This window comes from the organism of the source record quoted next, unplaced genomic scaffold (assembly GCF_019419815.1).
Source record: "Pyrus x bretschneideri cultivar Hongxiangsu unplaced genomic scaffold, Pyrus_bretschneideri_v1 Contig89, whole genome shotgun sequence".
Taxonomy (NCBI): Eukaryota; Viridiplantae; Streptophyta; class Magnoliopsida; order Rosales; family Rosaceae; genus Pyrus; species Pyrus x bretschneideri.
Window position 1 is genome coordinate 998,547 of NW_025999830.1, and position 71,568 is coordinate 1,070,114.

At 37.9% G+C, this 71,568-nt stretch overlaps 5 protein-coding genes across 8 annotated transcripts; 1 reads left to right on the top strand and 4 right to left on the bottom strand.

The window, feature by feature from the left end:
- Positions 1 to 10,592: 10,592 nt before the first annotated feature.
- Positions 10,593 to 21,655, bottom strand: LOC103937216 (DNA repair protein REV1). Of its 4 annotated transcripts, XM_009347137.3 has the most exons (25): positions 21,252 to 21,655; positions 20,923 to 21,067; positions 20,533 to 20,648; positions 20,355 to 20,431; positions 19,453 to 19,940; positions 18,759 to 18,902; positions 18,133 to 18,265; positions 17,939 to 18,027; positions 17,763 to 17,813; positions 17,467 to 17,670; positions 16,580 to 16,699; positions 15,975 to 16,067; positions 15,210 to 15,269; positions 14,901 to 14,987; positions 14,654 to 14,737; positions 14,421 to 14,493; positions 13,968 to 14,036; positions 13,740 to 13,841; positions 13,341 to 13,646; positions 13,172 to 13,245; positions 12,068 to 12,657; positions 11,889 to 11,949; positions 11,219 to 11,419; positions 10,960 to 11,086; positions 10,593 to 10,849 (listed from the first exon to the last, which is right to left on the bottom strand). In XM_009347137.3, exons 1-23 carry the CDS (start codon positions 21,461 to 21,463, stop codon positions 11,378 to 11,380), a joined length of 3,420 nt encoding a protein of 1,139 aa, XP_009345412.2. In that variant the 5' UTR covers positions 21,464 to 21,655; the 3' UTR covers positions 10,593 to 10,849; positions 10,960 to 11,086; positions 11,219 to 11,377. The 4 variants fall into 4 exon arrangements, with proteins under 4 accessions (XP_009345412.2, XP_048432255.1, XP_048432256.1 ...); XM_048576298.1 differs by having other exon boundaries at positions 10,593 to 11,086; XM_048576299.1 differs by having other exon boundaries at positions 10,593 to 11,086; positions 13,341 to 13,637; positions 21,252 to 21,654.
- A 2,142-nt stretch (positions 21,656 to 23,797) lies between these two features.
- LOC103959492 (putative UDP-glucose glucosyltransferase) lies at positions 23,798 to 26,192 on the bottom strand. Its single transcript, XM_009371845.3, has 2 exons — positions 25,446 to 26,192; positions 23,798 to 24,755 (listed from the first exon to the last, which is right to left on the bottom strand). The coding sequence occupies exons 1-2, from the start codon at positions 26,037 to 26,039 to the stop codon at positions 23,928 to 23,930; spliced, it is 1,422 nt and encodes a 473-aa protein (XP_009370120.2). The 5' UTR covers positions 26,040 to 26,192; the 3' UTR covers positions 23,798 to 23,927.
- A 3,273-nt stretch (positions 26,193 to 29,465) lies between these two features.
- LOC103959493 (triacylglycerol lipase 1) lies at positions 29,466 to 33,621 on the bottom strand. Its single transcript, XM_048576307.1, has 9 exons — positions 33,283 to 33,621; positions 33,043 to 33,153; positions 32,194 to 32,334; positions 31,570 to 31,680; positions 31,345 to 31,488; positions 31,226 to 31,266; positions 31,043 to 31,119; positions 30,235 to 30,330; positions 29,466 to 30,129 (listed from the first exon to the last, which is right to left on the bottom strand). Exons 1-9 carry the CDS (start codon positions 33,469 to 33,471, stop codon positions 29,807 to 29,809), a joined length of 1,233 nt encoding a protein of 410 aa, XP_048432264.1. The 5' UTR covers positions 33,472 to 33,621; the 3' UTR covers positions 29,466 to 29,806.
- Positions 33,622 to 38,387: 4,766 nt separating this feature from the next.
- On the top strand, positions 38,388 to 42,685 carry LOC103939197 (methylthioribose kinase). Its single transcript, XM_009349256.3, has 6 exons — positions 38,388 to 38,719; positions 39,114 to 39,423; positions 39,909 to 40,083; positions 40,179 to 40,380; positions 41,699 to 41,910; positions 42,365 to 42,685. The coding sequence occupies exons 1-6, from the start codon at positions 38,534 to 38,536 to the stop codon at positions 42,531 to 42,533; spliced, it is 1,254 nt and encodes a 417-aa protein (XP_009347531.1). The 5' UTR covers positions 38,388 to 38,533; the 3' UTR covers positions 42,534 to 42,685.
- Positions 42,686 to 46,825: 4,140 nt separating this feature from the next.
- On the bottom strand, positions 46,826 to 47,854 carry LOC103959498. Its single transcript, XM_009371851.3, has one exon. The coding sequence runs from the start codon at positions 47,780 to 47,782 to the stop codon at positions 47,090 to 47,092; it is 693 nt and encodes a 230-aa protein (XP_009370126.2). The 5' UTR covers positions 47,783 to 47,854; the 3' UTR covers positions 46,826 to 47,089.
- Positions 47,855 to 71,568: the final 23,714 nt, after the last annotated feature.

Below are 71,568 nucleotides of genomic sequence, written 5' to 3' on the forward strand. Positions count from 1 at the left end.
ACTTTTTATTTGAGCGATATTCTAATCTGTAGCTCTATCCAAACTGGCAAACTGAAAGACTGCATGAACTCTTGTATTAATATAGTTTCTAATTGTCAGTTCATACAATAAAATAAAATTTAATGTGTACTGTGTGCAATATTTTGTTTGTGCTGGTTTATATGAGGAACCAATGCTATATTACTACGGTCCGGTTTGGTACTGCGGTGATTCTGAAAAAAGCTGGGAGCTATTTTGGTGTTTGGTAAACATTCAGCTTCAGCTTTTTTTCACAGTTTTGGATGAAAAAAAGCCAAAAACAAGAAACTGCAAAACCCAGCTTTAAAAACCCGACTTTTTTTCACATCTGTTTTACATAAAAGTTTACCAAACACTATAATACTGCTTTTTTTTTTTCAAAAGCACTTTTACAAAGAAGTTTACCAAACACTCTGCTGCTTTATTTCACAGCTGCTTATTCTCACAGCACAGCAGAAGCAGCTTTTTTTTTTCAAAACACAGCAATACCAAACCAGCCCTACGTCTATTCTAAATTTCTAATGACTCCTCTCGTACAAAACCTCTCAGCTTATTGGCTTCTTCAACAAAGTCTCCCAGTTATATAAGAATATGTGTTGAGCAGATGCAGCATCCATCCATCGATCAGTGACCAGGTTCCTTACGACTCGGCCCGGAGTAAGCTTGTGCGATAAGGAAACTCTTTATGGACTTAAAAGTATGTTTATCTTGAGCACCTATAAGAAGAGGTCTTGAGGCCTCAATGGCATTGAAAGCCAACAGAAGAGAATTTTGAGATTTCATTTTGGGTGAGGGTCAAAGAAAGTTGGGTCGAATTGGAGGCACAAATATAATACCAGAGGTAGTTGGTTAGTTTGCTCATGTAGAGACTAGCTACTGGCTAGGGTAGCTTAGTTGGCTATTTATTCGTTGACTTTTTGGTATTTGTGGGCTGCAGCTGGATTGTGTTGCTATGACTTTGGAGTTTGAAAATGTTAACCTCAGCCCTTAACTATTAGTCTGATACAACACCAAATGTTCGGTTAATTTAACCAGCATTATCTGACAATTATTTATTCTATCCAATTGAAATAGTCAGTACAGTTTGAGATACCAAATGAAGCCTCAGTGTTTTTAAAATACAGAAATAGGAATGCGTCAATTGTCAAATAACATTTAGTTAAGTTGGTAGTTTTTTTTTTTTTCCTTTTAAGATGCGGTAGATATGTTTTAGTGAACTTTCATGAAAAGGGTTTAGGTTAAGTTTATTTTAACCAAAAACCATGCTATAATTTTATTTAATGAAAAAAAATTAAATTTTAATGAAAAACCCTCAAATTTTAATAAAAATGACAAAAAAAATACTTACATTTTAATGAAAATGACACAATTTAAATAAAAATAAAAATAAATAAAATGAAAAGGGTAATAACTAGACACTATTTATGAAACTGCACTATTTATAAAACTAAATGGTACTATACTATTTATTGGTCCAATTTCATAAGTAAACCTAATTTTTTGTCTACTTTCATAAATAGTGTCTAGTTCTTCGTCATGTTTCATAAATAGTGTCTAGTTATTGGATCCAATTTCATAAATAATGTATAGTAATTGATACAATTTTATAAATAGTGTCTCTTTCTTGGCCCTGTTGACACACCCTGACCTAAATCAAGGTGTGTTGGCCGTCACATGACAGTGACGTAACCATGTGCATAGTGCGGAAGCAATAATGATATAGAGAAATACGAGTGAATAAAAACCAAACTACTAAAAGTACTAGCTAAAATAAGGTGCTAGTGCGAGATTAAGTGTGAAATACACAACCAGAGCATAAGTAGCCTAAGTGTAGTCAGGCATGACAAGTACTAATTATACAACACCCAAAGGTGATCCTACATTTGTGATGTTCTGTCAGAACCACCGTCGAAATCCCCGTGAACCACCAAAGCACTTCTACCTAAAACCTGGAGGGGTGCAAAACAGAAAGTGTGAGTGGGCAAAAACAAAGCTTTTCAAAATCATTTCATTTCTCAAAAGTTCTAATCCCTCGCCGTAAAACTTGTATAATTTTTCAAAAAATATAATATAATATATGCTATATCAGAAATCATGCTTAGGATGAAAATCCATAGAAATATACAATGCCAAAGTATCACAATGAAATGTCATAAGTAATCCAGTTAAAATATATCAATGCAGATATCATATCAGCCAGATCCACCTAACATGACCTACATGGCTGAGTCTATAACTCATAACTAATCTCAATCATATCAAATCCTGCACACGAGTTGAAACCACCTAAAGTGGTCTGTACGACAAGACTAGGTGTAAAATAAATATACTATAGTGCTACGATCATGTAAAGACTGTGCGAATGATTGCGGGTCACCTACGAGTCGGAACCACCTATAATGGTCTGTACGACAAGCCTATGCACCTAACTTAGATCCAAGGTGAGCATATGGTGCGGGAGGTGAACATCATGTGAAGGACTATGCCTTAACTTTGGGCGGGAGCACTAACACCGGGGTGCAGGTTTATGAGCTCTCAATGCATCACATCATATTTCGTATAACTAAAGCAATCTCATAACGTTAATTTATGAACTTACTTGGCACTTATCTGTGCGTCCGCAGCACCAATCATAAATATATGCAACTATTAATGCATAAATAAAATAGGCAGATACTTTGCATGGCATTTCAAAATGTATAATCATTCAAATTCATTTTCTGGGAAAAATCTCAAGTATATAGGTATATACAGAAAACCAAAAGCCCACTCACTGATATATCGAAGGGTCGTAGCCCCCAAGCCTCGATTAACTGCGCTCGTCCTGAGAATAGGTCTCACCTATATGCGAAACAACTATATAAACGTTATTTAAAGCATATAACCAAAACTAGCTAATAACTTCTCATACAATTCTCAAATGGAGTGTTTGAATACACCAACGTGATCTACTCAACCTCATGAATATCCCCATATTTTTAGAAAATGTTTCCGACCACCTACGCGCCCCTACGCGCGGCCAACCCTGACGGAAACTTAACTATTGTTTGGAATATTCCGTGGAATATTTCGTTAAAACCTTAACTGAAGTTAACGGCGTTACCTAACGCCGTTAGAATATTCCGTCAACTCTGACGGAATATTCGTCTCCTTCTCCAGCGAGCCTCGCCGATCGCCGCCGTCTGAAACTTGAATTTTTGTCGATTTCTAGAAAAACTTTAAAATTTCATATCTTTCTCATTTCTTAACCAAAATCCATGAAATTTGTACCAAAATGAAGCTTACAATGAGTAGAACAAAACCTTACCACTTTTAGGACTTAGATCTAATGGGATCTCACCAGAAAAACCCACGATAATCTGCCCAAAATTTGAAACTCGTCAAACTAAGCTTCCTGACGTCCAAAACACTTCAAAATTACTCCCCGAGCTTCGTGAAGACGTCCTAAACCTTCATAGAACCTTAAAACTCACTGAAAATTCCACAATCACGATCACGATCACATGAACAGTGCTCACAATCTGGGATTTCTAGGTTCTCAGGTTTTCGAAGGATTCACATTCTAAAGATGGTATGGATATGTTCCTAAGCTCACAAGGAACACAAAGATGGCTTCCAAAACCTTGATCTGTGTCTAAATTGATTGGTTCACGAGTTGACCGTACAATCGTACAGATAATGGATGAAAACCGAGAAAGGGAAGAAAGAGAAAGATCAACAGGTAAGGGTATGGGTGTGTGTAAGTGTGTGTGGTCCTAGTTGGCAACAAAACAACCAACCACAAACTAGGAAAAATTTAGTTATAATTGGGCCCAAACAATTAGGACTTAACATACTGATCCACCTCTAAAAGCATGTCACACACAACACATCTCAACGTCCAAGGGCAAAATAGACATTTCATACTGTCGATAAAAATAATAATTCGGGACGGGCTATCACCTATTTCATAAATAGTGTCTAGTTATTGGTCAATTTTCATAAATAGTAACTAATTCTTGGTCATATTTCATAAATATTGTCTAGTTCTTACTCCAATTTCACCTATTGGTTTAGTTTTAGAAATAATGCCTAATTCTTATTTTTCGTTTCATAAATAGTGTCTACTTATTAGTCTAGTTTCATATATAATGTCTGCTTAACCATATACACTTATTTAACAATTGGTACAACATTGAAATCACTCAAAGAAGTAGCCGAACATTGAAATCACTCAAACAAGTAGCCGACCGCAAAATATAAAAATAAAAATTGAAGCATATGAACCGTAAGACTCAGGAAATGTGCCATGCCAACACATACAATGGCAGTAAAAAGTTGAAATGGTCTCAATCCTCAAACTTTTCAAGTCGTTGGAAGTGGGCCATTTTCTGTGGTCTGTTGCGGTTTCAGACTCTCACCTCACTGACTGCTCAATTAGCATATTACAATATTCTACACGAAAGGAGCAAGAAAGGGTTTGAATTCGCAACACAGGGAATTGAAGAGGAATGATCTAACGACCAAGGCAACCCACAGGTTGCAACAGTCCATAATCTTAAAAAAGCTTGAGTTGGTGGAAAATGGAAATGCAATGAATCTTTTTAATTATGCACAGGTCAAAGGCAGGTGTTAATTAAGTAGCACCAAATGTTTGACAAGATACGGAGATAAATAGCAAAAATGATTTTCACACTTCTTTTTCCTTTTTATGCACACATTTATTTAATTTTAGTCTTTATATCGAGTAAAGTAAAAAAAATATATGTACCGTTTCAAGCAAGTGTGTGCAAAAGAAGAAACATGGTATGTACATATCATTTTTCACCGAAGCTCGCTCTACTCAGATAGTACATTTACCCTTATATCAATGGTCAAAATTCAACTCTTATTTTTCTCTATCCTCGTATCGCTCTAGATATCAATGGTTAGGTCATTACTCCCACTCTTTATTTTTGTCTGTTGGATTGAATAAACTGAAGAGATACAATGAACATAATTAAACATAGGTGTATAAGAAGAGAAGAAAAAAAAAAAACAGAGATTATTTTAATTAAACATATATTGTTGTCCCTGCAAAGTGAGCAAACAGCTTACCAGGCAGGCAATGTTTGAACATGTCTCGGCGTTGAAAGTGTTATACTTATACTTCGATCAAACCAAATCAACAACACAAAACTGAACAACGGAAGCACACCTTTCTTATTGATATAAAGGAATACACGAAAAGACACACACAAGATAGTTTCTTGTCTCATAAGTCTCTCACACACTTTATCCACACTTTGTACCCTAACGTTAAGGAACCTTTTATACTAACTCAAAAACCTAATCCTAAACTGAGTTGGAATTCTAAACCTATCTGAAAACTTGCGTCCAAGTTTCCCATACCTATTACAATTAGAACTTCCACACCAGTTAGGGATCCTTCTCGGATTCTATACCAATTTCTAACAAACTCCACCTTGGTAAGAACTCCGCCTCGAGACTTCTTATGCTTCCATCGCTCCACCATTTTCAAGTATCAAACCTGTCTTACATGCACCAAATCCAGACAATGGCTGAATTTTGATGCACCCACCACCTTTGTTAACATGTCTGCAGGATTATCAGCTGAAGCGATTTTCGTTACGAGAATCTCGCCTTCAGCTATAATCTCTCGAACAAAATGATATCTTACATCTATATGTTTGGTTCTTGCATGATGCACTTGATACTTCGCCAAGTAAATAGCACTTTGACTGTCACAATGCACATCTATCTTGCGCTGCTTAACTCCCAAATCTGCTATTAATCCCAGTGTCCAAATGGCTTCCTTAATTGCTTCTGCCATTGCCATATATTCTGCTTCTGTAGTTGATAAAGCAACCGTCGGTTGTAGAATTGATCTCCAACATATAGGGCCATTTGCCATGGTAAACACATATCCTGTGGTAGATCTTCGTTTGTCTAAGTCACTAGCAAAATCAGAATCTACATATCCAATAGAAAACTTCTCGATTCCTTTATCATTCCGCTCAAAGCAAATTCCCGTGCTCCTTGTTCCATGCAAGTATCGCAGTATCCATCGAGCAGCTTCCCAATGCATTTTTCCAGGGTTATGCATAAATCTGCTTACTAATCCAACTGCATGAGCAATATCAGGTCGAGTACACACCATGGCATACATCAACCCTCCAACCAAACTAGAATAAGGAACGTCCTTCATCTTAGTCCTTTCTTCATCAGTTTTAGGGCACAACTGCGTGCTCATCTTGAAGTGAGATGCCAGAGGTGTACTTACGGGTTTGGTTTCATCACGGATGCCAAACTTGTGTAGCAATTTCTCCACATACTGTTTCTGTGATAAACACACCAGCCCTTTCTTTCTATCCCGTGTGATTTCCATCCCCAAAATTTTCTTTGCTTCGCCAAGGTCTTTCATCTCAAACTCATTTTGCATCTGAGTTTTGAGTTCTGAGATTTCTGTTTGATCACTAGAGGCAATGAGCATATCATCTACATAAATCAGTAAATATGCATATATACCTTTCCTCGTTTTCTTGTGATATACACAGTGATCGTATTGGCTCCTAGTGTAGCCAAAGTCCTTCATAAACTTGTCGAACCTTAAGTACCATTGCCTCGGAGATTGCTTCAAACCATATAGAGATTTGTTGAGCTTGCATACTAGATTCTCCTTTCCTTTCTCTTCGTATCCTTCTGGTTGACATATGTAAATTTCTTCAGCCAAATTTCCATGCAGAAACGCAGTTTTTACGTCCAATTGTACTAATTCGAGATCGAACTGTGCCACCAGTGCTAGGAGGATTCGAATGGATGAATGTTTCACCACGGGAGAGAAGATTTCATTGTAATCTATTCCCTCTTTCTGAGCGTAGCCTTTTGCTACTAATCTGGCTTTAAACCTTAATGAACTTGCATTATTTATTCCATCTTTCTTTGCATACACCCATTTGCATCCAATGGCCTTTCTTCCCTTAGGTAGCTCCACCAGATCCCAAGTTCTGTTCTTCTTTAGTGACAACATCTCATCATCCATAGCTTCATGCCAATTTTTAGCTTCTTTACTCCTTGATGCTTCTGTGAAATCTGTAGGGATGTCTACCTCGATTACAGGCAATGCATAGGCTATACAGGAGACGCAATCTTTGAATTTAGCAGGAAGCCCAACCTCTCTTTTTCCTTTTCTCTTGGCGATACAATCATCTTGATCTGGTACATCATTAATCATACTATCCTCTTCTTGTTCTTCTTCTTGATCGACACTGATATGACTTTCATTGTCGAGTTTGTCTTCATCTCTTGAATATTCAGTTAGTTCTTTTGCTAGCTCCACCTCTTGCACAATCTTTCGATCTTCTCTTAGTTGCATATGGGTTTCATTAAACGTCACATTTCTGCTTATTACAATCTTCTTGAGTTCTGTACTCCATAATCTGAATCCCTTGACGCCACTGTTAAACCCTAGGAAGATAGCCTTCCTTGCTCTCGGATCTAATTTATTTTCTCTAACATGGTAATAAGCATCACACCCGAATACCCTTAGTCTGTCATAATCTTGAGCAATTTGTCCTGACCATACTTCCATTGGAGTCTTTCCGTTTAAAGCTGAAGAAGGAAGACGGTTTAGGATGTGACATGCATAGCTCAATGCTTCTGCCCAAAAACGTTTATGCAGTTTTGCTTGTGACAGCATGCATCTGACCTTTTCTAACAGTGTTCGATTCAACCGTTCTGCAATTCCGTTATGCTGGGGAGTTTCTCTAACACTGAAATGTCGTGTTATACCTTCCTTTTTGCAGGCTTCAAAGAAGGGATCAGGCGTATACTCTCCCCCATTATCACTTCTTAAGACTTTCAATTTTTTTCCGGTCTTCCTTTCGACTGTGGTTTTCCATTCTAAGAAAATATCCAGCACCTCATGTTTGTGCTTCATCATATAAATCCATGCTCTTCGTGAATAATCATCAATGAAGGATACGAACCATCTCTTTCCTCCTAGGGATTCATTCTTTGCAGGCCCCCAGACATCTGAGTGTACATAATCCAGGATTCCCTCCGTTTGATGTATTGCTGTGCCAAAACTTACTTTGGTTTGTTTGCCAAGGATGCAATGTTCGCAAAAGTCGATCTTCCCACTTTTGGCTCCCTCTAGGACCCCTTGTTTAATAAGTCCTTGCAATGCCTTGTTTCCCACGTGCCCTAGCCTCATATGCCATAGACAGGATGCATCGGATTGATCACTTGCTGCTGCCATAGCCATCGGAGATTCAATAGTGGTGCCTTCTAACAAATAAAGCAACCCTCTTCTTGGAGCTTTCATTAACACTAATGCTCCTCTTGCAACCTTCAATGTTTGTTTTTCTGAGTAGAATTTACAACCTTGATCTTCAAGAGTTCCAAGCGAGATTAAATTCTTCTTAAGATTTGGGACATATCTCACCCCTTGTAGCTCTCGGACTACACCATCATGGTGTCGGATTTTCACACTACCAATTCCTTTTGTTGCACATGGATTATCATCCCCCATATATACCATTCCAGTGAGAGTCTTGAACGAAGAAAACCAATGACGTTGAGAGGTCATATGATGCGTGCATCCAGTATCAAGCACCCAGTGATTCATATAATTTATTCCGTCTGATGCAGTTAGGGCACAGACGAAATCTTCATTGTCAGCCTCGACAATGTTTGCCTCTGAGTCTTCATATTTCTTCTCTTTGTTCTTGGCTTTGATTTTGGGACAATCCTTTTTCCAGTGCCCTTTCTCATGACAGAAGGCGCACTCATCTTTATCGAGAAACTTTCTGTTGCTTGAGGTACCTCTCGAACGAGACTTGCTTTTCTTCTTAGTTGCTGGTCTTCTTTCCTTTGATCTTCCCCTTACCATTAGTGCTTCGGAATTGTTTCTCTCTTGTCTGTCTAAATTGCGGACTTCATGATTCATCACTGCACTTGAGATTTCATCAAACTTAAGAGTTTCTCTACCATAAATCCATGTCGTAACAAACGACTCGTAAGATTCAGGTAGGGAATTCATCAGAATCAACGCTTTATCTTCATCTTTGATTGTCTCTTCTAGGTTCAGAAGTTCAGCAATCATCTTGTTAAATTCTTCAAGATGATCAATCATCTTAGTTCCTTCCTTGTATTGAAACCGATACAATTTACTCTTAAGATAAAGCCTGTTTTCTGCACTCTTCTTCAGGTACTTTGATTCCAACGTATCCCATAGATCTCTAGCTGATGAGATATTCATTACACCATATTTTTGTGCTTTTCCAAGACATAGTCTGATCGTGGAACATGCATGTGCATTCAGCCGCTGCCATTCCTCCTTCTTCATTGTTATAGGCATGTCTTCAAGCACCATCAGTAAACCTTGTTGAATCAGTACATCCTTTACTTCGCACTGCCACATAGCGAAGTTATTTGTCCCAATGAATTTCTCGATCTCAAACCGAGCACTTTGTACCGAAGTCTTGGTTACCTCAGTACCCCTATCATCTCCACTTTCAGTTTTCGTCATCGTTTTGATTTGACCACGCAACCTAATGGCTCTCGATACCACTTGTTATACTTATACTTCGATCAAACCAAATCAACAACACAAAACTGAACAACGGAAGCACACCTTTCTTATTGATATAAAGGAATACACGAAAAGACACACACAAGATAGTTTCTTGTCTCATAAGTCTCTCACACACTTTATCCACACTTTGTACCCTAACGTTAAGGAACCTTTTATACTAACTCAAAAACCTAATCCTAAACTGAGTTGGAATTCTAAACCTATCTGAAAACTTGCGTCCAAGTTTCCCATACCTATTACAATTAGAACTTCCACACCAGTTAGGGATCCTTCTCGGATTCTATACCAATTTCTAACAGAAAGGTGATTCCTTTTGGGTGGCACCAAAGGTGCCACTGCATTCTCCTTTGTTTTGGATTTGACCAATTGCATTTTTCAAACTCAAAATGTTATAAAGCTATAAACTATGGGAAGAAGCGTATATGAGTTTAGCTAAGCTATAAACTATTTAATGCATTCCAGTTTGGATCGTCATCTCCAAAGTTTAAATGAATTTAGTGTAACTGTCTGATTATTTAAAAAAAATTAAAAATCATGGGGAGAAGTTGTAGTGCACTTCAAACACTTTTGGAACCTAAAAATAAATACTTCCATACGAGTCTTTTATTGATAAAACAAAGATAACCAATTCATATTGCAAGCGTACGTCATTTTATAAAATAGGTAAGAATATATATATACATGCATTTGAAATGTGACGTTTGATTCTCCCACTCCCATTAATAGAAATTAGAATTATTTTGATTTCTTGACATGCATTTACTAAAATATAAGTAAGAGAACTATTTCACTCTTTAACTTTTCCTTGCGTTTAATTACGCATAAAAATGGGAAAATTGCAAGATTTTCATCTTCATGGGGTTTGTTATGGCAAGGTTTTAATGAGGCCACACTCTTTTCTCTTCTATCCATCACTTTATTAATGAAATTCAACCCTTGTGATAAAAAGAAAAATCAATCTAAAATGCAGGAGGGAGGAAATTTAAACTTAAGTGCATGAGAAAACACATTTGCTCGGCAATATAACTATGTCCATATATGCATATTTACTTATATTTGTAAATTAACAAGAACAAAGTATCAAAATCGATTCACTTTATTGAGCTCATTGTAGCTCCGCCACCATATACCTAAACCTTATGCAGGAGCTCCATCATTTGAGTTTCTGTTCAAGCTCATCATGGAATCCTTTTACTTTGCCTCTGCAAATCTTTCACGAACTCAATCGCTCTTGAGGAGGGAAGCGTTGTCCGTCTGAGAATTTGCGGTCCATCAAGCACTACTCTTCGATGTTACTGTATATTGTCATTGTGTACCAAAATTGCTGGTGCTAATCTGCCAGCCCTAAATTTAAGGCCAATTACCATAGTGTAGGGAACGAAGGCCCAATGGAGATAGATTCTTTCATTAAGCTTCTTCCTTCTCCTTCTCTCTTCCCAAAATCTTTGGATCGAGGCCCTTCACAATGTTTCATCACCGTAATCTCACATCCTGTTGTGACCACACGTAAATTACCAAGGTCATATGTTAATCACAGAATCAAGTTAATACGAGTATCAATGACGTAAACAATCCTCAGAAACATGTTACTCAAGCTTTGAAGCAACAGGAATGCATTCTCACCTGTGTTGATGGAAAACGGATGTGAATACCTAACTAATGGGTGTCGAACTTATGATTACAACTTTACAAGGTACGCCTTGCTGAGAAATGACAGGTTATGCTCCTTAGATGTTAAATTCAGCACAATGTGTAGTCAAATGACAAGAAGCACAAGTCTAGCTATATGCGCAAGTTTCCTCCATAACTCTCAGCGACAGATGCCTATAAAGATTAAATCAAGACAACTGTGAGGAAGAATGAGCAGAACACAGGAAAGATTAACACATGAAAATAGTGGATCATAATACTTAACAGCGAAAACTCAATAAACCACGAGCTGGATGATAAGGAAAATCATAGGTCTGACAATATTAAACAGATTAAAAATGCAGTACATGAAGAAATTAGTCGCATCCATCATGTCAAATACAAAAAAATTACTTCAGTTGGCTAGTGTTTTTTCTTTAGTCTGAACTTCTAGCTCATGCTAGGTAGGGGTGGCAGCCCTAGTATTTATCAGAGAAGAATGTTATCTGTATGCACATGCTACTGTCATAGGAAAACAGATATTGAGAATTTTGATTTTGGAAACACATGGACTTTGGGTATAAGAAATTATTATATTTGACTCTACAGTAAAGATTTGATCGTTTCCATAAATGCACTACAAAAAGTAAACATAACTACTCACCTGAAGGTAAGGAAAGACATCGTTGTATACTTGTAAGAACAATTTTGATTTCATTGTAAACCTGATAGAACATATAAACTCCAATCAGTTAGAAGTAACTAATTAGCATTCAAAAATATAAAAAGCAAGCAGAAACAGGTCGCAAACAAACATAGATCTCAATCGGCATCTATATTTACCTTCTAAGAAGACGAAAACAAACATAGATCTCTTCAATATCTGAGTCAATCTTTAAGTTAATATACTCCCTGAGAAGCTCAGAGAAGCTGTACACAGCTTCGATCCAGCTGTCAGAACTTGGATCCGGAGGATGTTGAGATTCCAAAATAGTATTTCGGAGAATGGTGGATAAATTTTGACTTGACCCTGATTTGTAATACAACTCAGCAAAAACATTTAACACCATGCACTTGCTGGATTTGAACTCATCAACCCACCCAGGAGGACTTCCAATCCAAAGTTTGTGGTTCAAAGCAGGATCACTTGGTCCCGAATGATCCTTGTTACTTGGACCTAATAATTCCGGAGGCTTTTCTGCAGGAGGGCCCAAGGAAGCACTTGAAGATACGTCATTTTTCCTGTGTGCAGGAAGCTGCCCGAGTATGTCAACTCTCAGTTCTTGAGGCAACTGTTGCAACACTGAGGTATCTATTTGACTTAAAGATGACGGCATTATATCAGTGTTTCCAAGACCTGATGTAGAAACTTCCACATGATGGTTCCCTCCCACCACAGCAGAAGGAATTGCTTCTTTTTCTACTATTGTATGCTATATCACATGAGGAGAGATACCAATTATATAACCAAGGAAGTCTAAAACGTGGACATACAATAGACAACTAGAACAAAAGATTCTCAATAACAATATATTTTTTCTGGAATAAAAACATAGGCATCGAAAGAAGGGGCGTAAGAACAAGATAGACCAACTGAACCTTCATTTAACATTTGCAACAGACGAAAAAAAAACACAGGGATTCTTATATAAAAAAGTTCAAAATCCAACCACAACTTGATTTAGTACTGTCCAAAACAAGGCAGGAATGTTATCTAAACTTAACACTGCATCACAACTACAGCCATATCACCGAAAGCTATTATTATGGAAACTGAGCAAACAGCTAGATTGCTAGTAAAAGAGAAAGTCAACTTATAGTTAATCTGAAGTCCAGCAGAGAAGGTTTCTTTTACGTAATTCTGATGAATGATACTTGCTGAATATATGAAGCATTGGCAAAATAGAACTGTAGAAGAAAGAGAAAAAGTTCGAACAGAAAATTTACCCTGATTTCTACTGATGTTTCGTTCTTGGGGACCACATCATTAACGAGTGGTATCTCAATCCCAATCCTTGCACCTAAGTAGACAAGGCCATTATGTACATTAGGAATTCAGGACTAGTGAAATATAATGGAGTTTGCAATTAATAGACAGTTATGGAAAAAACATTACCGTGTACTTGTTCATGTGGTACAGTAGAACTGGAATTTTCTCGTTTATTTTTAGCAACATAATCAACTAACTTCCCACCATAGATTCCATTTAGTTCCGTAAATAATTCTGGAGGAAGACTCTCAATAACTCCCAAATCAAGATGACATAAAGGTGGTGGCTCAGAAACCTGGTCCAGAGAAGGTTCACCACTAGACAGACTATTGAGCACTGGAGTTTGAATACCAAGTGAATCGTTGCCAACCAGGCCTGAAGTTCCACCAATTCTCCGATCCTCACAATCTGTAAGATAATCCGCTGTGAAATCTGTAAATATTTTATTCACAAAAGTAGTTTTTCTACTAATAACAGAACAAAATGTGGAGAATAAACTGTAGCTGAAAAATAAATATATATTACCTACATTCACCTTCACCCTAGATATAGAATGAAAATTAGATTTCTTTTCGGTACTCCTTGAGGCTGATGTGAGCCACGACTTTAAAGATTTTGTGCCAAATCCTTCAAAAACAAGTCAGGAGAGAGGTCAAGACAATAATTAAAAAAAATATAGGACACTTCCTGTATAGCCCAGAGACGCAACATATAAAATTTAATGATTGAAAACAAATTGAATGTAATCTGCACCTTGCTTTGGAGTGTCTGTGCTCTCAAGCTTGGAAACTTGCAAGCCAATACCACGGATCTCCTTAACATCTGTGTACAAGCAATCAAGGGATTGAAACGAAGTTATCACTTGTGCATAAAAATTATCTCCAACCATAGGCCAGTTATATTTTGAAACTAAGATATGTGCATTTTTCTTTGATTTTGTCTGAATTCTATAGCTGTTATAGCCATGCAAATCCCATTGCCCCTAAAACTCATCACCAGCACTATTGCGAAGGTAATTCTAATTAACATTCTCCTCTTACGTCATTCTTTAGATACAGCCAAAATAAGTAATAAACCTACAAAACAAAAACCCAAGTTGATGACGACTACATCAAACACAAAATTACATGAAATTCTCTTCACTGTGCTTTCCTAGGATTTCTTCCATCCATATGAAAACATGAATATTTTACGGAGTAAATTTACCTATAGAGAAAGACCCAAAGAGCTGATTCGCTATTCTTTGAAGAACTTCCACATCATCAGTAGCAGCTGGAACCTAATGTTTAAACAACTTAGATATTGGGCCCAAAAAGCACAACACTGTAATATGGTGCATTATACAACAATTCTTACATAAACATGCAAACATGCTTGCATGCCTGCTACTTGCACATATGTGATTATTTATGGAAGGTAAATAGTGTATATGTCGATACCGTTACAGAGTGGCTCAAGTTTTCACATTCTCCGCAGCCCATATACTTCACTGGCTCCCCTGCATCTTTACATCTTTTTTTAATCTAGAACAATATAAAATAAGTAGACCAATGTCAAACTTGGTTCAGAGAACACAATATCACCAAGACACACTAATCCATAGATAAAGAAAGACACACACAAAACAATGCCCATTCAACCCCGCAACCCAATTTTGGACTAATAAACTTCAGAGAAGAAATACACCTTAAGGGTAAAAGTACGGCCCAGCACCCCACATCCTTGCAAGCGTAAAGACACCTCTTTGCAGAGACTTGAGAGGAAGTGTTGACTCTGAAAAAAAAAAAATAAACGGTCAACTCTTTACCTGCTAACATATAAAAGTCATGTTAATAGATATTTTAAGAAGGGAATTGTTATTGGCACTCCGAAAATCTAAAGGTGCACTCAAACTTTCTATATTTAGAAAGAAAAATACTCGTATGAGGAATGCACAATTAGATATTTAGAATGTCAATAATAGTTCCCTTCTAAACAGTTTAACAGACTACCGACATCTTTCAAATCCTTGAACCTCACGCCCCAATTCACTTCAGCACCAATAGACTTGCTATCCTGCGCAAAACCACACGTAAGCAATGATGGTATAATGGTCAAAACACACCAAAAAAAGCATGTTTAAAGTTAGAGAGAACATTGGGACAAGAATTTCCTCGCTGTATAAAATTGTAGTGTGAAACAGTGCACTTCTATAAATAATGCGAAGCTTAACATGGTCATCCTCCCTCTTCCGCACCGGAGGATTTCAAAGTATCTACGGTCCACAAAATTAGGTTCCAAAGAAATCACTCGACATCTACTTATGCATAGTTGTGTTAGCCTGTGCAACCTACCAAGTGATACTAAAAACAACTATTACATATAGAATTATCAACCATACTTGTCGATTACAAATTACAATATAGAATTATCAAATACATGATTGCGTCTTTCCCACACTTTTGCAAATTAATCATATTCATATTATTACGTCATTCAGAATTACTTCAGGTGTTAAGTAAGAACAAATTACAATTGATCATAGAGCTACTTAAGTTCCAGGAAATTATGAACTTTAAAAGGAATTATTTTGATAAGTAGCATGCAACAAAGAAAAAAAGCACCAAAACAATCGGACAGCAGCCAGTATGGAAAAGCACAACTGCAATGGGGAATTCTATAGAAAAGAGGAGAGTTGGAAAGACTACAAGATATGTGAAATATAAACATAGAAATTCAGCAGATGATCTCAAAGTAAAGAAGGTATGTTCTTTTCCAAACCTGAATCACCCCAACTAGCCGGTTATCAATGCCCCTACTATGATTCCACAACATCTCCCCAGTTTTCATCCCAAAGTTCTTTTGAAGAGAGTCCTGAACAAGAAAATAAGACATAATTAACATCTGAACATCTCTAATGTTAATACAACCAAGTTGCAACTTATTTTTCTATAAGTTAAGGAATTTGAATAATGACTAACCAATGGAAAGTGTTGTAGAATATCACATCAAATAGACCACATTAACAGACAACTCAGCAACTTATTGTCATCATAAATCTCTTAAAAATAACAGTCAATGATAAGTTGTCACTCGCTGATGTGTTGTCCATGATAAGTTTTCTAAGCTTTGCCCTTCAGAAAGTTATTACTTCCATTTATACAGTATACGTAGCTGTCTCCATAACCATTTTCATATAATTTTCTCTACTTCGAAAACAAACAAAACATCGAGCATAAGTTTAACTAAAGCCATTGAGATCATGGTCTTCTCATCTCAGAAAAGTTGATTAAATATTGCAAACTACTCCTGATAATGTACAACTTAACCATCTCAGTACATGAAGAAAGAAAATCAAGACCCAGATAAAAAATAAATAAATAAACCTTTGAAATCATACGCAACTGTCCACACGTCTGAACATGTTGTTTCTTCAACTTCTGCTCTAAAGTGTGTCCTATTCCTGGAAGTTCCTTGATAGGAAGTTGATGTAAATACTCATCCACCTGATGTACTAAAAAACAATGTAAGTGTGTACAGCAAAGAGCATTCCATGACATGTCCATAATCCATATTACAAGCTGATAGTCATTTGAAATTCAATACAAAAGTTCATAAGTTAAAAAGAAAAATCACTGTTCCAACTTAGTATTAAAAGTTACATAGCATCTAAGTCCTCCTTACTTTTTTCACCAACACAAAATGAAAAGTTAAAGAGCTACATAAACATTCAAGGGTTTGTGACTGATGCGTGTATGTTTAATACACGAATTAAATGACTAGGAGTCTACAGTCTTCCTTATACACATATAAATATAGAAAAGAAAAAGAATATCTACGTTTGTAGTAATGCAGTTACAAGTTACAACATTAATAAACTACTACAATCACTAGAAAGTCAAAATAAATTGACAAAACAAAACCATCACAGACATGAGCAAGGGAAAATACCTTGCCTGTCATTTATATCCAAAAAACCAGAAAGTTGTAGTGAAAAAGTTAATCAATGCAACACCCCCACCCCCTATAAAAACTTAACCTCACTTATACACATCATTCATGCCTTACGCCACCTTTTTCCCAGTATACTTAAGTGGATTGAAATGCAAAGAGAGTTCATAACAAAACAGGTTTCCACATACTTTGCATTCAAAATTTCATTTGATGTGTTGGCTAGATACCATAATCACATATATATGACATTCGAAGGAAAAAAATACATTGGTTTTTAATATGAAGCCAACAACACAAAAGAATAGAAGAAAGAGCACACCTTTTCGGTAGGAATATAGCATTGACCATCCGGCTTAGCAGTTTTAGTGGCAAGGCGAGCCATAAGCATATTTATGGCTATGCCAGCACTTGCAGAGCATCCAGTTGTCTCAAAGATCTCTTTTCTTACAATTGAAGCTAACACCTCAGGATCTACCCCTTCCACATCTGTGACATCTAAAAATGCTTCATCACAGCTTACTGCCTAAATTCAAAAACTTCAATATTAACACATTAACACAAAGGCAACAAAAAACTTAATGTACTTTAAGAATTAACTTCCACAAGCAAACATACCTGTACTTTATTGCAGTGCTTATGCAAGATGTCATAGAACTGATCAGCTGCCTACAAAGCAGATCATATAGCTTATAGAATTCCAGTCGACAAGGTAAGATACAGTAAACAAATGACAGAATGTCTCTGTAAAAACGTATCTGAGACAAAGCAATGAGAATCTTCCAGAAACATACCTCCTCATAAGCTTCAAAATCATATGGAATAATGACAAGGTTTGGACAAATAGCCTTGGCATCTCTAACAAACATCCCAGCCTTCACTCCTGCAAGTTAGAAATAAAACTATTAAATACAAAATATAACCTCCCAAGACAAAATAAAATTAAAAAGGTAAAAACCTGCTATAAACACATGTCACCAAAACCAACCATAATTTCGAGCAGGGTAGTTTGCAGATGAAATTTCAGCAGTTCCCTTTGGATTATCAGAATGGCATACAGCTACAGGCCTATCCTTAAACTCAGGACGTTTCCTGATGACCACTGACACGAAAAAACAGTCCTACAACAGCACATTGTTCATCTCAGTTACATTCTCAGTTGTACAGAAAACTTCATCTCTTCCAAGATATTCATATTGCTTATTATATATAAGACCAATCAACTTTACACCTCTAACTAATCCATCAATAACATCCCTAGGGATTAAATGAAATTATAGGAATCATGTATTTTCAAACTTGGCCCTTAAGATAGAGGTTAAAACTTAGAAAGGGTTTGGAAAAAAATGACTTTGGTGTTGGAGATGAGAATTTAAAGTACAAGATTTAAGAATGACAGTCGTCTTGGTAATAATGGTATCTGCGGCCAATAGTGGAGAAGATGACAGTGATGAGTTGTCAACAGATAGCATGGCCAATGAAAATCAAAATTTATAACACACAAGGGATGCCCATCTGGTTGGCTGATAACACAGGGAGACCAGTAATTACCAGACAAGTATAAGGACATAATAATCAAAATTCAGGTTTAACAGCCTTGGATTTGGAAAGTACCATGTCAATATGTATAATGGCAGCCTTCTGAAAACTCGTTGAAGCACTAAGATTAGGCTCTGTGCTCTTAAACCCTTTAAAGGAACTCGGAAAACGTTTACGATACCGATTTCTCCATGTTCCTATGAAGTGCAGCCTTGAGCTCTGCAGTAACCAAAGACAACATGAAAATAAAACAAAAATGCAAGTAAGTTTAACTAGTATGCTATACAACATCCATTACAAGTTTAGAACCACATAAAAGATATAACTCAACATCAGAAAGTTATGTAACTGTACAAGCAAATATACAAGTATCATCTCAACACAAAGCCCAAACTGCCCACCATATACAAATTCCATGGGTCATCCAAAAGATACCTTGTGAAGTTTCAATTGGCAACTGTCAGGATAATTGGTTTTGAAAATGGCATAAGATCAATTACATTTGAATTTCTAGAAAATCAATGCAAGGAGCATGCAACAAGAGTCATGGAGTATGCCAACAAGTATCAATAGAAAGTATATAACCTTCTCAACAAAGACATCGTAAGAAAAAACAAAAAAGTGGTGAAGGCATAAATAGCTTTTGAAAACTAATGAAACCATTTTTATTTTTAAGACGAATAGGAATTAAGAATCTTGATGGGACAAATCAAGATGAAAAAAAGTGGCACTAGTAGAGAAAGCACACAATTACTATCCAGTTCAGTACCTTAAAATAGTTTTCCACAAAATTGGAATCCCCAAGAGTTGAATGACTTCTACTAGACCCGACATTTGAAGAGCTTGGCAAGTGGTAGCTGCAATCGGAAGCTGATGTTTGGTGGGTACTACACTGAAGTTCATCTTTTACACTGTCATGCACTTCTGCGTCCAAAGTAGTCATATCTGCAATTTGCACTTCACAATCTTTTTCACTACTTACATATGGCACCTGACCAGGTTCTCCATTGTCGTTCTCAAACATAATGTTATCAGATTCTCCACTAATTTGCCCTCTATGTTCTGTGGATCTGCCCACATCAGATCCAGTAGCATCTTCCGCTATGGCTCCCACCAGCAATGTAACCTCACTTTCATATGTTACTTGATTAGCAGCATCTCCCAAAGGATCGCCAGAGTCCGGGATTACTTTTGGGGAAAAGAAGGCTGACAGCAATGGTTGGTTGCAAGCAATCTGTTCAAGTTGGTAAGGAACCCCTGGAATGAGAAAATGAAAATCCCTCACAGTTAAAATTTTAAATTATCCATTCATGAAAATATATAGTTCTTCATGTCACCCATTCAAAAACAAAAAATAATGACTGCAAGTAGACATCTCCAAGGCATGATCAATAACACTGAGGGGAAACATGTCAGAATCTCCAACACAAAACATTCCTTCAATCAAATACCCCTCATCCAATTTCACACTGCTACTTTTTGTACCATTTAATATAATTATCCCATGTATCAAGATACAACCCAATTAGTCAGTACATGGTAGTAACGCTTAGCTGAGTCCTAAATTTCATCAATTAAAAAAAAGACCAAATTAAAACTTTTAAGAAAAATAAGACAGAAGAAAAAAGAAAAAAAAAACAGACAAAAGGAGAAAAAGGCCCATGAACTTACAACTCAAGAGTTTGTTAGCAGCAACTGAATCTAATATCCAGGAGGGTTTCACCACTGGGAGCCCTCCACTAAAAGACCTGTATTAGGATCAGGAACAGTACATGAAACTTATTGGAGAGTAATTAAATATCGATATTCACGATTTTATTGATGTGAAACTAATTAAAAACATACGAACCTCAAATTTTTAATTTTGCTGTCAGGAAGATTACTGCAAATGATATGTGTGACACGATGTCTGGAAAAATAATTCTCATATTTTCCACCGAAGTTCAACATGTAGCCTCGCAGTTCCTGAAACAGATTGTCATCAACTCAAAGAAAACCCACATGTAGTAATGAAACAACTCCTCTCCCTATCGCTGCCACGAATCATTGAGGAAAACCAGGAACCTCAAATTATACATTCTCCACTACTAAGTTGCAACAAATGTTAATGCTATAAATGGAACGTAATGAACTTGGCGATTCAGTTTTCCTTTTCCATTTTCTTTTTATTTCTTGTACATCACATCCGTTCTCAACAGCCAACAGTGGCGAACAGAAAATCACAAGAAATCAGCCAAACCTGATTGGGAGGAACCGTGTAGCCATCTACAAATATCGAAACCCCGCGAAAAATATCATTTCCGGTATTTGAACCACTGTGTGAAGAAACTGAAGCTTCTGTACCGAACTGATTATGAAGTTTCCTTTTCTTCTCTACCATGTAACTGCACCCAATTTCACAAAGACCAATCAGAATATAACTCCAAATTACTAACAAGTACACAGATTCAAAAATTGAATGCAAAATTAAACAAAACTAGGTTTTATTGATCTCATCCAATTTCCCAAGCAGTTCTTAACAAAAATCAAAAATTGACGGCAATGAACGAAAGAGGAAGAAAGAAGTACCTGCCGAAATCAGAGAAGGGAGCTTTTTTGAAGGAGGAGCGAGAGGAGGAGAGAGAATTGGCGCCCCAAGAGGCGCCTAGGGTTTTCTGGTTGGCCGCCATCTGCTGCTGCTTCTTCTTGGAGTTACTGTTCGAAGAGTTGGAATTGAAGCTCCGCTTGGAATTGGATCGCTGGCCGGACGAGCCGGCGGAGCGAGACGAATTCAAACTCATTTCTACGGAGGAAAGAGTGTTGGAGAAGCTGTTGGTGGATTTTGGATTTTATCATTCAAATGACGCGGCAAATTAGAAACTGTATTTATATATTTTGTGGGAGTAGACGGTAACCGGGTTTTTGTAACGGTAAAGACCAGGCCAGGTTTCTGGTTTTTCTTTCTCTTTTTAATTTTTTGGAGTCCTTTATTGTTTTTTTGGATTTTTTTTATTCTTCTTCACTTGTATGTAAGAGTTATTAAGTTCAATTCTTGCTAAAAGTGAATTTAAACCACATTATTATGGTTAGTCTATATCGAGGCTTAGCACAGACTCCCACCCCCTTTAACCAACTCCAACACCTGAAGTAAATCCTAAATTTTCCCTTCTATTCCCCCCATTTCTTTTCAACCCTTGTTCTAAAATTGGGTTAAGTGTTAAAACCTTGAAACAAAAAAAAAAAAAAAAAAAAAAAAAAAAAAAAAAAGCCTCAAATTCTCTCCAAGATTTAGCCCAAAAAACTTGGTGTAGCCCAAATGCGAGACTGGATAAAGGGAAAGTGGATTTGCCAACCCAGACGTGCACCATAGGCTGCACATGCTAGGCCAACCCAAAGTATATCGCCCATCCACATAGGGTTGTCTGTCTTGATGTCTAATAGGTAATTGAGCCCAATGGCTCTTTTATGATCTGGTGGCCACAATTAGTTGGGTCGTTGCTTCATCCAATGGTCGACATTCAAACTTTTTTTAAGTTTTATATTTATATATTTATTGAAATAAATCTAACGGCTGAAATCGAATATAATCAAATCTAACGATAAAAAAAAACTAAAGATCCAAATTTAAATCCAACGGCTAAAATAATTAAAAAAGTTATTTAACTCAAAATTCACCCCAAAAACTCTATAAATACCTATGTATTTGTTTAAACATCCGTACACTACTCATTTTTCTCCTACAATTCTTCCAATTTTTCTTTCTACCATCTTCCGGTGAATAGCTCACCGTCATGAGGTAACTTGGGTGATATTTAATTTAAATTATGCTTTTGTATATATTGCGTAGTTTAGATTGTTTTCGAACTCTCAAATAAAAATCATTCTATGGATTAATATGGTTATGTGTTTGTAGTGTTTGTATTGCAATTTAATGAATTCCTTTTATGTTTTGATATCATTAGTTTAAGGTAATTCTATAATTGGGTTTTCTAGGGTTTTACCCAAGTGGTATTTAATTTCGTTTCATTCGAATCCTCTTCGTAATTTAGTGCAATGGATTATAAGAACAAATCATTGGTTCTTGGTTTTCTTTTTAAACTATGTTGTAAAATCCTTTTGAAATCGATAGTTCCTTTTTTAACTGATGTAATTTTGATAAGGAAACCATTCATGTCAAGAATCTGCGCCTGATACACATCCTATTTTTGATAGACTTTCACAATTCCAAATTGTATGAAATTTGGTCATGTTGTAAAATGGAATATATTGTATACACTGGTATTTTTTTCACCTTTTTTTGGAAAAGAAATGAATTTATGGTAAAATGTTAAAAGTCATACCATGTTGCTAGAATTCTGCAAACACGTTTGTGATATTTTTTTTATATACCTATGTAATTCCTAAATTCATGAACTAATTATATTGAACTAAGTCATGTATTTCCTAAATTCCTATTTTATATTGATTCAATTTGTGATATTCATGATCCTAATGTCTTGTTATGATTTCAGAATATGTCTTACAAAAGAGAGATAGACTCTTGTAGGCAGGGAGAGAGTAGCGTGGCACGAGGGAGAAGAAAAAAAGAAGGAACAAGGAGAAAGAGAAGGCACGGACCCGTTTAATGGGGCTTTGCACAACAAAAAAGTTTGTCAGGCAAAATTAAGAACATCGTGGAGTAAAAAAAGTGTTGATGGGTTTTTAATTTACAAGTCATTGTGGACCTTTTCTCAACCGCTAGTACATGTTGCCCAATGAAATGGTTCGTCGGGAGAAGTTCCATAAGCCAACGAACTAGAATTTCATCGGGTAAAATGACACAATGCGCGCCAATTTTTTCTTTTGGCACCAAAACATTGCCCAACAAAACATATTTTGCCCTATGAAATATTTTCATCGCTCAAAGTCTTTGACAAAATTCTAAACGTTGACCAAGTTTGCCGAACCAAAGTTTTTTTCGTCGAGCAAACCTTTATCGTGCAACTGGTAATTTCTAGTTGTGAATAACCCTAAAATATCAATAACATTTTGTAGCAAATTCTTCCCTATAAAGTTAGAAAGATAAAGGGAGAGGGAAACACACACATGAATGTCACGGCTTAATCATACATATATCGCTCAAACAAAGAACATCATTGAACTTAAATTCATATTTGTATTTGATTAAGTGGCTTCCTATTGAAATAAGCAGTGCGATATAATCAACGATCATAACTTACAATTCGAAAAGATTATACTAATATTGTTCGTTAAGAAAAAGTTATTCTAAGCAACATACGTGATCTTGCTAATCTCGTCTATAAAATCTTCAAGACTCCGGTCAGAGGAGCCACCCTCAGCCACCGCTTCCTCTGCCGCCTTCTTCCATTTCAAAGCGTTTTGCTTCAGTTCGTTTGCCTTCTCTCCCACGGTTGCCTCCAACAAACACTTCTCAACCTCGTCTCTCGTGATCAATCTATTTTCAGCTCTTCCACGACACAATCTGAGCCCCACACCAAACACATCCACCAAGAACTTTGAATTGGTGACTTGGTCGCCCCATTGAGGAAATGTCACAAGTGGCACGCCGGAAGTTAGTGCTTCGACTGAAGAGTTCCAGCCACAGTGAGTAAGAAAACATGCAACCGATGGGTGAGCTAGAACTTGCTCTTGTGGACTCCACTGCACCACTTTTCCCTTGTCACCAACTTTTTCCAAAATCCCATCTGGCAAAACATGTTTTTCCCATCCGAATGCTTTGCCAGGTGGCTTCATAACCCATAAAAACGAGACCCCAGAACTCAGTAGGCCATGAGCAATCTCGTCAACTTGCTCTTGCTTTAAGTACACGATGGTACCAAAAGATATGTACACGACAGATGTTGGGGGCTTTGAGTTAAGCCACTCAAAGCAATCATCGGCTTTCATTAAGTCACCTCCGATGCTTGTTTTTGGAGCTTTAGGGTTTTTGAACAAGGGACCAACGGGCTTCACTATGCACACCTGGGACATGTGCTCAATTATTTCTGGCTCCAACTCCTGGAATGTGTCCATCAACACATAGAGTGATTTGGATAACTTCTTGAACTGTCCTAATATTGCCCTCCCCAAAACCTGAAACAAATTAATTAGTCCATAATGTCATAATTAGGGTTGCTTTATTTTTTAACGGTGGAGGTTTGTATTCGAACATAAAATGTCTTCCAGCAAACTAATTAGAGAGAAACACCAATTTAAATTACTGTTATATCCCTAATATGGGCTTTTTTTTTTAACAAATGATATTATGTACACTAAGGAAAGAGGGTGAGCAGCTAGCAATAATATGGTTCAAATTCACCTTTGGTGAGAATCGAACTTAAAACCTCTCACTTACAAGTGAAGAAGAATACCACAAAACCATAGTACTAAGTTGCCCTAATATATTTGTTAAGTTTTAATTACCGATTAATGCCACAGTTTTAAACCTTTACTTACTAAAAAGTATAACGAAGCCTTCTCCAAATGTGAAACCAAAAGTGTTGTAATCTTATTATTATTTTGGTCGTCGTTATTAATACTTCAAAAAATTATTTTGCAGTCCTCTTGCGTTCATTTTTTTTCTCTAATATTATACAAACAGACATATCGGAGTGCAGAATGAGTTTTTTGAATACAACGCCCATGATTTTTTTTTCTATTGAAAAATGGATTCGCTCAGAATTTCTTTCTATTTCTTTTTTTTCTTTTTCGTTTTTATAAAGAAATACAACTAGACCAATAATTATAGCAGGATGACTTTTTTGGTAGGTATATGTTATTCACCTGAAATGGATCAGAAGGGAGTAAGAAGCTGGGAATCTCATCATGCTTCAGAACAGGCATACCAGGAAGCTGGATATCGATAATCGGCTCAGCCTCTGTCGGAAACGGCACCGTCTTGTTGTGGTAATGGTAATAGGCCGAGAACACAGCACAAGACTGAATCCAAAGCGTGGCACGAGGGATCCCAAGCTCGGTGGCAACATCACAAACCCAAGGAATGAACGGATTGTTCACCAGGCATGAAACTGGACGACCTTCATTGGCATGTCGTTTGATCGTCTGTGTTACCAGATCCTTGCCCACAAGTTCAAGCAGAGGTATATATTCGTCCAACCTGGAGAATTTCGGATCATCTTCCGCTAGCCCGTCGTCAAAAAACTCAAACCTGATGAAACCACTGCCGACGGGTGTAGGTTGGTCACTGATGCCATCGTTGGCCTTTCTCATCTCTTTGCCATAGTTTTCTGTGGTGGAGAAACTTACCAACATGCCCTTTGAAGCTAGGCGTTTGCCTAATCTGAGCATAGGGTTTATGTGTCCTTGTGCTGGAAAACATACAAGAAAAATATGAGGGAGTGGAGTTTGAGATCCCATATTTTGCTCTCTTCTAATTCACTTTTCCCACTCAAACAAAGTTCTTGTTAAGTTTGTGTATTATTATAGAGAAGACAAATATGTTGTGCGAATATACTAAGAGGGAGTTATTGACGACAGATTAAACGAGCGACCACAATCAGAGATGGAGATTTCGTCAGAAGATACAAAAAGCGAAGGGGAAGAGAAGAACAAATGAACAAGTGTTTCTTTTGTTTGTCTAGTACTGTTGACAGCGATACATGTACAGTACATACACACACATAGACAAAGTGGACTTGTCTATACAGCAGCCTTCGTCTTATATTACTCTTATCGTTACGTAATTATTTTGGGTGGTTGTGTTCCATCCGCGCAATGCTCTTCCCAACGTTACATATATCTTAATGAACAAATACCCATATCTTGGTACTCATTAACGTGTAGTTGCATGCTACAGCAAATAACGGTTGCCATTCACAACGGACCTACCATTCTGATAGGTTGCCAAGAAAAACCATATTGGTACCAAGTTTGCAAAAGATATTGCCGACCTTATAAGAATATGGATATGTTGCTTTAATTTTGAAAGAGAATGAGCCGTTGTACACGAATGTGCTGGAGAATTCATAGTGTTAATATATCATAAGTTGGTAATTGGCACATCTTCGCAATGAAATCCATAAAATGATAAAGAAAGATGACTCCCAGTTCCCACCGTGCCGGAGTGGTTGGTGGCGGCATATATGGAAGTTCAGGTGGTGGTGGTGGTCGTGGTGGGTGTTGTAAACTAACAAGTTTTGGACTATATCAAAATATATTTTTTAAAGATTTTGTTTTCACTTCTGAATAAGTATTGTTAGGTTAATTGTCAACTTGAAACTAATGTTGTGAGATATGCCACATCATTTCGGACCCAAATCTGATCGGTCTTTCCATATAGTAATTTAGAAAAATACGTGCGGATCTGTACCACATGAAGAGGAAAAAGAAAATCCAGGGTTTTGATCAACCAATGAGAAATAATAATAATAATAAGCTATGATTAGAAATGGTTTACTAATGTTAGATTAATCACTTTTTAAATTAAATTTATAAATCATGTGATGTGTTATCAATAAGAATGACCATGTTAACAAATTTAATTAATAATTAAATTATCAACTATCACATTATATGAGATGGCAGATGGTTCAAAGAAAGTTCTATTTTGAAAGAATCTCTTCAGCATTTCTCGAACACAAGACAGGAAGTAGTGTTCTGAAAAATCGTGTGTTTTATTTCTGTTACAATGTCAGATTCTGCAAAGAGTAGTAATTGATCCACGTGGTATATTGTAGGTAGCTACTGCGTGTACACAGAAAGTGTCATAGAGAATCAACCGCATTCATGAACCTAAACCATAAGTACAACCCAAATATGAATAAACTTGTAGGTGATGAAAGGTGACTGAGTTTGAAAAGTCAATAACGCGGGAAAAAATCTGTGCTAGCACAATAGTCAAAATTTGATGTGGTAAAAACTAACACACAAATTAAACCTTATAAATTATGCAATCGTAATATGAGTAAGTAGGGATCGTTCTATTCCGGGGATTAGAATGGATGCTAATCAACACAAATTAAACTTATAAAACTAAAAACTAAGTTAAACTAAAAACAAAATAATGACTGAGGGGATTTTGGACGAATTTAATTAAAACAAAAGTAAATAGCAGCAAGTAAATTAAGTTGTGAATGAAATATGGATGAGATGACAGCTAAATGATTCTTCTCCACATATGAATCATATGCATACAAATCGATTTCCAGTTATTCTTCTTAAAAACCATGAATGAAAATGACCTAAATTAATTGTGAACAACACTAATTAACTCTCAGATTTTCCTAAGTTCATTGAATTGGACTCAGTGACGCAACCAAATTATTTTTCTCAAGTTCCCTAACTATGAAAAGCATGATAGAGATACATCTTGAAGATCATTAAATTCTGTGAAAATCATAAGCATTGACATCTTGAAGATCATTAAATTCTGTGAAAATCGTAAGCATTGACAAAACATTCACAACTATGAAAAGCATGATACTTCTGCCAAGAATTTATTTAACTCAATCATGACTAGTGACTTTTATTACTTACAAATATAAGTTCATAATAATTAGGTGAAATTCCCTTATATTCTAGCATCAAATCCCTGCATGCAAACTAAGTGTGCACCCTTAATAAACATACACGAATAAGTTCTCTATAAAGCAGATAAGTAAATCGAATTCATGTTTTATAAAACAATAATTGGATGCAATCAATTTATATAAAACATATTATCATGGCTTCGAATTCATCTCTAGCTAAAAAGAAACTTAGTTATGCATGCTCATCATAACTGAAAAACAATCTAAAATAAACATTGAAAATTAAAACAAAGAGAGAAAGAACCCAGAAAACTCCAACGACTTCAATGAATGATTGCAGGTTATGGCACAATTCCCTCCTCTTATTTACGACAACAATGTGTATATATAGGGTAAAGGCACATTTGAATCCCAGGGTGAAAAATGATTAGGTCGTTTGAATTATTTTAGGACTTCTAGAATCACATAGGAAGTGTTGAAATGTGATAAGGATTCCTCCTTGCAGCTAGAGATAAGATAAAGTAGAATAAGGTTTGAATAAGATAAGATAAGGTTGGATAAGGTTCCTCTCCAACTAGGATTCCTTTTTCTTGTATAAATCCTTGTCTTCCAAGCCTCAACTTTAATTTCTCCAGAGTTTAGCACATGTCTAACACCATTTTAACACCAAAAACGTCCAACCCATATGTTATCCATGCATGCTATCCAATCCAAGTCCAAAACTATTCCAAATTGCTCCATTTGACTATTTATTGTCATCTTTACCAACTGGACCTTCAATAATACAAAAAATAACATAAACTACCAAAATAAATGAAAATTAACGAAGTAAATGCAAAGAAATAAAATAATAAGTCTCATAAATATGCTCCTATCAATAGTGTTGACAAATTCTAACTGTTGATGTATTGCCGACCTAACATCGTATAGTATTAGAAGAGAGAGACTTGGCTGAGGAGAAATTTTTTATTCACATAATTTTATTAAGTGTGAATTATAATATGTATAATTTTAAATATAAATATAAAATTTTGTGAATTGGTCATGCAGTAAATTGAGGACCCAAGTTAATTCTTTTATAGAATTCACCCACCCGTATTGTCAACTAGCAGTAGAATTAGCCAATCATCAATCCATTACACTGGCAGAGCCAGGTACACGGCTCTCCTAGACTATAGCAAAAGGAGAGTTCGAACTCTTAAGCTTAAAAATATTAATTTTTTGGGCTATTTTGTAAATTTAAATTGTCATATTCCACTTAACAAATGAAAATTGTATCTTAAAGCTGCTTTTATAAAAAATAAGAGCTAATGAATGTTAAATAAACGCATCACTTTAACCAATATTATAATTTAATAGTAATATACTAAAATTCCATACAACAAATGGTTCCTTATTTCATGCGACTGTCCTCCGTTTCCGGTTGGAGCCACCAGTCCGAAGTTGCCATTGCACTTGCAGAAGCCCATCTTGAAGTGAGAAATTATCTCCTCTTCTCCCTTGTCTCCTTAATAGACAAACAATAAAGATAAACCTAATAAGATACAGGACACATTTTTCTACATAGATAATGCTACATGCAATATATACACATCAACATTTCTACTGCAGTGCATGCGTAAACACATTGATTATATGTCGCAGAAAGCAGTCGCATTAAGAACTACTAGATTTTCCCCATGACCTAAAAAACCTAATCACGGGGTCATGGAGGTCTTCTTTGGCCTTAACGCTCACAATGAAGTCGATATGACCATAATTCTCGAGATAAAGCAACTCCGGAGTGGACCGCAATTCCTTGAGAGTGTGACGGAAATCTGTCATATCCGCTAAATCATCATTGCCCCCACAAGCCATCAACAGTGGCAATGATTCGGGTATCAGACTAAGATCAAATGCAGGGGGTTTCAACTGACCATACAACCTCAAATTTTTTAACAGGCCATAGTCGTATTGTGAAAAAGTTCCCTTACGGATCACTGCCCAACACAAAATGCAACAATCAGTGTATGAAAATAATAAAGAATGAGAGGGGGTGTGGGGCAAAAGGATATTAATGCAAGCACAAGCGGTACAGAGCTTACTCTGGAAGAGATGGTGCAAGTTCTTTGCAGATGTTGGGTGTGGTTCGTATTCAAGATACATGTCCACACGTGAGTTATTAAAGCAACAATTCTTCCCTGAAAATGTTACCAAAACGCATTAGCAACCCTTCTTCCCCAGATATTATCAGATAAGCTTTGCATGTACAAATTTAGTAATAAATACAAAATGAGATGAAAACATTTACATAGTAATCTACAAGAATGTTCGGCACCACAATCATAAGGCTGTCTCGAATGCTTTCTGAAAGGCCAAAAGCGCTTACAGATCAAAGCATTTCTGTCAGTGTTTGGAAGAAATAACTATTAGTGTTTCTGGATTCTAAAAGCACTTTTTGGGCTTTCTGGAGAACTACTTCCAAGTGCTTTGACAGGAAGCAGTTAGACTTTTATATAAAAAAATTTGTTGTGCTTCTGCTAACGCACTTGTGAGCAAAAGTATTTCCTACAGAAGCTTTCCCAAACGGGTCCTTAATAATACACTGCCAAAGTGCTTCCTCAAAATTTAATCATGTCTACTTTTGTTTTTTTTTTTTAAAACCTGTACTCCACCTTTAATAGTAATTCATACTTTGTGAATTATTATCATTAGGACATTCCTCCAATAGACAAATACAGTCACATAAACAATATCATAAAGAATAAAATATTTTTCCTCCAAAGTTCCAAATTTTTGAACATGGACACTGCACAATGCATATAATAGATGCAAGAGCACATGCATGCGCCCGTACGCACACAGACGGAGGGAGGGAAGAACGGAAGAAGTAGTATATATATGAAGTCGAACCTGTTATGGAAGTTAGCAAGTCGTTGCAGTCAACATGGCCATCACATATTGAATCCAAAAGGTTGACTCCCCATTCACTGCATATAATGTACAGAAGACGACAAGATTAATACTAATAACCTCATAACATTTGAGCAAAAAGAATATTAGCGGAAAAAAAAGGTGGAAAGTGTGCAACAAAACCTTCTAAAGTTAAGTTGATGGATGCCCATAGCAAGAATCATCTGAAAAATATGAACATATGTATCAATTTTATTACAATAGCCATTCATGCACTATACCTTGAAGCAGATAATGAGTACCTGATCAACATGCATTTTGACCATTCTAAGTGCAAATTTAGATGTGATATGCTCCAAGTACGATATTGGACAGAAAAGAGCGGCAGCTTCAACCAGTTCTGCGATATCCGGCTGGGTGAGAGCAGCTAAAGACATAATTGTTCCCTGACAACATGAATAAATTGAGTTAACACCAAAGGTAGCAGCAAGGCAAGGAAGTTTGAAGTAGATGAAGAGATGTAAGACCTGTGAATGTCCAACAACAAAGACTTTGGAGCTTCTTGTTGAATATATGTAGCGGATCATTTCTGATAGATCAAATAGAGCCAATTCCTGCCAACTCCAATCCCAAAATTCCTACAATAAAGAATAAATCCATGTATTGTCAGATTCCAGATAAGCAAGCTACGAATTGCTGAACATGAACATTCCTTTTTCTGCTAACTTTCAAGTAGGCTCACATTACCAATCCCCCATATGAAGCTATGTTGAGTGTATTAAGACAAGTTCTTGAAATAAAAAGCCTAAATACAGATGTCTTTTATCAAGGCAAACAGGTAGCACAAAATACTGATATCCTAGCAAAGGGAGCCTATCGTTGAGTGTAATTTTCTTTAATCTGTTTTAGCTATTCCTCTTTCTAACTCAGTGTTGTCATCTATCAAAGCACGAAACTGTGAGGAAGGAACAATGAGGTTGCTTTTCATATGTGATTATGTTTTTCCTTCAGAATATCAGGGGGACAATCCAGACTTTCAACATAGAACGAGTTTGATCAGCAGCCGATTGGAAACCACCAATAACTGGAGCCACACCTTATCACTGAATGAAAGACAAAAAAATTGTGAGACGAATAGAAGCTATATAAACCTTATCCTCTTCTGATAAAGATACGTGTCCATGACTCCAACGTGTTCCACGCACACTCCCTACCCATACATCAAAACCTTCATCTGCAAGGACAAAGCCTAGCGATTCTTCTGGAGAATTTAAGAACCATGCATCACCTGCCTGTTTGAAATTCAAAACTAGGTAGTATTAGCATAAGATCAAGAAAAGGCGGTAACCAAGTTCAATTGAGTTTGAAGCACATTAGAGCCTCATTTAAAATGTATACCATGGACGTTCATCTCTTTACCACATTCGTTCATTTCAAGAAATAAAATTTCAACGGAAACTAAAAACTTGAGATGAGGGAGCACCAAAAAGTGACTATACGGTCAAATTTTGAAATAATCAACTTAGTGGATCAATATGTTCAGATGTCTGCCGAAAAAAAATTGGAAGAAACCATAAAAGTTAGGCGTTTCACCAATTTAGGCGTCCAGGGAATCAGTAATACTCACGGATCAGTTATGAGGATCATCTCAGCAATCCTGCACATCTCGAACCAAACGGAAAATGCACTAACAAACACGACTTATACTAATTCAGATAAACAGTCCAGCAGATGCGGCTCCAAATCACCCGTTTTTGCTACACTTGAACATTTGCTAGATCTACATGTAAGGAAGTCATACAATTACCAATCATATCATAAACCTATTGCTATTCCCCCATAATCGGTCCTATAAATGTATGATCGAAAGTGACATCCATGCAAAAAATCATGGGTTTATTCCCCTTTTATTGCACAAGTGATTGTATCAACAGTCTCACATAATAGTCACTAAAAGTGTAAATTCAATGTCAAATTTTGCATTTGTTAAACAGTCTCACCATGAAGAGCCCATGCTGAAGCAGCACAGGAGGACCCTGCTGTCTTCTCAAATCCCCGCTTCGCGACGACACGCGTTGAAGACCCAGTAAGTACCCATCTTTCGTTTGAATCTGAGCAAAAAACCAGAAGCAACGAATTTTAACAATCTGGGTACTCAGAGTTACACACTTCAATCACAAATTTAACAATTAAAGATACAAAGTGGGCAATATTTAGTGAAATAGTGGTATAGTACTCACCGTGTGCTCGGAGCATGAGTAACCAGACGGTTCAATGAGCTGCGCACAGAGAGACTGCGGCGGTGAACGACGGCGACCGATTCTGTAAAATTCGGTCGAGTTTTGGGCGATTTCTGCTGCGATTTCGGAGGTCAAGAGGCCGATAAGGAAAGCTACAACAACCACCGCAATTGCCGACGACCTCTCCATCTCCTTGTGGGTCAGTGATTGATTGAGTGAGGGGGAAGGGAGTGATCGGAACAGGGTTGCATGGCATTCATATGAATCATATCTAGTTTTTCTATGGGGGTTTGACCGTTTGAGGTGTGTGCTTTACGCGCGCTTTGGTGGAGTGATGCCAACAACCAACTCTCCACCGGTGGTGGATCCTGGTGGGTTGAAGTTGACGTGGATGCGTTTTGATTTGGGCCTAATCGAAACTCGAAGTTGCAATTTTGAAGAATGGGCTTAAGATTAAAAGGTAGGTTTTATTATTGTTTTTTTTTTTTTTCTATTTTTGAGTTTTTCTCGCAAATGATTCTCCAAATTGGCAAAAGCTCATGGTTTTGGTCTCTCATTTTCAAAATTGATAATTGTCGTCACTAAGTTTCAACTCACACATTTGTGGTTCTTGTATAATTAATTCATCAATTTATACGATAAAAACACACATGACCCTACATGACTATTTAATTAAGTGTTTTTTGTTGAATCACATCATCAACTAATTTTTGATAAAAACTTTTCATCAAAGAAGGTCAACAAGGTACAACAATAGGAGTTGGGAAAGAACTTCAGCCAAATCTCCATAACAGAGAGGACCTACTATAATCTTGAAATAATAAATCTACAATAAAATTGGGAGGTTCCTCAAACCAATAGAAAAGTCTACCAACATGAAGAGCGTAGCGGGCAAGACAGTGGACAACAACGTTGGCTTGGCGACAAACATAAGTAAAATTAGCTTTAGTGACCTTCAACAGCAAAGATTGGTGTCCCCCACTATATTTCCAACAAGGGAGAGGTTAGTAGAGACATCACTTAGAGCTATGACAATCTAAAGCAAATTGCTCTCAAAATATATGTGACGATAACCCCTCGTCGTTGTCAAAACCAAGCCTTCCCTCATTGTGAGCCTCCACCTTAAGCGTTAAAAGTATGCTTAAAGCCATTCATTTGATGTAATAGCTTTTGGAATACTTATTTTGTTAAACTCTTATTTAGTTTAATGGAAAGACAATGTTTATTGTCAATCACTATTTAATGTATTATGGGTTTAAATCCCTAACATAATCCTAATAATGTAATCAACCTAAAAGAGAAATGATCTAAGTGTTAGATCAACGACCTTCTATTATATTCATTCCTAAAACGTTCCTAGCCATAGGATTGTCAATTGGGCATTGATAGTCCGCTAAGGTTAGTACGTGTTATCTGAACTTATTCGGTAGTATGACTAGTCTCAAAGTCATTAGTGTTAGACACTAAGACAAACACATAGTTGCTCCAAAGGTTGTTGATTACCTTGAGCAAGGATTAACAAAGAGTTTTGACATAGATGTTCTGTAAGAACTCATTGGTTGCAAATTAATCCAAACTTGAGGCACTAGAGATGCCTTGTGGGTACGTCTTTATCATTGACAATGTATCAAAATACATGCCTCATCTTGGCCATTTTCTAAACAATGTAGGGGTCATTAATTTATTCATAGAGATATGTGAGTGTACAACAAAGGATCTCTAACCTTCCATGGTAGAAGAAGAATACTCTAAGATATGGTTCGAGAGTCTTTGGCCAAATCATATGAATATAGCCTCAGGAGAATTTTCGAAATCATATTCACTAGAATCATATAGAAAAGTATCACATTGGATAGTAGACATGAAATAAACTTTCAACAAAACAATGTGGTCAAGAGTATTGACTTAGAGAATGACTGTATTGCATTGTAGTTGTAACTGAATAGGTTCTTCAACCACTTCTACTTAGCTTGGGTAGTCATGATATACTGCTAGATGTCACTCATGGTTTTTGAAATCTTTGAGGATTAGCAACCACTAATCTTCATCATAGGGAGAATTGAAATAAGTTTCAATTCACAATCGATTAGAAAGAGTTACAATAACTCACTGCCTTGCTAATTAGAATCTAATGGATCGTACACCACTTAAGATGAGTATAAAGAAATATAAATGAGATGGATAAGATCAATTAAATAGTTTAAATAAGCATAGTCAAGATTAATTAAATTGTTGATTAATCATACGATTAATTTTGTAATATGATTTAATTTAGTTTTAGATTTTTCGAGGGCTAATGAAATTTGGTCCATCAGTGTGACATCCCACATCGCCCAGGGAAGTGATCCTTAAATGTATATTCCCATCCCTACCTAGCACGAGACCTTTTGGGAGCTCACTGGCTTCGGGTTCCGTAGGAACTCCGAAGTTAAGTGAGAAGAGGGCTAGAGCATTCCCAAGATGGGTGACCCTCTGGGAAGTTGCTCGTGAGTTCCCAAAAACAAAACCGTGAGGGAATGGTAAGCCCAAAGCGGACAATATCGTGCTACGGTAGTGGAAGCGGGTCCGGGAAGTGATCCGCCCCGGATCGGGATGTGACAATCAGGCCCATTAAGTCTAGGTTGTTTGACAACTTAAACAAAATGGGCAATTAGCCCACTAATAATTGGAGGCAAGGGAAGATGGTATAGTTTAAAAGGAAAACTAATGAAAAAGACTTAAAAACTTTGAGTTTTAACGACAAGGACAAAATAAAAGGTAAAGTGAATAGTAATAAGATTGACTTTTTAGTTTAAAAATGTAATTTTTCGTTAAAGTGAATAGTACATGGAGCTTTTCGTTAAAGTTCTCTAATTTAAATTACGTCAACTTTGAGTGGGTATAAAAGGGAAGTCACAGCCAAGAGAGAGCTAACTCTACCCACTACTTTTTGAACTTGCCCCGCTATTTTCCTCCTCTTGTTCAAATTGACAGCAAAATCATGAGCCAATTGCTTTGTAAGGATTCTTTGGAGAGATTCACATATGCTTAAAAAAAAAACTCTGAATCTTTATTGTTTTTACTAATGTAGTCAAGTATTGCCATCGTAGTATGAATAGGGAGGTGTTCAGATTAAAGTATTTATGTTCGTATTATCAAATTACGAGAAATGACCTTTTGAAAGTGAGAATAAGGGATTGAGACATTGTTCAAATGATCATCTCCCTCCCTTTTCGTAGAAGAAAATGAGATATTGGAACTTACATATTTCAATAATGGGAAAGACATCCAACTAGATTTGTGAATTGATCAAATTTGACCAGGATCGAATTCAAAATCCAATTGGCATTCAGTGTAATTAATAGTATTTCGATCGTGACTTCCAATCAGATTATCTGAATAGATCTGAATCCGATAATTCATTTATAAATGGATCCAAATATGGATCGAGGCTGATCCAATCTGACTAAATATAACATATTATTAATTTATTTATATTTTTTTTATACTTTTGTGTAATGGTGGTTTAGGTTTTTATGCAATAAAAAATACACTTATATCCTATTTTTTATTATTTAACGCGAAAATTTTAATTAAAAGGAACATATAGTAAAAGAATGAAGTTACTAATGATATTTTAATCTTTTTTAGGTTTTAAATTAAATTTGATAAGGTTCTGATTTGATCCGAATTTGGTGCTAATCGAATATGGATCTAAAAATCAGATCCGATTACCCAAATAAGTATCAAATTCGTTAATTTAATTATGGACGGGTCAAACTTTACACATTTTATACGTGTTTGATCTATTCCTATTAGGCTTTTTAGCAAAAAAAAATTCAAGAGATTTGCATAACTCCTCACTTTGGTCCATAAGATTTAAAATCAATAAATTGGTCCCTGAGTTTGTCCATAAAAAAAAGGGTAAAATGACAAAAATATCCTCAATTTGTGTCCAATCATTTTGGCATGTTGTTTATTAAATTAAGGGTAATTTTGTCATTTTGATCCTTATTTAACATAATTTTCCACCCAAGGACTAAAATGATTGATGGTGAATAATCCCAGGGAACACTTATATTGATTTCAAATCTTAAAAACCAAAATGAAAAGTTATGCAAATCTCAGAAACTGGTTTGGTTAAAAAGCCTTCCCATAATATTATAACTGAGGTTATGGCAAAGGTTTTGTTAGGGCCCCTTTATGCAAAGGGATCCTCTTTTTTCAAAAAATTGGGATTAGGTGTAAAGCCTACTCCACATTGAACTTTAACGATCCGAATCGTTTATTTAATAAGTCTCGATTTATATATCATCCTTGCAAAAATTCAATCCAATACGAAACCGTTTGTCTATTTATCTGTCAAGATAAAATTTTTATTTCATATAAAAATGTATTCGTTAATTTCTTTAAACTCAATTAGATGTCTTGAACATTTACGATTTAGCTAATATTTTGCAAGATGAGATGTAACTTAAAAAATAAATAATTCAAATTGTCAAAGTTTAATGTAGTGTAGACCCTACAACTAATCTCTATTTTCATAAAACATAAGGATTCCTTTACTTAAAGAGTCTGTTTCAGTTTGGAGAATCCGGTCCCACTCACGCCACATCCCAATTCAACCAATGAGAAAACCCACAAACGGACCAGATTCATTGCATCCGGTCCCACTCACGCCACATCCCAATTCAACCAATGAGAAAACCCACAAACGGACCAGATTCATTGCACCAATCCATACACAATTTCCATCTTTCCTTTCCTATTTCCGGCGCATAAAAGTCCACAAATTCTCTCAAACCATTCATATTCCAAATAAGCAATTTTGCTTACCACAATCCACTATAGTATGCTTACAATTTTATTTAGATAATTTGAATTTCAAAATTTGTATAATTAATAAACACAAATTTGAAAATTTAAATTATTTAATAAATAGAGTTAAAATAAACATCGTCATTTGATAGTGGGCAAAATTGAACTCCAATTAGTTTGCCAAAAAAAAAAAGAATAATTTAAAATAGATCCAATTTTATAAACTACTTTTTGAAATAAACTCAATTTTTAATGATTTTTAACTTTTGAAATAGGTTTAATTTTTAGTTACTTTACCTATTTAAAAAAAAAAACCAAAAAAAAAAAAAAAATCAGCACTCCAATTCCAACGTTATTATTCAGACGGCTTTTCAAACTTTTTCACCCTCACTTTTTTATTAAAACCCTACAAAAAAGACACTCCACTCAGCTCCATCGCCGCTGCCGCTGCACCATGGCCTTCTCCGAGTTCCGACCGCTGGACGAGAAGGTCCTCATAGAGTACATAAAGGCCACGCCTTCTCTAGCTTCTAAGCTCGGCAACAAGTTCGACAATTTAACCATCAAAGAAGTTGGCGATGGCAATCTCAACTTCGTCTTCATCGTCGTTGGTTCTTCTGGTTCTTTCGTCATCAAGCAGGTAAATAATTTTTAACCATTTGGGTAGTAATTGGTTCTTGGTGTTTGATCCAATTGTACTAATGGGTTTGTGGGATTTGATCAAATTTTGTTGGGTCCTACTTCAAAGTGTTTAATTTGTGTTCTAAGATTTTGACTTTGATAGGGGTAAAATTAAATCAGTGAGCTTTTGATGAAATATGTTAATGGGTTTGTGGTGTTAGATCAAATTTTGTTGGGTTCAACTCCAAAATATTTTTCGTGGGTTCAGCTCCAATGGGGTCTATGTTTTATTTAAAATTTTTTTATTTTATTTTTTATTTTTTTATTTTTTTATTTTTACTTTGATTGGATGAAAATGTAAAATTAGTGAGCTTTGGATGTCGTCTGATGAAATACGTTGATTGGTTTTGCAGGCTCTTCCATATATCCGTTGTATTGGTGAGTCATGGCCAATGACAAAGGAAAGAGCATATTTTGAGGCATTGGCACTTAAAGAGCATGGAAGTTTGAGTCCTGATCATGTTCCTGAAGTGTATCATTTCGATCGGACCATGTCTTTGATCGGCATGCGCTATTTGGAGCCCCCGCATATCATACTGAGAAAAGGGTTGATTGCTGGAGTTGAGTACCCCTTGCTGGCCGACCACATGTCCGACTATATTGCAAAGACTCTGTTCTTCACATCCCTCCTGTATCACAATACCACAGACCACAAAAAAGCTGGTATGTAATGTTTTCTTTTAGTTGATTTTGGTTTGCTTTCACATAGTTGTCATGTGCGTTTTTGTCATACACCTATGTCGCATGAGAAAGGATGTTTTTGTCCTGGATCTTGATTGGTTGAACATTTTGGTCTAATTCCAAAGTGGTATTGTTTTGAATCCTGCCAATACTTTGATTTGGTTGCGAGAGAAGAGAATAATCATGCACCATGTTCTCCAGTTGTGGTTCATAATTGGTTCGCTCATACGTTTGCCAAAATAATTAGGAAAGTCATTGAGTTTATAGAATCATTGTCTTAGATTGATAATCTCTTGTTGAATTCTGTTCAGTTTAACACATGCCGTGAGAAAAGGAACTTGACTTGAACCTTAGTATTCTAAAATTGATTTCAAAGTGTACAGATTCAATTCCATTTCAGTTTTGCCTCATGAACAATCTGCTTTTGTATATCTATCATAACTCATCTTCATGCCCACTTTCTGCAGTTGCTGAATTTTGTGGCAATGTGGAGTTATGCAGGCTCACTGAGCAGGTTGTTTTTTCTGATCCTTACAAAGTATCTCAATATAACCGATGGACTTCTCCTTATCTTGATTCGGATGCTGAGGCTGTGCGGGGGGATAATGCTTTGAAGCTTGAAGTTGCTGAGTTGAAATCCTTGTAATGAAACTATCGAATCTTTGTAGCAGTAGTACTCTCTATGTCATGTTTTCATTTTAATTGTCATTTGAATGATCAAATTGCCTCTTCTGTAGGTTCTGTGAGAGAGCACAAGCCCTAGTACATGGAGATCTTCACACTGGTTCTGTAATGGTGACTCATGATTCAACTCAAGTTATAGATCCAGAGTTTGCATTTTATGGACCAATGGGTTTTGATATCGGAGCTTTTCTGGGCAACTTAATTTTGGCTTTCTATGCACAAGATGGGCATGCTAATGACCAGAATGATCGAAAAGTATGTCCTGGTCCATTTTATCTTAAATCATTACCTTTCACTTGTTGCTTTCTACTATTCTTTTCTTCTTGATGAACTGGTTTCAAGTTTTTCAGTTCTTGTGACGTTATTTTGTTTTTCAGTGTTATTTGTCTTTTGCATATAATTTGTTATGTTGTATTTCAGTGTGATGATCTAAATTGTTGTTAAGTCATTTAGTTCTGTAAATGTATATTGTTATTGTTCCCGTGTCACCTATCAAGACCTTCCTAATCATCTTACCTATCACATTAAATTGATCTTCAAGATTTCTCAAATAATTTCATTACCTTCATGTTTGTGATTTGTATTTTCGTTTTTGAAATGTAATCCGGTGGAGACTGGAAATGTTGTATTTTGATAACCATCCATTGGATGGTTGTGGACTGGAAATGTTGGCAACATCTGCTAGATGTTTCAGCGTAAGAAGCCGTCTCAGTTTCTGTAGTGAAATCGGTTGTCACCTTATGAGTGTTCAAGTTGAAGAACAGATTAAAAATTAGAGAACGCCACCTCTTCAGTCAGTACTAGTAAAGTTAAAAGCTTGATTCTCTTAAGAGTTTTTTTAGAAACTTCTTAGGAAAAGGTAAATATCAGAGAAGAATGTGATTCCAATTCAGTTTTCAAAATATAAGCTGGATTATAATTTATTTGTAAGATTGAGATTTGAATAGAACGAATAGATGTAGAATTTGTCCTTCACATTCGACGGTGGATTTGAGATTTGCTTTAGTTTCAATGGAAGAAAGAGCATTGCTGTTTCTGGAATATAACGTGTGGTGTTTTTTTTTTTTAAAATACATTTTGAGTATTTGGAATTCCGGATGCTGTTTTGGTTGCCAGATGGTTTAGATTTAGTTATTGTTAATATTGGTATTTAAAAATGGTTTCCTACCGATGCCTGTGCCTGGCTTATGATGATCCAACAGCAGGGGTGTTTGTGCAACTAAAAGAAAACTTCATGTAGTTTCATCATAATTTCCGACTGTATAAGGCCTGTTCTATAACATGTTAAACCTGAGAGTTATTGAGTAATAGTTCCAAGGGTGGAGCTAGGAAAGTTTATATGGGTGGGCCATCTTTCCTTTTGTGTTCGAGGTAGGCTAATTTTATCAAAGAAGGCTGTGCTAATTTCAAAATTAGACTAACTTTGGCTTATAAAACCACACGCTGCTTTCTCAAATTCCAAAATTTAGGCTATAGCCCAGCCTAGCCATACTCTACAGTTCGACTTGCTATTATTAGTGTTTAGTTGTGGTGTGGTGTGATGGTCTTGTATGAAATTTGTTTTATGATGCAGGCATACAAGGCTTGGATTTTGAGGACAATTGAAAACACTTGGAACCTTTTTGACAGAAAATTCCTTGCACTATGGGATGCGAACAAAGATTCTGGCGATGCATATCTACCTGCAATTTATAACAACCCTGAGCTTGTACAGCTTGTACAAAAGAAATTTATTGAAGATCTGCTTCATGACACTCTTGGATTTGGTGCTGCAAAAATGATAAGGTGAGAAGGCAGACCGCATATTTCTTTGGTTCTTGCATTTGATGTTTTTGCACAAAAGAAATTTATTGGAAACTAATAATGAGATCTATTCAGAATCATGATCATGCATCGTTCATTTACTTTCATTCTTAACTGGAATCCTCTTCTCCGAATCGTTGGAATGGCCCATATGCACAGACTGCTTTCTTGTTTGTAGTTTTGTGCCATTCTTACATGGTCTTTTAACTTCTTACCTGTTACGTCTACGAGATTTTTGTTTTAGTAACTCAGTAGTCATTTTAAAACCAAGAGAGAAGAGCTTCTAGACCAGAAAACTCCGTGCTTAAAATAAATATTCCACTGTGAATGATAGCCTACAAGAACAAACACCATAAAAACACACACACACACACCGTGCATCAAGAAACTGTTGAATTAATTTCGATAATAATGCTTTTATTTTTGTTTTTGACAGGCGAATCGTTGGAGTTGCACATGTTGAAGATTTTGAGTCAATAGCGGATGCCAGCAAGCGTGCGGGTTGCGAGCGTCGAGCTCTTGAGTTAGCAAAGCTACTTCTCAAGGAGAGGAAAAGATTTCAGGACATTAATGAAGTTATTTCAGCAATTCTTCAACACCAGTAACGTAACGACTTCTGAGACGGTTCTACGACAAATTGGCAGTACGTTTGATAATTTGAAACAGTGATTTCTGTGATAATTTGGTGTGGCTGCTTGTAATTCGATTTCGTAGGGCCATGAACATACCTAATAAAAACATGGCTTTTTTTGGCTTCTTTTATGTCGTATATATCACTTCTATGCTCTGTTTTCCAAGCTATATGTAATTTCACTGTATTGAAGTGGGGTATGCGTAAAAATACTCCACTCCACGCCTGTGAATACTTACACGAAGCGGATTTACTACCGTGACATCACACGGCACAGTGGAATCGGAATGCTACAGTGACAATAAAATCGTTTTATGAAAGAAGTTTTGAAAAGTTTTTGGCCAAGTTCCAGTGTCTGTATTGCTGTCCTTGCGATAATCCATCATAGTTCTACAATTTATTTTGCCCATATTTTCATAATTCTGACCCTTAATTCTCCTTTATTTAAATCAAACGACTTGAAAAAATTAGAGTTTTTATCGTTAATAGTTAAAATTTAACACTTAATTTCATAAGTGTCATTTTTTATAAAAGTTTTCAAATGTATCAGAAAATTCATGTGAATAGACCTAAATGTCCTAAAAATCCAAAACCTAATTACATAGAAAAGCCAAAACCCTTGAATAGATCTCGTCTACATCTATGTTCAAAGTGCGAGGCCACAAAGGGATTTGATAAACATTGTAGAGCAATTGCGGGTGTTGTTCAACAATCAACTAAAGGAGTACGGACTTGAAATTTTGTCACTCATGTCTAAAACTCAATCGTTACCGTTGATACTAGATCGTCCTAAAAGCGTATGTTTTATTCAATCAATTTAGCAGACATGATATTGGTTGAGGCTTCTAACTCATTGGAATCAAATTCCAATCTAATTCCCAAGAGGATCATCCCAATTTTATTCTTTCTTCCCTGCCAATCTAACTAATCTACAACACCTATTTGTAAGCTCTAAATTGTTGATCTCAAATCGTCCAATTCTGATCATGTTGGCATTCAATTTTAGTTTTGGATTTCTTTGGAACGATTGAACTTCTAATAGGTTTTTCTTATATTTATTTGGTTTTAATTTTGAGGGTATTTAGGTCTTTTTAAGTGGTTTTTCTGCTATATTTGAAATATTTTATAAAAAATGACATTTATGAAATTAGGTGTTAAATTTTGGCTATTATTGATAAATACTATATGTAAAAAGTGAAAAGAAGTATGTAGAAATCGTTTATCATTTTGGTTATTTTTTTCTTGTGAAAGAAAAGGAGGTACAAAAAGTTCCACATCATCTTAGTAATATCGTTCTGTTACTAGAACTTTAATGGAAAAAACCTATTCTCCAATGACTTTTTGGCCAAAATGGTTCTTGAGATTTGCCTAACTTCTTACTATAGTTCATGAGATTTGAAATCAATAGAAGTGGTCTTTGAGATTATCCATTATCAATCATTTTGGTTATTCGGTGAAAAATTATGTTAAGTAAGGATCAAAATGACAAAATTGCCCTCATTTTAATAAACAATAGGTTAAAATTATTTGACAAAAATTTAGGGTTTTTTTTTGGTCATTTTATCCTTATTTTATGGAGATTTTTCATGGAATAACCAATGTTTTATTGTGGACAAGCTCATGGACTAATTCTATCGATTTCAAACCTCAAGGACCAAAGTGAGGAGTTATGCAAATCTCAGGGACCATTTTGGTTAAAAAGCCTTCTCCAACGGCAAGTGTATATTGCAACTTGATTGGAATTTAACCATCAGTTTGTGGAAAGTTGGAAACCTTTCCAATTGCAGTAGATTGATATTTTGCCCTGGTGCTAAAGTAACCATTTTGTTGCTCTTACTTTATATATATAGATAGATAGATTAGCATCACAAATTCCTCAAGCCTTGTGGTTAACTGGAGGATCAATTAGAGCTACTAAAAACCCCTAAATTAGCTAAAACCCAGATAAGTGTCAATGTCCTACATATACAACACAAAAGAACAATTGGTAAATACCTGGGTATTCATAGCATTGTGTTATGGAAAGATCCAATTAATGAACAAGAATTATTAAGAAGAGTGAAACAAAAGTTAGCTGGGTGGAAGATGAATACTCTTTCTAAAGCAGGTAGATTAACTTTTATTTAGTCTAATCTAACTGGTATGCCTAACCATATGATGTCTTACTTTAAGTATCCCCCTCGTGTAACAAAGAATTTAAACAAGGAATGTAGGGATTTCTTTTGGGGAAGAGATAGGAAACTTTATCCTTTAGCTTGGGATAAAGTTTGCATGGCTACAGACCAAGAGAGGGGGGGGGGGGTTAGGAATTAAAAGAGTGGATCATTTCAATAATGTTTGTCTAGCTAAGTTAGGTTGGAAAGTTCTAAAAAATGAGAACAATTGGTGGGCGCAAGTGGTTAGAAGGAAATACTTAAGGAATAATTATTTTTTAAGTTGTAAGGTTAGACAAAACTATTATATAGCTTGGAAAAGAATTTTAAATAGTAAACATGTTATCCACATGGGAATAAGATTGGTGGGGTAATGGTAAGGACATCCTTTTTTGGACCCATCGTTGTGTTTTTCCTTATCCGCCTGCCCACCTTATTCCAGTTAATCAGCGTCAGAATATTAATTGGGAAGCTAAAGTTTGTGACTTTATTGATAATGAGAACTGGGACAAAGTTCGGCTTTCTCAAGTATTAGATTCAGATGTTGTGAAAAAAAAAATCTATTTGGTAACTATTCCCTTGCAGAATAAGGAAGATTACTTCATTTGGGATCATTCATCAACTGGTGAGTTCTCAATTAAATTAGCTACTTGGATTCTTAGTAATCAAAGCCACGAAGTGAAGACAAAAGCTTCTTAAGAGGATGTGGAGGTTAATCATTCCCCCTAAGGTAAATTTTTTTGCATGGTTGCTTATTCAAGGAAAATTGCATACTAAGGTAAGATTGAGTAAATACATTCAAAATACTAACAAAGATTTGCCCGTTATGTGGCAAGGAGGAAGAAACACAGAATCATCTTTTTCGGAATTGTGATTTTGCAAAAGAAGTCTAGAAACGATCTGCGTTAAATACACGATGGAGTAATGTTGGACATACAAATGATTTTTTAGATTTGTTAGAATTAATTAACAATGATGAATGCAGTGGTCTGATTGAACTTAGTAAGGCTCTTCTGAATTGTTGGCAAATTTGGAATGATAGGAATAATAAAGTTTTCAGAAGTATAAGTCCTCATCCTGCTAGAAGTATTGCCATTGCCGCTAGAGTGGGTTTATATTATTTTGAGGCCAATCGTAAAAGGACTAACAAAAGCAACCTATGTAATCAAACAAACATTCGTTGGAAGCCTCCGCCCCAAGGTTTTGTGAAGTTAAATTTTGATGGCTAGGTTTGTTTAAATAAAGCAGCTGTTGGGTTTGCTTTATGGAACAAGGCTGGACAACCTATTGGAGCTGGTGCTTTCAATCTCGATGGGGCCACCATCTTGCTCGCGAAAGCCATTGCTTTAAAGGAGGGCCTTTCTTTTGCCAGGCACAAAGGTTTGAGAAAGCTTGTGGTGGAGAGGGATTCCAAGCTCATCATTTAGGTGGTGTAGGGGGAGTGGAACCCCCCATGACATCTTATACCGATCATTGAGGACATTAAGTGGCTAGCGTCGGGATTTCAGTGCATTAGATGACATCATATTTAGGAAGGCAAATTTTGTCGCGGACAAATTAGCTCATGTGGGCTTATCAGTGACGAATCCATATTTTTGGGATTATTGCCTTCCTGCTTCGACCATGCTTTTAGATTTGATTGTTTGGGAATCGGTTGTACTAGAAGCTTTTTCTATTTAATGAAATCTTTTTTCTTGTAAAAAAAGACTTCAAATAAGTGTCATATCATAGAATATTATGTTTTCTTTATTAAAATTTTTGGCTCGATGTGTTGTCTGACTATAAACTATTGATTATATAAAAAATTTTATTTAATTTAATAGTAATGTAGAACACAAATTGACAGTCTGATAACATATACAAATAATACTATCGTACAAATGCATTGGAACCATTTATTTATGATCAATAGATTAATACAACATTTTATTTACTTAAATCAGTCCTTGCCTTGCATGACAACTTTAAATTATGGGAATAGATTCTCTTCTCATCTATATCTCTAGAGTCCAGGGATCAAATGATTCTGACCCTTAAAATTTGATCTTATGGCCAAAAACAGAAAAGTTAGTGAAAACTTTTGAAAGTTACAATAGTTTTTGACAGGAGGATAAAAGTTTAAAAGCCAAGATCATTTGATCCCTGGGCTGCCGATGTATAGATCTAGAGAGGATCTCTTTCCTTAAACTATTGGGAGTATTTTTACTCACTACCATTTAATGTGGTGTATGCACACCACCCTATTTATCACAGTTAGATGAGTTTAAATTTCGAGATTCGTGTAGTGGATAGTCACAAACCTCAAAATTCATACACCATACTAAATGGTGGTGAGCAAAAATTCCCTCTAAATTATTGGCTACAGAAGCACTACAATTTAGTTTCCTGCATACTTGGCCTTGTACTCTCTCCAAAGCTGATCAACGTTCTTCCCCAGCAAATCAACAAAATAATCAGCACTATAACCACTCCTCAGTTTCTTATTCATTTCAGCAACAAACCCATTTTTCAGACTATTCAAATAGTCCAGAAACCTAGCAGTGACATCGTACCCCTGGTCCCATCTATCCCCCTGCCCGGGCTTAACCCAGTGACTTGGCGCGTACCCGGCCTTCAACCTCACGTAATCAGCTATACCCTCAATCAGCCCCCCCGGGGCTCGAGGGTTCCCATTCCATTGCCAGACGTGCGTTGACTCATGGTAAAGCACACCGGTGATCTCACTCTTCACATCGCCGGAGTAACCAGCTATGTAGCTGGCGCTGACGTGGATCTCGTTGTTGATGGTGTACGCGACCCCGGTGATGTTTTCAACGATTAGGGTGACCTTGGAGACACTCTTTCTGTCGTCGGTTGTTTTTTGCTGGAACAAGCTCCATATGAAGTTGGTGGCGGCTATTAGGGTTTGCCTGCTGTACTCTGCTCCGATTTCATTGTTGAAGCGGATTCCGCCGGGGGTTCCTCTGGCGGTATTTGTGACGATGTAGTCGACTGCATGGGTGCCAGGAAGGAAGCCTGCTGCTAGTGTTACGAGCAAGGAGAGGAAACAAATATGGTGAAATTGAACCATGGTTTGTGACTAGTGAATTAAGTTAAGCTAGTGCCTTTGGTTTTTTTACTTCTGGGTTCTGTGCAAATTTGCCATTCTTTGGATGGTTTATATAGAGAGCTATGTGTACCACTATATTCAACGTCAACTTTTTAAATTTATTTTAAAAGATATTAATGAACTTTTGAGTTTTCTCATTTTCTGTCGTTCAAAATTTCTTTCTAGATGCTAGAGAGATTATATACTTAAATTATATTTTGTAGACAACATGATGTGACAGTTGATAATTGAATTACTTATTTAAATGATTAAAAGAGGTAGTTAATCATTAATTGCAACATCATATAGTCTACAAAAATATGATCTAAAAACATGATCTTACCTATCACCACCAAATAGCTTCCTAGTAAGGGTGGATCTAAAAAACCGAAAAAAATCGAACCGAAACGAAATGAAATTGGTTAGTTCGGTTTTGATAATTTAGAAACCGAAGCGAATTGAACCAAACCAAAGATTTAAATCGGCATCCTCTTGCAATTTTACTAACCCCTGTACCCTTGGCTTGTATGCACTTGGCTTTCACAGAAAGAAAGGAATTTCAAAACTTTATCCTTGGCAGGTATCTTTCAAATTCGAATTAAGCCAATGCTAAATTATTGGTTGTGGAGGATTAGAGATTGAAGGCACGTTTGGGTGGTCTGCTGAGTCGCTGAATCTCCTTTCTTGATATTTGGGTGGATCTTCCGTTTACTTCGTTTGTTTTGACGTGTGATTAGGTTATTGTGTCTTTTTGTTTTTGTTGTTTGCCAAACGGAAACTAGTTCTGGGTTGTGTTTGATTCTTCTATTTGTTTTAACTATGATGGACAATGATACACCCTGAACTCTTCTTCCAGATTTTTATCTGAGCTACATACACTTAAAATATATTACTGTCTATGCAGTCAGGTTGCATATTGTGGGATTTGGGATTCAAAATTTGAAATAGAGTTGGGGTAGATTTGGCTTGAGGAATCATTGTGAATTATTACATTTATAAGTTACTGACTTAAAAAAAACATAAGCTGTTATGCCTTTAAGTTCCTCTTATTTGCCTTTAAGCATTGTGAAACGATGTGAATTATTATTAGCCAACTTAAGTTCATTGCTAGTAATGCAAGTTTCTCTTATTTGCTAAGCTGCAATGTTGTGTGACGCTAGACATCATACATGTTGTGTGAAGTTAGACCAAATTGAACTGAACCAAACTGAAATTGAGAAAAAATTAGATCGAACCGAACCGAACAATACTTTCGATTTGGTTTTTGATTTCGGCAAAAAAATAACTGCCCCAACTTCCTAGAGTAACTAGCAGCTGCCACACCAAAAAGCACTAAAACAAGGTAGAGAACGATTTCAAACTTCTCGTGAGAGTGAGCCCTAGTTAAACTTCCAAACGCATCAACAATAAAATAAACTTTCTTCATCACATGGTGAAACATGTAGCCTTTACATGCTCATAATATATATGTTATCCGAAATGTCTATTTCTCGTATCTTGAATTGCGGAGAGGCTTTAATATGTAGGACGATACCTTATAATAAGAGATTTGAAATCCTTTCTATATCTCACTGCACGGAGTTTGAGGACCAAAAAATTCAGACGGTGAGATCGGCAAATGGAATGAGTTAACGAAGATCGTGTAATTCAATTTAAGTGGTTCATATTTCTTGATCCTTGGATTCTGAACAATGAGATCTTGAAAAGATCTCAACTCATAGTAAGGGAGCTTGCTATGTACCATTGACCTTGACTTGGACTCGGCCTTTTTTGCCGTCTTGAAACCCAGCTGGTTATAGATAGACATGGTCATAGAATCAACCACCCCTTTTCCTTGTTCCCGCCATATATTTTATATCTAGGTTGGAAAATTGCCCTAACCATTTTATTTTATATTTTACTATGATTACTTTACATTTGAAGAACACTATGAAAACAAGAAAACAAAAGCCTGATACAAAAACAAATATGAAAACCAACAACAAAAAGACACGAAAATGTGTAAGCACCACCAAAAAAACACCTTGCTAGACAGAAAACATTTGTCGGATAAAAGTGGATTCCGTCGCCCAAAACCTTAGACGATGGAAGCTTGTTGGAAAAGGATGGTTGCACAAAACCTGTCGCTCGAAGTCTTATCCGACGAAAATAGAAATTCGTCGGGTGAAACTAAGTTTACCCAACGACTTTTATGTCGAGTAAAAGTGTGTTGACTGTATTTATCCAACGAAAGTATCTTGACGGACGACATGATTTTATCGCCCCGTACCAAATTTAATATTATTAAAAACTTGACTAGACGGTATCTTTGTCGTGCTGTTTAAATTTAAACAAAAAAATTAAAACAAAAGTTTGCTTGACAAATATATTCGTCGAGCAAACCTTTTTAATTTTTTTTTTAAATTCGGTTTTAAAGCAACATTTATAGTAAATAATTTATTTAATTCTAAATATATTAATTTAAAAAGCTAAAATTTATTTAATTGCGTTCAAAATAAAATTGTTCATACAATTTTGTAAAACAAACTAAACTAATTAACCTAAACTACTAGGGTGGGTGCTCGGTGGTTGAGGGAATGGTGCTTGAAGTTCGCTGGAGGGCTCAGGAATGCGAATGCTAGAAGCTGACTTGCTTGGGATATCCCAGCAATGTACATGCGTACTGCTCTTTGTCGCACGTAGCAGCTTCTCGCTCGCAAGCAACTTCTTCTCTTAGGAGCGCTGCTTCTTCTCTTTGGCGCTCAACTTCTTTTCTTTGGCATGCTAGCACCTACTAAGGTTTGGAAGACGTCTCAATCGAAGGATGCAAGTTCGCTAAAAAAGAAGACACCTCCGAGTCTCGAATTGACCCGCTCATAAGCAACGTAGTTTCTTGTCTTTTAGTCGCTTAACCTCGTCCGTCAGCAACTGTAGAGACACCTTTAGATTAGGTGTCATCTCCTCCATAGGCACGTTCGGTTGCTGCTTAGAGAGGTTGGCGAGGTACTCGTCCTTCTTATGTGTTGTAGAAGTCTTAAAAAAAAAAAAAACAAGAGAAATCATTTAAGATTATTGATCATATATAATTTAATCCTTTTTTTTTTTTAATTGTAATGAAGTTTAAATATAAAATGTAGAACGGAATACTTACATAAATGTCGTCCCCGATTTGGTTGCCATAATTGGCATGCATCTCACCCTAAACCTCCAATTCCGGGGAATACGAACCACTCGCCTGTTGTTGCTTGAGCTTTGCGCGACAAGGGTGTGACATCCCGTCCCGAGAATATAGAAACGCAAGTATGAAATGACAGTTTTGCCCCTAGTTCGTCACATTTACGTTTAGCGTTATTTCGGGCGGTGTGGATGTGACATCCCGTCCCGAAACTATCGAACCGTACGTGTGAAATGACCATTTTACCCCTAGTTTGTTCTATTATGTTTTTGGTGTTTAGTGTGGTGTGGACATGTGTGGGGGTCACACACACACATTCACACTTGCTTTCTCTCCCTCTCCCTCTGACTTTCCTCTCTCTCTTTCCCCCGAGCTCCATTTCTCCTTCTTCCTTCTGTAAACGTACGGACACACACACACACACCCTAAAACGTCACAGATCGAGGGATCCAAGACAACCATTGAACTCGTGGAGCTGAGAGGAGTCTAGTGGTGCCATTTTCAGGTAAGAATCTCGACGTTTTCAAGTCGATTTCACAAGGTCCGTTTTGGGTCACTATTCATGCAAACCTAATCTAGTAGGTTTTTGGACATTTTAAGCTTGTAGATGTGTTAGTGAGGTTCCCAGGAGCTTGGGAGTGCTTCGTTGGGTGAATTTGGACGTCGGGAAAGCTTGGTTCAAAGTTGGCCGAACTTGGATCGTTGTTGCAGGTGAGATTCTTTGATTTTTAGGCCTTAAAACTAGTCTAACGTGAATCTATTAGTCTTAAGCTTCATTTTGGTATAAAGAACGTGAAAAATGGTTGAAAAACGAGTGAGAAAACAAAGTTGGAAAATTTTGCAGTTTTCCGGCGACGGTGGCGGCGCCGGCGGCGGTGGCTCGCCGGAGAAGACAGGGGAATATTCCGTTAGGGTTTGACGGAATATTCCTAACGGACAGTAACGGCGTCAGTCAAGGTTAACGGAATATTCCAGGGAATATTCCTGACGGCGTCACTTGCCGCCGTCAGCGTGCAGGTCACGTGGCCGCGCGTGGGGGCGCGTGGACCCGTGTCTGTGCTGGCGCGTGGGGGTGCGTGACGTGTCCAAAAATTATTTTAAAAATATGGTTGTGATCGTGAGGTTGTGTAGATCACGTTGGTATATTCATTTGTCCATTTTGAGCAATTTATGAGAAGTTATTTTGAACGGACGGTTATGTGCTTTAAAGTTAACGTTTTTATAGTTAATTCGCATATAGGTGACACGTATCCCGAAGACGAGCGTGCACATTCGAGGCAGAGGGGCTACGACCCTTCTACATACCAGTGAGTGGGCTTTTGTTTTCCGTATATACCTATATACATGTTATTTCCCAGAAATTAGTATAAATGCCTCGTTTTACGCTATTAATTTTATATGATTGATGATTATACATGATTAGTGGCATATGAGTTGGTTTATATATTTATTCTTACGTCATTTACATGTATGTTGGTGCTGTGGCGGCCCAGGTAAGTGCCAGGTGAGCATGGTTTATCATTTGCATTAAATAGCGATTAGAGGTGCTTAGAGAGCTCATAACCTGCACCCCCGGTGTTAGTGCTCCCGCCAGAGTAGGGCATAGTCCTTCACGTGTCGTTCACCTCCCGCACCACACGCTCAGCTTGAATCCAAGTTAGGTGCACAGTCCTGTCGTACAGACCACTATAGGTGGTTCCGACTCGTAGGTGACCCGCGATTATTCGCACAGCCTTCACGTGATCGTAGCACTAGAGCGTTTATATGTATTGCACCCAGGCTTGTCGTACAGACCACTATAGGTGGTTCCGACTCGTGGGCAGGTTTAGTGATTGAGTTGTCATTTGAGCTCTAGATTCAGCCGTACAGGTCACTTAGGGGACTCCGGCTGCCAGATTATTATAATATTGATGTGACATACATACCTAAGCACTTGCATGTTATTATGAGGCCTTGAGCATGTTGGCATACCCTTGAGTATACTTGGCATATTTATACCTACGTTTATATGTTTATTTTCTGGGAAGTATACAGGTTTTACGGCGAGGGGTTATATTATGTTTTATGAAATGGTTTTCTAAGAGATTTGTTTTGCCCACTCACGCTTTTGTTTTTGTGCCCCTCCAGGTTCTAGTAGCCTAGCGGGTCCGGTGGTTTTCTCGGAGGACGTCCCAGCATTCTGACAGATACTCACCTACGTAGGGTCACCTTCGGGTGTACTTTTGTTGTATTGTTTCTTTTGAACTGCTGTAGGCCTTAGGCTCTGAATTCAGTGTCGTATTTGCGCTAGCACATATTCTATCACTCTATAATTGCTAGTTTTTAAATTATTCGCACTTTTATTTTACTGTTTTAGCTTCCGCACTGTGCACATGGCTACGTCACTTCCACGTGACGGCCAGCATGCCCTGATCTCGGTCGGGGTGTGTCAGTTTGGTATCAGAGCTTAGGTTTGGCAGTCCTGTGTCTTTTGTGAGTATTCTAATGGTTTTGGTGCCTTCTGTCAGAATTATGCCGCCTCGTCGGGAACCACGCCGTTCAGATGAGTCTAGTTTCCCCGATATCACTCAGCTGGGGGAAGCTATTGCTACTGCTATCCAGGCAGCTATCCGCCCTCCCCAGAGGACTCCTCTGGAAACTATGTACAACCTGAAATTGGATAAATTCCACGGTCACGAGGGGCACGAGGCCGCGGAGCGTTGGTTGGAGCATATTGAGAAGACTTTCCGAGTGTTGAACAACCAGGGGAATCTCCCTGTGGAGAGATGGGTCGAGACTACTTCATGGTTCCTGGGTACGGAGTCTGCATCCTGGTGGGAGCAGGAGCTTCGTAGTTTGACTCCAGCCGAGAAGACGGACTGGAATGTTTTCATTAGGCTATTTAAGAGGAGATTCGTGCCCCCAGAGTATATTGATCGCAAGAAACAGGAATTCACTGAATTGAAACAGCGGAAGATGTTTGCGAATGAGTATTATCGGAAGTTTACCGACTTGTCTCGCTACCACCCTGAGATTGCTAGTAACCCAGCGGAGATGCTTCGCCGTTTTCGCATCGGCACTAAGAAGAAGTGGCGTTCGATGTCGACCTCCACTCATTGTGATACATACCAGGAGTTCTACGAGGTTTTGTTGAGAGTCGAGGACTCTGAGAATATGACGAGTGAGAGTGATGAGAATGAGAAGAGTGGTAATCAGAAGAAGGACGACAAAGGTAAAGGTCAGGCATCGCTCGGGCCTCGTCAGACTCAAAACTTCAAGAGGGGTGGTAACAGCTCTAGTTCTTCTAGTGGTGGTTTCAGCGCCACAGGTCAGGGACGAGGAGGTAGATTTACTGGTGGCTTTCGAGGCCAGAGACAGGGGGACGGTGGTCGAGGTAGGGCCCCACTTTGCCGAAGGTGTAATAATCGGCACACTGGCGAGTGTAGGCGGGGCAGTAGTGGTTGTTTCACTTGCGGGCAGATAGGGCATCGAGCCGCGCAATGTCCCCAGGGTTAGCAGCAGAGACCGCAGCAGACTTTCCTGCCACCACCTGCCCCTATCCAGCAGATTCAAGGTCCTAGTGGTTACGGACAGGCAGGTCGGGGTGGTGCCTACCACTACCAGGGTGATGCTGTTCCCTATGCCTCGGGACAATATCAGTATCCTCAGGACCCCTACTCCCAGGGTGGTTACCCTCAGTATTCGGGCGGCTATATGCTGTATCCTCCTGCTCCAGCCGGCAGTTCTCAATGGTATCAGGGAGGACAGATTCAGACAGGAGAGATTGCTACCAGTAGTGCAGGGTCTTCGAGACAGACCGGTCAGCCCAGTCAGGGGCGTGGTACGCAGAGTCGTGGTGCTCAGGCGAGCAGAGGTCGTGGCGGACGGCAGCAGGGCCAGGGGCGTATACACAACATTTCTCTGCAAGATGCTCAGAATAACCCGGATCTGATTATGGGTACGTTAAATATTCTTGGTTATTTTGCTAGAGTTTTAATTGATTGTGGAGCTACACATTCTGTGATTTCTCATACATTTGCTCAAGTGACGCAACCTCGCCCCACACCTCTAGGGTATGATTTAGAGTTCGCTATGCCTAGAGGGGAGAGATGTATTGTGAATTGTGTGTACCCAGGTTGTCCAGTGATAGTTGAGGGCGTGGTTATGCCCGCTGATCTTATCCCGTTAGATATTGTTGATTTCGATGTGATTTTGGGCGCGGATTGGTTGCACCCCAATCGTGCCAATATTGATTGTTACGGGAAGATAGTTACATTTTGTCGTCCTGGACTACCCGTGGTTACCTTTGTTGGTGAGCAGAGTGGGGTGAGACATGGTGTTATTTCGGCGCTACGAGCGAAAAAGTTGTTGACTAAGGGTTGTCAGGGGTATTTAGCCCATGTGGTGTTGGATGAGGCTCCTCCTTGTGGTGTTGAGGACGTGAGGGTCGTCCGACACTTTCCAGATGTTTTCCCCGAGGATTTGCCTGGGTTACCACCAGATCGAGATTTGGAGTTCACTATCGAGTTGCTTCCAGGTACTAATCCTATTTCTTTGACTCCTTATCGTATGGCACCTGCGGAATTAAGGGAATTAAAGGTGCAGCTGCAGGAATTAGTGGATAAGGGTTTTATTCAGCCTAGTACCTCGCCTTGGGGCGCTCCAGTATTGTTTGTGAGGAAGAAAGACGGAACTTTGAGGCTGTGTATCGATTACAGGCAATTGAACCGGGTGACGATTAAAAACCGTTATCCGTTGCCTCGTATCGACGATTTATTCGATCAGCTTAGAGGTGCTTGTGTGTTCTCTAAGATTGACTTGAGGTCTGGGTATTATCAGCTGAAGATTAATAGGGATGACGTTCCTAAGACGGCGTTCAGGACTCGTTATGGTCATTACGAGTTTCTGGTTATGCCGTTTGGGTTGACGAATGCACCGGCAGCTTTTATGGATTTAATGAACCGGGTTTTCCAGCCTTACTTGGATAGGTTCGTGATTGTTTTTATCGATGATATTCTGGTGTATTCTAAGTCGAAGGCGGAGCATGTTCGACATCTTACCTTGGTATTGAAAAGGTTGAGGGAACATCAATTATATGTTAAGTTTAGCAAGTGCCAGTTTTGGCTAAATCAAGTAGCGTTTCTGGGGCATGTTATTTCTGCTCAGGGTATTCTGGTTGACCCTCAGAAGGTTGCGGCGGTGGAGAATTGGGAGCAACCGCGAACCGTCACCGAGGTGAGAAGTTCCTTGGCTTGGCGGGGTATTATCGGAGATTTGTTAAAGATTTCTCGGTGATTGCCTTACCATTGACGAGACTAACGAGGAAAGATGTTAAATTCGAGTGGGACGATAGGTGTGAACAGAGTTTCCAACAGTTGAAGCGTTTTCTCACTCAAGCATCTGTTCTGGCACTCCCGGACGATAGTGGTGATTTCGAGGTTTATAGCGATGCTTCCTTGAATGGTCTGGGATGTGTGTTGATGCAGCATGGTAGGGTGATTGCTTATGCTTCACATCAGTTAAAACCCCATGAGTTGAATTACCCTACTCATGATTTGGAGTTGGCCGCTATCATTTTTGCGTTGAAGTTGTGGAGACACTATCTTTATGGTGAGAAGTGTAGGATCTTTACTGATCATAAGAGTCTCCAGTATCTTTTTACCCAGAAAGAACTTAATCTTCGTCAGCGGAGGTGGGTGGAGTTGCTCAGCGATTACGACTGCACGATTGATTATCACCCTGGTCGTGCGAATGTAGTTGCCGATGCGCTTAGTCGGAAGTCTCAAGGCCGCATTAATGCGTTGTATGCAAGCCGTATTCCTCTTTTGGCGGACTTGCGTGCTACAGGAGTGAGGTTAGAAGCAGAAGATCGAGATGTGGCTTTACTTGCTAATTTTCAAGTTAGGCCCATCTTAGTTGATCGGGTGCTTGTAACCCAAGCAACTGATGAGCAGACTCAAGAATTAATCCAAGCTCGAGAACAAGGTAGGAGGAGAGACCTCAGGGTACGTGAATCGGATGGCATGTTGATGCAAGAAGGAAGAATGTTCGTGCCGAATGTTGTGGATTTAAAGAAGGAAATTCTGGATGAAGCACATATCTCGGCTTACGCCATGCATCCAGGAGCTACTAAAATGTATCATACCATTCGACCATTTTATTATTGGCCGGGTATGAAGAGGGAGATAGCCGAGTATGTGAGTAGGTGTGCCATTTGTCAGCAGGTTAAGGCGGAAAGGAAAAAGCCGTTTGGATTGTTGCAGCCGCTTCCCGTTCCCGAGTGGAAATGGGAAAATATCACCATGGACTTTGTGTACAAGCTCCCGCGTACACATAACGGTTTTGACGGCATTTGGGTGATCGTTGATCGACTCACTAAGTCCGCACATTTTATTCCAGTAAGAGAGAGGTATTCTTTGAGTCGATTAGCGGAGTTGTTCATCTCGAAGGTAGTGAAGTACCATGGTGTCCCGGTGAGTATTATCTCGGATCGTGATCCACGGTTCACATCTAAGTTTTGGGTGGCTTTCCAGGAAGCTTTGGGTACGAGACTACTCTACAGTACGGCGTATCATCCGCAGACAGACGGGCAGTCTGAGAGGACTATACAAACTTTGGAGGATATGTTGCGAACTTCGGTGTTGCAATTTGGTGATGCTTGGCACCAGCGATTGGATTTGATGGAATTTGCCTATAATAATAGTTTTCATTCAAGCATTGGCATGGCGCCGTTTGAAGCATTGTATGGTAGAGCTTGTCGCACACCGTTGTGTTGGTCAGAAGTCGGAGAAAGAGTTTTAGTGGGTCCGGAGATCGTTGAGGAAACTACTCAGAACGTCCAGGTAATCAAGACTAATCTGAAAGCAGCTCAGGATAGACAGAAAAGCTCAGCGGATCGGCATGCTACGGACAGAGTGTATGAGGTCGGAGATTGGGTATTTTTGAAGCTTTCGCCGTGGAGAGGTGTAGTGAGATTTGGGAAGAAAGGCAAGTTAAGTCCACGGTACATCGGACCATACATGGTCGTGGAGCGAGTTGGTGAGGTAGCTTTGATGCGAGAATTACTTGACACTCAAATTAAACCCTCGTTTGACAATTGTAGTAGAATGGATAAGTGAGGGATCGTTCTAGACCGGGGATTAGGAGGGCTTGCTAAAACCTTCTAAATTGACTTAAAAACATAAAAACACAATATAAAACACTATTTAATGCTCGAAGAAAGCAAAACTAAAAATAAGAAAGATTAAGACTAAGACTTCAATGAAATAGGGGGGAATTGGATTTGGACGAATTTAAACTAAAACGTAAAAACAATATAAAACGTTAAACTAGACTCAAAGAATGTGAAACTAAACGTTAAAACATTAAGACAAACCAAAAGACTCAAAATTCTTTTAAAAACACAAACTAAATTGATTTCTAACTAATTTGACAATAAAGTAAAGGGGGGATTGTGTTTGGACGAGATTAAATTAAATGGACAAATTGTAATTAAAGGAAAAACGTAAATATGAATGAGATGAAAATATGGATGATGGAATAGCCAAGGGGTTCTTCTCCACACATGTTACACTTGCATACAAGATTGATTCTCAGTTGGTCTTTCGATAAATTATGATTTCTCAACACCCCGGGTTAATTAGGTCCGCTTAAATTAACCGTCAAGTTTTCCTTAAGTTAATGAATTGGATGACATCATACTACAACCCAAAGCATTCTTCAAAAGTTCCTTACATGACATCATAATAAAGATACAATCAAAGATCATTACGTTCAATGAAAACTATAAGTGTTGACGAGGCATTCGTTACTATGATTGCATGAAACTTATGCCAAGAATTTGTTTAACGCGATTGTTTATAAGCAACCTCCACTACTTGTGAATATAAGTTCATAACGATTAGGTGAAATTCACTTATATTCTAGCGTCATATTCATGCATGAAAATTAAGCGCGCATTCTTAATAAACATACATAAATAAGTTATCAATCAAACAGTTAAACAAATTGAATCCACAACTTATGAAATTCCAACGAAAGTTAATCAATTCATATTGCAAACATAAACATAGTTTCGAATCACCCCCTAGCTAAAGGGGGTTTAGTTCCTCATAACTTTGAAATCAAAGAAACACCTAAACATTCCAACAACTCAAACTTGAATTGTATGAACGTTTAGGCACTCTTCTCTTCCATTACTCATATTACAAAACAAAGAGAATTGAATTTAAACATTGAAATCAAAGAAACGCGTAAACATTCCAACAACTCAAACGTGAATTGTATGAACGTTTAGGCCCTCTTATCTTCCTCTTTATTGTGGCACAAGGACTAAGGGATGTTGTTGGTGTGTTGAATGGATTGGGGGATTATGGAAATGGAAGAAATGGAGGAGAAATGGAAGGGAAACTCACGGCCAAAGGAGAAGATGGAAGTGTTTGTGGTGTGTTGTGTATGAAATGAGATGATGAATGAATGAATGAATGCAAGGGTATTTATAGGAGTAGTGGAGGGAACATATAGGGAGAGAATGGATGGGAGAGCATGTGAATGATAGCTAGGAGAATGATTAAAGGGGTGTGAATGGTTGGAAATGCATGTGGGTGAATTGGTGGTGCAATGATGAAAGAATAAGTGCATGTGTGTGTTTTGTGTTGGAATGAATGTGGATGCATGATGAAAAGTTAATAAATAATGCATGTAGGGTTAGGAAATAAAATCATAACTTAAAGGGGGGATGATTAAAGGATGTGGCTAGGTTGGAAAGGTGTGGAAGATGGATGGAATTAGGGGGAATGCATGGCAATGATGGGGAGTTCTTTGGTGATGAATGCAATGATGAAGAGTGAATAAATAATGCATGTAGGGTTAGCTAGGTTGGCTTTGTTTGGGTGCATGTGAGTTAAAGAGGGAGAATATGGTGAAATGATGAAGTAGGAAGGTGGAAATGCATGTGAATGCATGTGAGTGCATGTGTGTGTGAATGGGTGTTTCTTGATGGTTTTGGGGTTGTGATGCATGTGAATGCATGTGGCTAAGGCTTGTTGATTGGGCTAGAGGTTTTGCATGGCTCAAAGGATTGTTTGATTGGGCTAGGCCCTTTGTTTTATGTCCAAAGTGCATACAAGGCTTTCAAATTCGTCCAACACTTTGGCTCCAAAAATATGCTATCCATTCCAAGCCCAATTTTGCTCCAAAATGCTCCAAAATGCATCTTTTTGCTTCCTTAGCCATATGAACCTAAAAACACACGAAAATGGCTTAAACTACTAAAACAACTATGAATTAACAACATAGATGCACGAAAACAAGCTAAGTAAGTTGCCTAAATATGCTCCTATCAAATTCCCCCACACTTAGTTTTTGCTAGTCCTCGAGCAAAACAAAATAATAACAAACAAACAAAACGACACTAAACAAGTAAAACACAACCTAAACCTTCCAACAACCGTCTTAGGGATTTCCAATGCACATGACATGTTAAAAATCATCATTCCCACAGATTTTAGTCATCTTCACACTTAAGTACATTCTTAATCATAGTCACCACATACTATTTCACAATTAATCATTTAAAACCATGTTTTGAATGTAGTAACATGCCTTAGAGAATTTGCTCAATTCCTTACAAGATATGCACTCGATTTTCACTCAGATTTTCTAACTACACACCCTAATCTAGTCATATGTGAGAAGATTGATGTAAACATGAAAACGAACACTCACATATATGTATCACAAAGAACGCAATTTCTGGAGTTAATAAGCATGTTTAGATATGATCTCATGAATGGAATGCTACTACTTAGACGCGAGAACCAGTGACACCATATGCTCATACCAAATTCAAACTCCACAATTGAAATGCACAACACTCAAGATAGAAGTCAAGGGTTGTAACGGGGCTTGGGATATTGGCTCACAAGGAAAGGTAGGGATAAACAAAAGTTCTTTAAACAATAGCAAGCAAAGTAATGAAATTAAGGCTTAGAATTCACTTGGCATGCAGAAATCAACTTTTAGACATAAGGGGGAGATTCAACAACTCTTAGGGCCTAATTTATTGTTTTGGGCCCTTACTTCAACCAACAATACTTTTCAACTCTTTTTTTTTTTTTTTTTTTTTTCTTTCTTTTTGGCCGTGCCTATGGCACATCAACTCACATAAACACTCTTTCCCCCACACTTATTTTCTGCAATACCTTAATCAAAAGGAATTCATTGCTTACTATGCTTCAAGAACAAGGGTAAGGACGGTCATATTCTAGGTTAGGTGAGGATAAAGTGGGTTAACAAAGAACATGGGCTAACATGGCTCAACGGGGGTAAAACTTACAACATATACGAAATATGGGAAGTGAGGCTATTTGGCTATGGTGGCAACTACACAACTTCATCTTGATATATGTTATGCAAATCAATAACATGCTTTGAATGAAATGGGCATGAGTTCTAGCATTTGGAACTATATGATGAAACGCCTTCTAAGTAGTAACCAAGCAAAGAATAATGAGATCATGCAACAACTTTGGAAAACAAGAAATCACAGATTATACTCTCCAAAGAACGTTATAGGCTCAAGTCTCTCAGGGTTGTAGCGTTTGTTTGAGTTCCTTCCTTCAAGCATGTTACATAACTAATTTTTTTCTTTTATGATTGCATGTGAAGTCATACATTATAACCATAACCAAGCATATACCAAGAGTAAATCAAACTTTTCTCCATGTTTATAACTCTTTTTAACAGTCATGCAATTAGAAACCAAATCCTTATCATTGTGTTGGAAGGTGACCTACAACAAAAAAAATGACTCAAAACACTCTTTTTAGGCTTTTCAAAACATGTTTTTCAAATTTTTATGTGATTTTCGAATTTTTAAGTCAAAACACACTAAACACACTTAAAAACAGCAAGAAACAACATTTGAAGTTATGGTGGATAAAACCCTACAAATTTGCATCAAAACACTTTAGAAACTCCCCCACACTTAAATCAAACATTGTCCTCAATGTTAAAAACCACACTAAACACAAGCAAACATATAAACAGCAATTAAACATACTAAACATGGCAGAATGTATCTAACAAAGAGAAGAGTTTAGAGATGCAAATCTGGTTATGGAGTGTTCGTTCCATCTTCTCCTTGGTGATTGCAGTGAGACTTGGATCTTTGTGATTCCACAGGCTTACTCTTGAACTGCGCTGCTCCCATCGTTGATTTTCCTTTGTGCTACTCTTGAACTGGGCAGCAGGCTTCCTTTGGTCTCCCCCGAAGGTCTGAGCTTCCTTCTCTTATCTGTTTCCTTGTTCAATCTCTCCAATTCGTATTGAAGAGGGTTAGAGGATAGCTCAGCAAAGCTAGGTAAGCAACCAAGGAATAGAGTCTAGATAGACTCCAAGTGCCGGCTGATTGCTTCTTTCACTTTGCTATGCGATTAATAACAAAGACAAAGGAAAAGACAGGGAAAGAGCATGATATGGGATACTTTTGCTTTTGACCTTGATGATATGAGATACCTTTGCTTTTGAAGAAGCGGTGAATGAATCAGCACATGTATTTGTTGTGCTGCTTCCTCCTGGGTCATCTGTACTCCAGGCATCTGGTATCATCTTTGGGGAAGAAGAAAGAAGTGAGTGTTTCGAAAGGCTTTGCTGGGAGTGCGCCCTCAGAGGTGAGAAAGAGTTGGGCATTTTCTTCAGGTTTGCCTTGCCATAAAAGATGAAAGTCGACAAATATAGGGATAGCAAGTGGTGGTACTGTTCTCTTACCCTTGTCGACAAACGTTTTGATCCCGCAAATCCGGCTTTTTGAAATAGTGACGACTCTTCGATATTTGAAGACGCCTCTTCGATTTCTGAGCAGGCGCTTTCTGAAAAGCAGAGAAAGCGTCGCCGAACTTTGCGCTTGTCGGCTAAAGACGTGTAGTTGCGATGATGGCCTCCACGTGTTGAACGCGTTTTCTGAAAAGCCGAGGCTTTTTGAATCGGTGGACGCGTTGCCTTGGCTTTTTATAGAGCTATCGATCACCGCCAACTTACACACTCTGAAGATTTTCCATTCTTGAAACTCGTCTCCGGCCCTTTGAAAATCTACTCCGTCCACCCCTTCTCTTTTAACTTCGTGAACAATGGCTAGCTCATCCAACCCATCGAACCTTTGCTTAGATTTGAGTCTAAGCAGTGATCCGGTCGCGTCTCGTCAGGGTAAAGTATGGTGCCCGTCTTTCTTATCTTCCCATGGCCCTCTTACAGATGAGGACTCTGTGATGACGGATCCCACAACGGCTACGATAGTGGCTCGGAACCTCCTCACTCCCAAAGACAGTCAGTTACTTTCAGGACGGTCCGATGAGTTGGCCGTTCAAGAATCCCTGGCTCTGAGTGTTCAGTGTGCTGGCTCTGTGTCCAACATGGGCCAACGCCTTCTTGCTCGCTCCCGTCAGGTTGAATCCTTGATGGCGGAGGTGGAGAGTCTTAAGCAGGAGATCCAACAACTTAAGTACGAGAACCGAAGTTTGCACGTGCTTGCCAACAATTATTCGACAGGCATGAAGAGGAAGCTTGATGAGCTTGATGACCGTCAACGGTTTGCAGCTTTCTTCCAAAGGCACCTCTTTCCTGGGTCATCCAGCGTTCCACCAAGGTTTGGGGCCTTGAATGATCTATCCTCGGTGCCTCCCGCTCCTATGCCTCCTGCTCCAATGCCTCCTGCTCCTATGCCTCCTGCTCCGATGCCTCCTGCTCCGAGACCTCTTGCTCCGAGAGTGTTGCCACGTAGTGGGGCCTCACGTACACAACCTTTGTAAAGGCTCCATCTTTCTGCCATGTTTAGATACAATTGTAATTTATCGAAAAAATCAATGAACAAGCAAAAGTTTTATTTACTGTATTGGGTTGCCTCCCAAGTAGCGCTTGCTTTAACGTCGTACAGCCGGACGATGCTCCCTTGAAGGTTTATGGAACCCCACGGCATGGAGGGGTGCAAATACAATCTGTCTGACGAACCACTTCATGCTTTGGGTCCTTGAATGGAGTGGGATAATGATCCTTTCTTATTGTCGTGTTTTGCTTTTCTACATCAACACGAATTCTCCCACGACGTTGAATTCGATTAGGTACCTGCACCACACGAGGTAACAACCTATTAGTTAAAATGGGAATCGAATTTGGAATAGGTGGCTTACCTTTGTACGGCAAAGAAGTGGTAGCACAATGGACGGATGCACAAGGGTTGTTCATGGCCAATTGTGGTGCTTTCAAGGTTGGAGCCGTGCATTCCTTGTGCTCTACTCCAAGTTCCTTCTCGGTGGTAGTTCGAGAAACATCCTTCTTGATCTTTGTTGAATACTCCGTCCCTATGTGTTCAATTACATTAATGGCACAACAAGAACGAACATCATTAGTATTCTCAATCGATTCAGAAATCTTAAAGTTAATCATATCACCACCAAAGGCCATAGTGACTGCTCCCTTGGCCACATCAATCTTGGTTTGAGCTGTTTTCATGAAAGGTCGTCCAAGTAAGAGTGGTGATGATGGAGAGTGTGCCGAATCTTCCATGTCTAGGACGTAGAAATCAGCCGGAAAAACTAAATGGTTCACCTGCACAAGCACATTTTCCAAAACTCCTTTTGGATACGCGTTAGAACGATCGGCCAATTGTATAATTACACCATCTTGTTTTAATTCACCCAAATTCATAGATGCATAAATAGAATAAGGCATGACAATTATGGATGCACCTAAATCAAGCATGGCATGTTCAAAACGATTATGTCCAATTACACAAGGAATCGTGAAACTACCGGGGTCTTTGCACTTGGTAGGCAGTTTACGTTGCAAAATAGCGGACACATTCTCACTTACCTTTACTACCTCTTTGTTTGCCCTTCTTCTCTTTGTATTGCATAGGTCCTTGAGGAATTTAGCATACTTTGGAACCTGTTTGATTGCATCGAGAAGCGGTATGTTCACTTGCACCTTCCTGAACGTTTCAAGAATGTCCTTCTCGCTTTCTTCCTTTTTTTCTTGCATGAACCTGCGAGGAAAAGGTACATTGGGCAGATTAGGACGTGAAGTACATGAATTTGAATTTAAATTACCTGATTTGGCTGAGTTAGGGTGATTGGGGGCCTGCGGCATTGGGTTTTTCACTCTTTCCGTGGGTGAGCTAGACACTTCCTCAGGTTGTGTCGTCTCTTCATCTACTTTCTGGGCAGATTTGGGATTGTTTGGCTCGGTCCCAACTTCTTTTCCACCCCTTATGGTGATGGCCTTGGCGGATTCGAATCCTCCCTTTGGATTGACTGTGGTTGAGCTAGGAAGATTTCCTTGCTCTCTAATCTGTCCAAGGAACTCAGAAATCTGCCCTATTTGTTTCTTCATATCCATCATCTCCTTCTCGTTATTTTCTATCCGGTTGTTTTGATTTTGCAACCCCTGCGAAATAGAGGTTAGTAATTGCATAGCTTGATTACTTTCCAAGGACGTACCTGAATGAGATGATGCCGAAGGTTGTTGGGATTGTTGGGGTGCATACGACTTGGAATAAAAACCAGGGGGGTTTGGCCTAAATCCTCCTTGTTGGGCAGCTTGTTGTGGTTCCCTCCATTTGAAGTTTGGATGGTCCCTCCATCCGGCATTGTAAGTGTTCGAGTATGGGTTGTTTTGATTTTGTCCTTGGAAACCAATTGCATTGGCAGATTCCCACCCACCATTCTCGATTAGTTGAGGGCACTTGTCGGATGGATGCCCTTGAATTGAGCACACGCCACAAACTTCGTCTTCTTGTGCTTTTGGACCAATCACAACCTGAGAAATAAGAGAAGTAAGATTAGCAAGTTGTGATTGAATTTCAGAAATAGCACTAACCTCATTTACACTTTGTTGCCGTGGGGCTTCCCTTTGGCCCACTCCTTCATATTGTTGAGCGTTGAGCGCTCGGTTGGCTATGAGAATCTTGGCATCCCTTGGTGTTTTGTCCACCAATGCTCCTCCCGCTGATGCATCAAGCATTTGACGTTCGATGGGAAGGAGGCCCTCATAGAAATATTGAAGGAGAAGTTCCTCCTTCATTTGATGTTGAGGACATGAAGCTACAAGGCCCTTGAAACGCTCATAATAAGCCGGGAATGTCTCACCATGATTCTGTAGAATACCACTAATTTTCTTCCGTAGGAGAATCACTCTCGAAGTAGGGAAGAATTTCTCCAAGAAAGCACGCTTCATACTCTCCCACGAAGTCACAGTTCCCGGGGCTAGTTCGTAGAGCCAATCTTTGGCCTTGTCCATAAGTGAAAATGGAAAGGCCTTCATCATCATTATACTCTCATCCACAGTGACGGGGGTCATGCTCAAACAAACCACCTCGAACTCCTTCAAGTGTTTGTTGGGGTCTTCCATAGACAAGCCATGGAACTTCGGAATATGGTGTAACAAACTGGATTTGAGTTCAAACACCTCAGTTTTCCCTTCTGCAGCCGTGGGGTATTGGATACAAAGAGGCAATGCATTATCCAAACCCGAGGCCGAAAGCTCCTTGATGGTTCTATTATCTGCTGCCATGGTTTGTTCTTCTTCAAAAATCTGATCCGTGGGCTTTTCTTCTACACCTACTTCGTCTTCTTCAAGCCCAGGTTGTGGTGGAGGTTGTGGTGGCTCTTGTTGACTCCTCGTTCTCCTCAAAGTGCGTTCAAAATCACCGTCAAAGTCGGAGATGTTCTCTATAATAGGCCGAGAGCTACGAGTCATACACAGTACCTGAAAAACAAGAAAACAAACAAACTAAGAATCTGAAATAAGAATGCACGAAAAACAACAAAAAAAATAAATAAATAAATAAATAAATAAATAAATAAAAATAAAGACAAGGGACTAGCAAAGTTGCTAATCCCCGGCAACGGCGCCAAAATTTGATGCGAGAATTACTTGACACTCAAATTAAACCCTCGTTTGACAATTGTAGTAGAATGGATAAGTGAGGGATCGTTCTAGACCGGGGATTAGGAGGGCTTGCTAAAACCTTCTAAATTGACTTAAAAACATAAAAACACAATATAAAACACTATTTAATGCTCGAAGAAAGCAAAACTAAAAATAAGAAAGATTAAGACTAAGACTTCAATGAAATAGGGGGGAATTGGATTTGGACGAATTTAAACTAAAACGTAAAAACAATATAAAACGTTAAACTAGACTCAAAGAATGTGAAACTAAACGTTAAAACATTAAGACAAACCAAAAGACTCAAAATTCTTTTAAAAACACAAACTAAATTGATTTCTAACTAATTTGACAATAAAGTAAAGGGGGGATTGTGTTTGGACGAGATTAAATTAAATGGACAAATTGTAATTAAAGGAAAAACGTAAATATGAATGAGATGAAAATATGGATGATGGAATAGCCAAGGGGTTCTTCTCCACACATATTACACTTGCATACAAGATTGATTCTCAGTTGGTCTTTCGATAAATTATGATTTCTCAACACCCCGGGTTAATTAGGTCCGCTTAAATTAACCGTCAAGTTTTCCTTAAGTTAATGAATTGGATGACATCATACTACAACCCAAAGCATTCTTCAAAAGTTCCTTACATGACATCATAATAAAGATACAATCAAAGATCATTACGTTCAATGAAAACTATAAGTGTTGACGAGGCATTCGTTACTATGATTGCATGAAACTTATGCCAAGAATTTGTTTAACGCGATTGTTTATAAGCAACCTCCACTACTTGTGAATATAAGTTCATAACGATTAGGTGAAATTCACTTATATTCTAGCGTCATATTCATGCATGAAAATTAAGCGCGCATTCTTAATAAACATACATAAATAAGTTATCAATCAAACAGTTAAACAAATTGAATCCACAACTTATGAAATTCCAACGAAAGTTAATCAATTCATATTGCAAACATAAACATAGTTTCGAATCACCCCCTAGCTAAAGGGGGTTTAGTTCCTCATAACTTTGAAATCAAAGAAACACCTAAACATTCCAACAACTCAAACTTGAATTGTTTGAACGTTTAGGCACTCTTCTCTTCCATTACTCATATTACAAAACAAAGAGAATTGAATTTAAACATTGAAATCAAAGAAACGCGTAAACATTCCAACAACTCAAACGTGAATTGTATGAACGTTTAGGCCCTCTTATCTTCCTCTTTATTGTGGCACAAGGACTAAGGGATGTTGTTGGTGTGTTGAATGGATTGGGGGATTATGGAAATGGAAGAAATGGAGGAGAAATGGAAGGGAAACTCACGGCCAAAGGAGAAGATGGAAGTGTTTGTGGTGTGTTGTGTATGAAATGAGATGATGAATGAATGAATGAATGCAAGGGTATTTATAGGAGTAGTGGAGGGAACATATAGGGAGAGAATGGATGGGAGAGCATGTGAATGATAGCTAGGAGAATGATTAAAGGGGTGTGAATGGTTGGAAATGCATGTGGGTGAATTGGTGGTGCAATGATGAAAGAATAAGTGCATGTGTGTGTTTTGTGTTGGAATGAATGTGGATGCATGATGAAAAGTTAATAAATAATGCATGTAGGGTTAGGAAATAAAATCATAACTTAAAGGGGGGATGATTAAAGGATGTGGCTAGGTTGGAAAGGTGTGGAAGATGGATGGAATTAGGGGGAATGCATGGCAATGATGGGGAGTTCTTTGGTGATGAATGCAATGATGAAGAGTGAATAAATAATGCATGTAGGGTTAGCTAGGTTGGCTTTGTTTGGGTGCATGTGAGTTAAAGAGGGAGAATATGGTGAAATGATGAAGTAGGAAGGTGGAAATGCATGTGAATGCATGTGAGTGCATGTGTGTGTGAATGGGTGTTTCTTGATGGTTTTGGGGTTGTGATGCATGTGAATGCATGTGGCTAAGGCTTGTTGATTGGGCTAGAGGTTTTGCATGGCTCAAAGGATTGTTTGATTGGGCTAGGCCCTTTGTTTTATGTCCAAAGTGCATACAAGGCTTTCAAATTCGTCCAACACTTTGGCTCCAAAAATATGCTATCCATTCCAAGCCCAATTTTGCTCCAAAATGCTCCAAAATGCATCTTTTTGCTTCCTTAGCCATATGAACCTAAAAACACACGAAAATGGCTTAAACTACTAAAACAACTATGAATTAACAACATAGATGCACGAAAACAAGCTAAGTAAGTTGCCTAAATATGCTCCTATCAAATTCCCCCACACTTAGTTTTTGCTAGTCCTCGAGCAAAACAAAATAATAACAAACAAACAAAACGACACTAAACAAGTAAAACACAACCTAAACCTTCCAACAACCGTCTTAGGGATTTCCAATGCACATGACATGTTAAAAATCATCATTCCCACAGATTTTAGTCATCTTCACACTTAAGTACATTCTTAATCATAGTCACCACATACTATTTCACAATTAATCATTTAAAACCATGTTTTGAATGTAGTAACATGCCTTAGAGAATTTGCTCAATTCCTTACAAGATATGCACTCGATTTTCACTCAGATTTTCTAACTACACACCCTAATCTAGTCATATGTGAGAAGATTGATGTAAACATGAAAACGAACACTCACATATATGTATCACAAAGAACGCAATTTCTGGAGTTAATAAGCATGTTTAGATATGATCTCATGAATGGAATGCTACTACTTAGACGCGAGAACCAGTGACACCATATGCTCATACCAAATTCAAACTCCACAATTGAAATGCACAACACTCAAGATAGAAGTCAAGGGTTGTAACGGGGCTTGGGATATTGGCTCACAAGGAAAGGTAGGGATAAACAAAAGTTCTTTAAACAATAGCAAGCAAAGTAATGAAATTAAGGCTTAGAATTCACTTGGCATGCAGAAATCAACTTTTAGACATAAGGGGGAGATTCAACAACTCTTAGGGCCTAATTTATTGTTTTGGGCCCTTACTTCAACCAACAATACTTTTCAACTCTTTTTTTTTTTTTTTTTTTTTTTTCTTTCTTTTTGGCCGTGCCTATGGCACATCAACTCACATAAACACTCTTTCCCCCACACTTATTTTCTGCAATACCTTAATCAAAAGGAATTCATTGCTTACTATGCTTCAAGAACAAGGGTAAGGACGGTCATATTCTAGGTTAGGTGAGGATAAAGTGGGTTAACAAAGAACATGGGCTAACATGGCTCAACGGGGGTAAAACTTACAACATATACGAAATATGGGAAGTGAGGCTATTTGGCTATGGTGGCAACTACACAACTTCATCTTGATATATGTTATGCAAATCAATAACATGCTTTGAATGAAATGGGCATGAGTTCTAGCATTTGGAACTATATGATGAAACGCCTTCTAAGTAGTAACCAAGCAAAGAATAATGAGATCATGCAACAACTTTGGAAAACAAGAAATCACAGATTATACTCTCCAAAGAACGTTATAGGCTCAAGTCTCTCAGGGTTGTAGCGTTTGTTTGAGTTCCTTCCTTCAAGCATGTTACATAACTAATTTTTTTCTTTTATGATTGCATGTGAAGTCATACATTATAACCATAACCAAGCATATACCAAGAGTAAATCAAACTTTTCTCCATGTTTATAACTCTTTTTAACAGTCATGCAATTAGAAACCAAATCCTTATCATTGTGTTGGAAGGTGACCTACAACAAAAAAATGACTCAAAACACTCTTTTTAGGCTTTTCAAAACATGTTTTTCAAATTTTTATGTGATTTTCGAATTTTTAAGTCAAAACACACTAAACACACTTAAAAACAGCAAGAAACAACATTTGAAGTTATGGTGGATAAAACCCTACAAATTTGCATCAAAACACTTTAGAAACTCCCCCACACTTAAATCAAACATTGTCCTCAATGTTAAAAACCACACTAAACACAAGCAAACATATAAACAGCAATTAAACATACTAAACATGGCAGAATGTATCTAACAAAGAGAAGAGTTTAGAGATGCAAATCTGGTTATGGAGTGTTCGTTCCATCTTCTCCTTGGTGATTGCAGTGAGGACTTGGATCTTTGTGATTCCACAGGCTTACTCTTGAACTGCGCTGCTCCCATCGTTGATTTTCCTTTGTGCTACTCTTGAACTGGGCAGCAGGCTTCCTTTGGTCTCCCCCGAAGGTCTGAGCTTCCTTCTCTTATCTGTTTCCTTGTTCAATCTCTCCAATTCGTATTGAAGAGGGTTAGAGGATAGCTCAGCAAAGCTAGGTAAGCAACCAAGGAATAGAGTCTAGATAGACTCCAAGTGCCGGCTGATTGCTTCTTTCACTTTGCTATGCGATTAATAACAAAGACAAAGGAAAAGACAGGGAAAGAGCATGATATGGGATACTTTTGCTTTTGACCTTGATGATATGAGATACCTTTGCTTTTGAGAGAGCGGTGAATGAATCAGCACATGTATTGTTGTGCTGCTTCCTCCTGGTCATCTGTACTCCAGGCATCTGTATCATCTTTGGGGAAGAAGAAAGAAGTGAGTGTTTCGAAAGGCTTTGCTGGGAGTGCGCCCTCAGAGGTGAGAAAGAGTTGGGCATTCTTCTTCAGGTTTGCCTTGCCATAAAAGATGAAAGTCGACAAATATAGGGATAGCAAGTGGTGGTACTGTTCTCTTACCCTT

Bases quoted from the DNA above. Each gene is read 5' to 3' on its own strand.
- LOC103937216 (XM_009347137.3), bottom strand. From the start codon at position 21,463: ATGAGTTTGAATTCGTCTCGCTCCGCCGGCTCGTCCGGCCAGCGATCC. The intron at 18,028-18,132 runs GTTGGTTTTGGT...TCTAACTTGCAG, and splicing joins CTACCCTGCTCGAAATTATG to GAGTGAAGGCTGGGATGTTT. The intron at 13,647-13,739 runs GTAATATATATT...AAATATTTACAG, and splicing joins TAGGGTGAAGGTGAATGTAG to ATTTCACAGCGGATTATCTT.
- LOC103959492 (XM_009371845.3), bottom strand. From the start codon at position 26,039: ATGGGATCTCAAACTCCACTCCCTCATATTTTTCTTGTATGTTTTCCA. The intron at 24,756-25,445 runs GTGAATAACATA...AATTTGTTTCAG, and splicing joins TCCCTTCTGATCCATTTCAG to GTTTTGGGGAGGGCAATATT.
- LOC103959498 (XM_009371851.3), bottom strand. From the start codon at position 47,782: ATGGTTCAATTTCACCATATTTGTTTCCTCTCCTTGCTCGTAACACTA.
- LOC103959493 (XM_048576307.1), bottom strand. From the start codon at position 33,471: ATGGAGAGGTCGTCGGCAATTGCGGTGGTTGTTGTAGCTTTCCTTATC. The intron at 32,335-33,042 runs GTGAGACTGTTT...AATTTCAAACAG, and splicing joins TTCAGCATGGGCTCTTCATG to GCAGGTGATGCATGGTTCTT. The intron at 31,267-31,344 runs GTACTCATTATC...CATATTTTTCAG, and splicing joins TCAAAATGCATGTTGATCAG to ATGATTCTTGCTATGGGCAT.
- LOC103939197 (XM_009349256.3), top strand. From the start codon at position 38,534: ATGGCCTTCTCCGAGTTCCGACCGCTGGACGAGAAGGTCCTCATAGAG. The intron at 40,084-40,178 runs GTAATGAAACTA...CCTCTTCTGTAG, and splicing joins GTTGCTGAGTTGAAATCCTT to GTTCTGTGAGAGAGCACAAG. The intron at 40,381-41,698 runs GTATGTCCTGGT...TTTATGATGCAG, and splicing joins ATGACCAGAATGATCGAAAA to GCATACAAGGCTTGGATTTT.